General features: G+C 32.1%; 9 protein-coding genes across 10 annotated transcripts in view; 6 read left to right on the forward strand and 3 right to left on the reverse strand.

Annotated features, from left to right (window-relative positions):
* Positions 1 to 682: 682 nt before the first annotated feature.
* On the reverse strand, positions 683 to 3764 carry LOC122596803 (probable anion transporter 5). Of its 2 annotated transcripts, none has more exons than XM_043769445.1 (2): positions 3658 to 3764; positions 683 to 2186 (listed from the first exon to the last, which is right to left on the reverse strand). In XM_043769445.1, the coding sequence occupies exon 2, from the start codon at positions 2057 to 2059 to the stop codon at positions 743 to 745; it is 1317 nt and encodes a 438-aa protein (XP_043625380.1). In that variant the 5' UTR covers positions 2060 to 2186; positions 3658 to 3764; the 3' UTR covers positions 683 to 742. The 2 variants fall into 2 exon arrangements, with proteins under 2 accessions (XP_043625380.1, XP_043625381.1); XM_043769446.1 differs by lacking the exon at positions 3658 to 3764 and adding an exon at positions 3106 to 3202.
* Positions 3765 to 13516: 9752 nt separating this feature from the next.
* Positions 13517 to 18628, forward strand: LOC122598261 (protein trichome birefringence-like 38). Its single transcript, XM_043770861.1, has 5 exons — positions 13517 to 13784; positions 17153 to 17327; positions 17413 to 17588; positions 17675 to 17833; positions 18158 to 18628. Exons 1-5 carry the CDS (start codon positions 13528 to 13530, stop codon positions 18444 to 18446), a joined length of 1056 nt encoding a protein of 351 aa, XP_043626796.1. The 5' UTR covers positions 13517 to 13527; the 3' UTR covers positions 18447 to 18628.
* A 1272-nt stretch (positions 18629 to 19900) lies between these two features.
* LOC122597275 (protein JINGUBANG-like) lies at positions 19901 to 21019 on the forward strand. The gene has a single exon (XM_043769889.1). The coding sequence runs from the start codon at positions 19901 to 19903 to the stop codon at positions 21017 to 21019; it is 1119 nt and encodes a 372-aa protein (XP_043625824.1).
* Positions 21020 to 23547: 2528 nt separating this feature from the next.
* Positions 23548 to 26680, forward strand: LOC122597950. Its single transcript, XM_043770546.1, has 2 exons — positions 23548 to 23835; positions 25551 to 26680. The coding sequence occupies exons 1-2, from the start codon at positions 23730 to 23732 to the stop codon at positions 26441 to 26443; spliced, it is 999 nt and encodes a 332-aa protein (XP_043626481.1). The 5' UTR covers positions 23548 to 23729; the 3' UTR covers positions 26444 to 26680.
* Positions 26681 to 35905: 9225 nt separating this feature from the next.
* LOC122596154 (protein IQ-DOMAIN 11) lies at positions 35906 to 39164 on the forward strand. The gene is made up of 5 exons (XM_043768684.1): positions 35906 to 36235; positions 36469 to 36705; positions 37252 to 37458; positions 38020 to 38151; positions 38321 to 39164. Exons 1-5 carry the CDS (start codon positions 36164 to 36166, stop codon positions 38900 to 38902), a joined length of 1230 nt encoding a protein of 409 aa, XP_043624619.1. The 5' UTR covers positions 35906 to 36163; the 3' UTR covers positions 38903 to 39164.
* A 1314-nt stretch (positions 39165 to 40478) lies between these two features.
* LOC122598456 (basic leucine zipper 23-like) lies at positions 40479 to 41361 on the reverse strand. Its single transcript, XM_043771053.1, has one exon. It carries the CDS (start codon positions 41335 to 41337, stop codon positions 40891 to 40893), a length of 447 nt encoding a protein of 148 aa, XP_043626988.1. The 5' UTR covers positions 41338 to 41361; the 3' UTR covers positions 40479 to 40890.
* A 3982-nt stretch (positions 41362 to 45343) lies between these two features.
* Positions 45344 to 47853, forward strand: LOC122596810. The gene is made up of 3 exons (XM_043769458.1): positions 45344 to 45738; positions 46096 to 47038; positions 47555 to 47853. Exon 2 carries the CDS (start codon positions 46221 to 46223, stop codon positions 47019 to 47021), a length of 801 nt encoding a protein of 266 aa, XP_043625393.1. The 5' UTR covers positions 45344 to 45738; positions 46096 to 46220; the 3' UTR covers positions 47022 to 47038; positions 47555 to 47853.
* A 16975-nt stretch (positions 47854 to 64828) lies between these two features.
* On the reverse strand, positions 64829 to 67548 carry LOC122595539 (uncharacterized protein ycf23-like). The gene is made up of 9 exons (XM_043767915.1): positions 67307 to 67548; positions 67143 to 67208; positions 66719 to 66793; positions 66553 to 66615; positions 66290 to 66349; positions 66041 to 66130; positions 65845 to 65952; positions 65184 to 65306; positions 64829 to 65097 (listed from the first exon to the last, which is right to left on the reverse strand). Exons 1-9 carry the CDS (start codon positions 67484 to 67486, stop codon positions 64966 to 64968), a joined length of 897 nt encoding a protein of 298 aa, XP_043623850.1. The 5' UTR covers positions 67487 to 67548; the 3' UTR covers positions 64829 to 64965.
* Positions 67549 to 68664: 1116 nt separating this feature from the next.
* LOC122597866 (3-oxoacyl-[acyl-carrier-protein] synthase I, chloroplastic-like) overlaps positions 68665 to 72089 on the forward strand; it is a 4348-nt gene continuing 923 nt past the window's right edge. Inside the window, exons 1-4 of the mRNA XM_043770449.1 lie at positions 68665 to 69101; positions 70930 to 71361; positions 71468 to 71641; positions 71756 to 71869. Of these exons, the coding sequence (XP_043626384.1) occupies positions 68667 to 69101; positions 70930 to 71361; positions 71468 to 71641; positions 71756 to 71869 (1155 nt within the window). The 5' untranslated portion in view covers positions 68665 to 68666. The remainder of the gene's footprint in view (positions 69102 to 70929; positions 71362 to 71467; positions 71642 to 71755; positions 71870 to 72089) is intronic.

Raw genomic sequence — 72089 nt, forward strand, 5'->3', positions numbered from 1 at the left:
CTGAAATTTATAAGGTAAATTCCAAGTAGATCTTGTTCCCTTGATTGTCAAATAAATATGATATACAAAAACAAAACAGGGGTGAAAAGAATTTGAGTTGAAAAGTCTAATTTTTTACCTCCTACCTTGTTTTTGTAGAAGAATGTGAGGGAACAAATTGTGCTGTAAACCAGACCATGTGTTCCCAGTTCGGGTTAGTCCAAGGTTAGTAACATGCCGAATTGAATGATAAAAGCCAGGAATCGACTTTTTCAGTTCCACATAAACTTCACTTTTCAGTTATATTGATTGAAATATTAGTTATGTTCGAGCACTTGAGCAATTACTTCAATTGTGACTACTATGAGCATCAGTTTACAGTTATAAAGATACTCCATGAAACTTAAAACCGCTATCAGGCCATTAATTTACAACATGATCACAAGACAACACAAAAATATTTGAAACTTCTGTTTCAACCCATATCAAAATTTCTTATTTTAACCTGTTACCCAACCCACCCAACCTGCCATTTTGCGACTTCTTGTTACTGTATCAGACCAAAAACGTCAAGTATATACCAAATGTATAGAAAGAACTTCAACATATCTGCAAAAATGGGCATTCTTAGGCACTACTGTAAAGTTGAACATACCTCTATTGAAAAATTGTTGTGTGCTAGAAAAAAACATTGATATGTGTATAGCATATAAAGATTATAATTTATAGGATAATTTTACTAGTAAGTAATAACTGACCTACCTCAGTCAAATATCCTCTCTCCAGTTGAAAATAACAAAAAGACAACTGAACTTAAAATGCAAAGCAACCCCGGAATGAAAAACACTGCTCTCCAGCTATCCGGGCTTGAAAGATCTGAATCTGTAGCCTTGGCAGCTTCCAAAAGCTGACCAGTTAATCCAACCCCAATAATTCCGGCTAAAGTGCCAGCAGTGTTAGAAACTCCCATCACAATACCAGCATACCGAGGAGCAATATCCATGTGATTTACAGCAAAGCCAGCTCTTCCTAATGCCAAAAACCCAAGAGCCAAAGAAGAACATAGCACCACACCATCAGGTGTTCGAAAATGAGGAATTGCAATCAATGCAAAGGAAGAAACCACGAATCCAACTGTATTCAATACCTTTCTTGCTTTTGTCACGGACATAATTTTTTTAGTAATGACGTGGTCGGCAATCACCCCGCCAATGTTTGAAAATATAAACATGTTCAAATAAGGCATCATTTTAGAAGAGCCCATATCTTGAAGGCTAGACTGAAGACCTAGTTCAAAGTAGGTCGGTAGCCAATTCATAAGCACATATAGAGCATAATGGAAAGTAAAATTATTAGCAACAATAGCCCATACAGGTAAGCTGAGAAATATCCTTCTCCATGGGATTTGACTAGTTTTATCGTTTTTAGTCTTTAGAGTTTGACCATCTTTGACTGGGAGTAATGACTCACCAAAACCAGATGCAGCAGCTTTTGGATGCTGGGAGCGAGGGGGATCACTGGCACAATTGAACCAAAGAAGAGACCACATCCCACCTAAAGCTGCTTCAGCAAGAAATACAGATTGTGGACCTTTAAACTTTACGAGACTAGGAAGCAGAAGCATACCCATGGCTGCCCCTAGGTACATTCCAGACGTTGTTAATGAAACAGATCTTGAACGTTCATGTGGTGGGACCCACTGAGCAAGAACGGTGTGGATAGATGGAAAAATAAACCCTTGTGCTACTCCAACAAGTAATCGAGCTATCACTAGGGTAATCACTCTGTTTGGATCAAGTGGTACTAAAGCACAAGTTAGAGACCAAAGTATAAACGAAAAAAGGAGTACGCGCCTTCCACCAATTTTCTGAGCTGCCCAGCCACCTGGGACCTGCGATAAGGCGTATCCATAATAGAATGTAGAAAGGATAGTGCCTTTGCTTGACTGGCTTACTCCTTCTGCATCAGCAGCAACTGTATATGCTATTGAGAAGCCTACACGTTCTATGTAACATACCGAGGTACAGATGAAGGTTAGAATGACGATCAAATAGCGTGTTGGAATCGTTTTTACGCCCATTTTTCTATTTGGGCGCTGAAGACATGCACTTGTTTACTCCGCTTGGTTAATATAGCATCATATATCACTGTGGTCGATACTAACTTGATAACCAAGATCATGTCAAGATATATGACACCATATGCACCTGAAAGGATATACGGATTAAAGAGAAGAAATGGTTTAAACTGGACAATAAAACTTGCTAAAAACAATGATATGAGAAAATGAGTCATACTAACAGCCAGATAAACTGGTATGGTATAGTAAATTTGTGTAAGTATCAATTGTTAGATATAATACTTCTAAAGATATATCCCCTTTATTGGCCAAAAGATTGATTCATGTTTCATGCTGCTATCACTAATTAGGCTGTTTAAGATTGTTTTTTTACAGCTTATCACATGTAGATGGAGAAATAAACTCATGCTTATCTACATATTTTGGACTCAAATAACCCCTTTTTTTCATACGCAGATTACATAAACAGCTTTCAAGCTTATTCTGTTTCAATACAGCTAGATAAGCACTTTTGAGTGTTTGTAGTGAACGTTTGAAACAAACAGCTTATGCTTATTAGCTTATTAAAAGTTGTTTCACAGCAATTTATCAACTTATTAAAGTTGTTCCCCATCAGCAATCTCTACCTTTATAATCAGAGAGAGCAAATGTTTATCAGCTTATTGCATTTTAATATGACATAAATAAATCCAAACACAAATCCCCAGCGTTGTATTTTGACGAATCTATTCTAATAACATCCTTTGTAAAATACCCTAAATCTCCTCAATGGGACTCGACACCAGGACCTGTTGGTCGTTAAGCCACCTACAATACCCGAATCCCAACTTTCTTGGTAGTTGTCCTTTTCTTCACATTAGGTACTAAAGTTTTAACCTTTTCAGTATTTCAAAGCCAACTAAGTAAAACATAGCAACAAATTTACAAAACCAAGTGATCAAATAACAAACAAACATAATATGTACCTATTTCTAGAAGAAAACCAAATAACCTCTTTGAGATTTAGCCTAAATTGTCAATATATAAAAATTTCATTAAAGCATTACCTAAAACTATAATGGATATCCCTAACCATAAAGTAAACGGGTAAACAGATGAGGTATTCCCTATTCAAGCTACCCGGGGAATGCAAAGTCTTTTTTTACTCAGATGTACGCAGCCTGATGGGTTATCCAGTGGGACATATTGTAAAGAGTTATTGATATTTGATTATTTGTACCGTCACTTTTAATGAATCTACCATAACTACATTGATGGTTTGTACAATCAGCTTTATAACCTGTACAATGCGGTACATTTAATAAATGGGGTGGTACGAATATCACCACTCATCGTAAAAAGGTACAAAATGTTGACCACAAGGCCACATTGGAGGTAATTTCCTCACCAAAAAAAGTTGCACATAAAAATAACATTCCTAAAAATAATATTGTACAACATCTATCAGAGCAGTAAGAAAATTCCAACAATAATAACTACTAAGATAATAACAGTAAATTAAAACAGATAGAAATGTAGCAGCATGGTTATAATCAAAATCAAAACTAGAAAGAAAAAAAAAAAGATCAATACAAAAGCATCAATTAAGATCCAATTACCTGAAATAGAAAGTTTGAATCTTTAATGTTTTCCTGTTAAGATCTCAATTGTTTTAAGAAAATAAATTATGTGGGTGTTTTGAGAATTTAAATTTGATAGCAGAATGAGAAATTCAGGGGTGTTTGAAGAAATGTATTTGACAAAATATATACATACAGAAAGTGTATGTATGAATTGATGGATTTAGTCAAAGATTTAAAAAAAGTCAACTACTCTATCCTGAGCCTGGACCTGAGCAGCTGGATCTCAGATTTTGTTTACTTTTGGGTTAAGTGGTTTTTATATATGGGCCGAAATGAGATGAGCTCAGCTCTATTAGTTGGAAAGTCATGGAAAGTCAACCATATGTTAAGATGGGAAGAGTTATCTATTTGAACTAAATTTAGTTAGTAAAGATTTATTAAGATTTGAGCTCCAGTTCATTACGGTGATAGTTTATATTTTTATTTTTACATCCTTATCAAACAAATCACTTTCTCTTTCTTTTAACTTTCAGCCTTTAAAATAATTAAATTATCTTTTTAAGTTTTAACTTTTTCTTAATACAAAAATCTACCCATTATATCCTAAAATATTTTAAACCCCTATATATCCAAATTACCTCTCTTTTTTATTCATTAACATAAATATTTCCATTTAATATAATTAAGTTATATACTGCCATTTTATATTAAATACTTTTACATTAATAAATACATCGTTTAAAACCGTTTTCACCACTCTTCCGCACCCGATATTGTCGTCACTTTCGTACTGTGTGGGTACATTTTTAATATTAAAAAAATGAAAATTAACCATATGTTGAACTAGGAAGAAGCAAAGTGTTCTTTGGATTTAAATTTATTCCAAAAATATAAACATCACAATGCACAAGCATAGAATGGAAAAGAAAAAATAAAAACAAACGAAAAGAATCATCAGTAAAGGTTCCTTTTGTTTTTCACATGTCTACATAGAGTCCATGCCACCATGTGAACATGTACAATAATGATTTTGTCTTTATACATAACAAAATCACCCCAAGAAAATAAAATAGTTATTGAAGCTTAGTTTAACGTATTTAAATGTCATATCATATTGAAATATTTATAAAATATCATATATTTGGTAGCTAAATTTTGCTTCTCTGTAGCTAAGTTATTATACTATAATAACACTCAAGTTAATTACTTAGGGTGTTAAAAATGAAAAAGATTTAAAGTTTAGTGGTGATGACGGTTTAGAGATTTTTGGGGGGAAATAGCCTACTCTTATAGGTAAATAAAATTAAATGGATTTCCAATTGAACTGTTGAAAAACTAAGCATATTGTATAATTGGTTAACTCGAACTAAGCATTGTAATTAGTTAACTCGATCGCTAAGTCAACCGTTTTAATATTTAAGATATAATGGGTTACGTTTTATTTTTTCATATTTGAAATTGCTGTTGTTTGTTCTTATGTAAAATATATTTGACAAAAAGAGTTTAATCATAGCTAGCTTCCACTAAAAGTTTAGCTTATCTTCTTTTCAGCATCTATTTTTCTTTTTTCAATAGTTCTGAATTTTAAGGCATTTCGAAGCTCATTATTTTTCTAACACCTTACCACCAAATATAACATTTAAAAGACGTGGGTCATCAAAATTCTATAAACTTGGAGAAAAGCTTTGCCAAACAAAGGTTGCTTCAACTACTTTATTGTTTAATCTCACCTAAATCAAAAGAAAAAAGAAAAGTCGATAAAAGTACGGGAAAATCGCGACAATAGCCAAATTTCATTGCGATTGTACCAAAATAGCCAAGTTTTTTTAAATTATCACAAAATAGCCATATAAATCGCAATAACTGGACAAAATCGCATAAAGAACCTTACCATTGCTACAAGATCTTCAAAATCGCTACGAGATTTTGCAAAATAATCTCTACAAGATCTTCAAAATCGCTACGAGATTTTGCAAAATCACTATGAGATTCTGAAAATCTTTACGAGATTTTGCAAAATCGCAATATGTTGACTTTGACTTTTTTTTTTTTTTTTTTTTTGCAAAATCGTAATGTGTTTTATTGCGATTAATTTTTGTTTTTTAAACATACTAATTTTTTTTTTAAACATACTAAATTATTACATAGTCCATGAATACAAAGTTTAAAATACATGAGAAACATAATGGAGACGTGTTAATAATCCCCTAAGCTAACAGTCCCGAAAAGAGAAGAGTATGAAGTCGATTTTGATTTCCCTTTTGATTTTGATCTTGATGGAGATCCATACTTTCTCGATGAAGGAAAAGATGTTTGTAATGGCATGGATGCACCTCAATTCACCCTTGTATGATCACGTTCTTTACAATGACTGCATGTTGTTGCCTTCCTCTCTTCACCCCTAGACGGTATACGATCGAGGTTTTACAACAAAAAACACATTGCGATTTTGCAAAATCTCGTAAAGATTTTTAGAATCTCGTAGTGATTTTGAAGATCTCGTAGCGATTTTATAGATCTCGTAGCGATTTTGCAACATCTCGTAGCGATTTTGCATCATCTCGTAGCGATTTTGAAGATCTCGTAGCGATTTTAAGATTATTTATGCAATTTTGTCTAGTTTTTGCGATTTATATGGCTATTTTATTATAATTTGAAAAAACTTGACTATTTTGGTACAATCGCAATGAAAATTAGCTATTGTCGCGATTTTCTCAGTACTACTATTTCAATACCAAAGTAAATTAATGTACGGTACTAGTTTTTATATTATAATTTTGACAATAATTACTACGAGTATCATTTTTTATTAACAGTACGAGTAATTACTATGATGAAATAATATGCGCGGTTTAAATTTCCATTATAATTATTTTTTATTATCATTGTTACATATATACATATAGGGATGGGTTACTTTAGGACCACCTCTTATTTTATGACTAATTAAGACATGTGTTTTTTGTAACTCACACACCACCATTATCTACTACGATATACAAGACTTTTTTGTAAAAACACTAAGACTTTCCGGCAACGGGCCCACTGAAATATCATGTGTAAGTTAACTTACATATGTGTAAGTTACTTACACATGTGTAACTTACACATGATTTTCCGGCGACGCGGTGGCCGGAAAATCATGGTGGTGGTCGGAAATGATCATGGTGGTGTGTAAGTTACAAAAAACACATGTCCTAAAATAAGTGGTCCTAAAATAACTTACACGTATACATATATACATACAATTTTTTTTTTGTAAACTTTGAAAACTTTTCGTGCTTTTCTATCAATTTGAAATTGATTGCCTAACTTAAATAACTGATGTAATGGAGGCTCTTGTCATCTCGACTCCTTCTTACAAAAAAAAATAGACATCCTATTAAAAGTTACAACGGAAAGATGTTAAAAATATCATCCATTAAAACAACACATACAATACACCACCACCTTAAATGAAATAAATACATCATCAGTTCCCCCAACTTTAAAATAATTATACTAACCCTTATATTAACATTTACATCAATAACTTATACTACTCGTCGTCACCACCATCAGTCGCTGTCACCACCGCATTACTGCCGCATCGCACCGGCAACATGCTATTTTGTTCAAATATAAATCGTGTGTATGATACTTATCTTATCTTAATCTATACTAGAAAAAAAATTACTTAATTCCAATTAACCAATAACAGTCTTCAATTTCTCAAAATTAATTAAATTAACACATGTTTAAATTAATTTATACTTTTTGATTTTTCATCACCAATTTACGTTTTAACACAATTTAAAAATAATTAAGATTTACATGAATGATATCTATCTAATAACAAAATATAACTAAAAGTAAGTTATAACATTTGATTAATACGAATTAATATTTATATTAATATTTTATTTTATATTATTAATTGTAATCAAACTAATTGTAATATTGTTGTTATTAGTGATTGTAACCAGACTATAATTAGGATAATCATTTTAGTACTTGGAATACAACTATATTTAGAATATAATTTTTTCTTATATAAATCAAACCTCACAAATAAAATCACAACACCCGAAATCATTAAAAACCTCACGAACCAGTTTCTACTTTAACTGTTCTTAATAACCTTGGTTCACGAAAATAAAATTACTTTTTTGGAACACATCAATGAAAACTCGGTCAATTGTTTAGTCAATGTTAAGATTTTGTTTCTTTGGAAGAGTTGTATAAAAGAAATTTTGCTACATCATTCAGCCTTGATATGATTTAGCATTTAGTACTTAGTTTTGAATATCTCAATTTTTTTTAAATATATTTTTACATTTAACATATTATAAGTATCTTTTGGTTCGGTATACTAATTCTTATATTGATGACGTTAATTGAAAAAGTCGTGTACGTATTTGACACGAGTCTAAAATCTACTATATTAGTCAAACTAGATTTAAATCATTTGTGTACACCAAAATAAATAAAAATAGCAATGTTAATTTAGTTAAAAAAATTTAAGCTTTATGATATGTAGACACGCATAGTTAGAATTTATAAGTTTAAAACTTTTTACCTTTAAATAGATACAACAAAATTGTTTGATTCTATAAAATAGTTAGGAAAATGATAAATGAAGCTTTTTGAGTTTCACTTAACATGCATAAATAGATCGTACCTACTATATCAAAAGTTCACCCCTGAATTTTACGGTAAGTTTATAAATACTTAATGTAATTTAACAAAAACCCCTAGGTCGTGTTTGGTTCACAGAATTTGATGAAATCTGATGAAATTGGAATTGAATTCCATTTCTTAGTGTGTTTGGTTGATTAAAGATGGAGGAATCACATTCCGTTGGAATGCTAACATTCCTTAATTTGATGGAATCTTCATCCCTTGGGGATGAGAGAAGGAATTTCATTCCGTCTCTCACTTGAATCTTCAAAAAATCAAAAACATTCCGTCAAATTCCATTCCTTCAGATTCCAATTACTTTAAAAGATTTCATTCATTCAAAAAATATTCTGTGAACCAAACGCGTTCTTATACTTCATTTAGCAAAACCCAAATAGGTATCTTATTTTAAGTTACATAAACTGAATATAAGAAATTGTAGATATTATGAATATCTATATATATAATATAAAAGTTGAGTTTTTAAATCAATTTTAAAACTTCAACTTCTCTCTTCATAATATTTATGATTAATGTTAAAGTTGATTATGAGAATACTTAATGATAGTTATGTGTTAAATGAATTTGAAAAGACTATTATGTATGTATACAAAAAAGTTAATTAATTCTTGGAATGCAAAATGATAATTATGTGTGTAAGAAATATTAATGACTTGCAAAAGTTGTTTTGAAAAATCAAGAATATTAATCTTTCTTCCTAAATTTTAAAAGTCAATTATGTGTGAATGGAAGTTAATTACATATATACATTAAAGTTAATTACTTGCAACGCAAAGGGAAAATATGTGTGTACGAAAGTTAATAACTTGCAAAAGTTGTCATAAAAAAACAAGAGTATTAATCTGTATTCCTAAAGTTATATCATATTAGCATGCATGTGTATCATATCTATGTGTAAATATAGTATTAATCTTTATTTCTAAACAGGGATGGCAAAAAAACCCCGACCCGACGGGAAAACCTGAACCCGTTTGGGGTAGGGAGTGGGGCATGTTTACTCCAACCCGACCCGACATCAATACTTATATCTATATACTTTTAAGTAATTAGTTTTAAATCTATAAATTCACTTTTGTAAATACAAGTTCCACATTAATATCAACTACTTTTTATCTATATTGCATAACTTGAACATTCATTTCTCAAAATATCAAGAGCATGTAGTATTATTTTTCAAATCAAACAAATTTTGATAACTATCTTTGAAAAATAACTACTATTATCGGGTCGAGTTTCAGGTTTTGTGGCATTATTTTACCCCTGACGGGGTCGACAATAAGGTACCCAATAGGTATCGGGTCGAGTTCGGTTAACATACATCTGTATCTATATCTATATATATATATTGTTATAGATTTATTTCTTTTTGAATTCGATATGTCCTTTTATTTTATATTTTATTTATTAACAAATATATCATAATATGCGTGCATGTTATATTTTTAATTAGTTGAAAGGTATTAATAGAGATGGTGTTTGAAGGAATGTGAGTTGGTTGTTGATTATATAAAATAACTTATTAATGAGAATTGATAATCATGACAGTATTTGAAATGCTTTCATGTGTATATCCTAATGTTTGTGTATTTAATGGAGTCTATTAATTAGCACGCACCAAAACTTTCCCCACTATGACCTTGCGATTTCTACAACATCTCAGTCTTAAAAAACTAACCTCATCAATGGGAAAGGTAGCAGAAGTTGCAAGAAAGCAAAGTGAACCTTTATTTTTATATCAGCTCCTGTTTAGTAGACAAACTATACATCTACTCGGTATAAATTAACTCTTCTATCAACCAACCAATTCAATCATAAAAACAACTTCTCTTCATTCCCGCCGTCCAACGGATGGGTTTTAAGCCGTCATATTCCATATATAAATCCATTACTTTTGGGGCATTTTCTAGAGAATCCCGACATTTCATTATTAGAATTAATTATGAGTGAATTTAAGTGTAGAATTATATAGCCAAATTTAATGTTAAATTCTGAAGTAGTGAAAGTAAATTAGTCAAAAGTATATTTAATTTATTTAATGCTAAGCATTTTATGCATTTACAATCCATTAATAATCAAGGGTCGTTAATTAAGTTATTGTTTACGATAACTAGCATATTGCCCGAGAACATGTATAACAACTTACATTGAAAAGTATATAACATGCACATTGTAATGAAAAAATACCAAGAACAACAATATTCGGCATTTTAGCTTTACTACAAAAATAATATGCTAACATTTATTATTTACTATCACAACACGAGTACTTTATCTACTAAAATAATATTGAAAAGTCTTGCTAAATTAATTTCATCCCTTATGGCTTTTATTATGGAAATCAAATATCAATTCATGTATATTATTTCTAACTATATCACTAGTAAATTATTATATGTTATGATGTACAAATTACCTAAATGCAGAGCATATGATAATCGGTTGTATACTAAATTAGAGGGAATCCGCACAATACAGTGACGACGTTATGGTGATATCGTCGATTGATGTATATATATATATATATTTGATATAAATAGAGTAGTGTAGATATTATTAAAACATAAAGCATATATAATATAAATTGTTCAGTGATGATAATATGAGTATTTTTATGGTGATGATAATATGAGTATTTTCACATCTTAATTTTTTATAATATTGTAATTTTATAAGTAGTATAGATATTCCAAATATATACATGATAAGCTTAGTATTATAATATATAATGATAAAAAGTTCTTAATTAATTAGTAATATTTGATTAACTTATATATATATATATCTATATAATTATTAAAACAGTAATAATTCGAACGATTCTAAAGCCTTTAAAAATTCAAACTATCTTATGATATTGCCACATAAGCTTTAATTATATGTGGCATTTTTATAAAATTTTTTCCAATAATTTAGTTATGTTCTTTTTTAAGGGTAAATGCCTAGGAACCCCTTAGTCCCATAGAGGAATTTTTCCTCTCAAGCTAGCGACCCTGCAACGCAATTATGTTCTTTTTTATAACTCAAGATATTAATTAACGTGAGATATTCTTTTTCTTTGGCAAATATTTTGTTTACATGCTTATCTAATTATGTCAATATTAATATTATTATTAATCATATAAAATAGATATAGATTCATTTACCCAAAAAAACACATGAATGTTTATTCTTTTCATTTACAATTAATGCATTATAATTCAGTTCCTAAGTTTTTTAGAATTGCTTTTTGATGCAAATATTTATTATTATTCATACTTTTTTGTTAGCTTTAACGAGATGGGAAATACAGTATACATAGATGTGTGAATGATTTGTTTGTTCTATACGTATAAGATTTATCCTTAATTTTATCGTCAATGATTTCGATGTCACTTTGTCAAATTATTATCATCAATCTATTTAAATGTGCACTTCTTTTTATCTGCATAAACTTGATAAACCATCGGATCAACCTTTAGCAATATTTCGTCATTCTTTTCAACTTTTAGTTTGATTTTTCTCATAACGTATTTAATCTTATGTTCTATCACTCACATATGGACGCAATGTTAAATAAACTAAATGACGAATCTTCACGGTAATAATAAGTATTTTTTTCATTACTTCATTTTGTTCAAAATTAGGATCGGATAACTTTCAGTTTGGGTTTCATCAATTTCAGATGGATACAATGTTAAATAAATGAATGACATTATTATTCATATTTTTTTTTAGCTTTGATGAGATGGGAAATACAGTACATAGATGTGTGAATGATTTGTTTGTTCTATACGTATAAAATTTATCCTTAATTTTACCATCAATGATGTCGATGTCACTTTGTCAAATTTTTATCATCAATCTATTTAAATGTGCACTTCTTTTTATCTGTATAAACTTGATAAATCATCGGATCAACCTTTAGCAATATTTCGTCATTCTTTTCGACTTTTAGTTTGATTTTTCTCATACTTTGTAGCTAATGTATTTAATCTTATGTTCTACCACTCACATATGGACGCAATGTTAAATAAACTAAATGACGAATCTTCACGGTAATAATATTTATTTTTTGATTACTTCATGTTGTTCAAAATTAGGATTGGTTAACTTTCTGTTTGGGTTTTATCATTTCAGATGGATACAATGTTAAACAAATGAATGACTGATCTTTATGATAATAACTGTTATTTTTTTACTTCATCATATATTTTGTTTTTCAAAATTTATATCTGCTTAACTCTTTGTTACTTTAGATCTTGGGTTTTATCAATTACAAATGGCTGTAATGCTAATAAAATGAATGTCAAATTTTCATGGTAATAATTTGTATTATGTTTGTTTTCTTACTTCACTGTATATTATGTTTTGCAAAATTAAGATCGGATTACATGCAATTTGTTTATTTTGATCTTGGGTTACAATCCGTTTCTTATGTTTACTACATTTTTTATTAGTTCAAGTTGTTAATTTTTACAAGATTGGCAAATCTTCTTATATTTTTACAAAATTTGTTTCGGTTACTTAATTTGTTACAAGGATTTAATTATATTTACATGTGTTTGTATTAAGTAACTATGACAAAATTTGATTACTAGAACTTGAAATATGTTTAATTAAGTTTATATATGTTAATCATTATAATTTTAATCATTATTAATGGCACTATAGGTTTTAATGATTGAAACAACCGCGATTTATTAATAATTATTGACGTCTATAATGTAAACTTTACCAACATTTAATTTAATTATATTTTTAAATAACCGCACATTGTGCGGGTAAAAGACCTAGTGTATATATATATATGAACTACTCGTATTATACTAACATATAATTGATATAAGGGATTTGCTAACTAGTGCCCCTAGTGCACTAGTTAAGGGCATTAGTTAGCAAATCCCTTGATATAAATGATAATCATTTAATTTAGCAAAACTAATACAACAGCCAATTAATGAACCTTCATAAAGTCTTATAATCAAAGATGTTGGTTATAAAGCAATATATATTGTGTTCATAATTTATGTTAAATAAATAAAAAGGCTAGCGTTAATATGCAAACGTGGTAGTGGTCCAGATCACCTTGCTCCCTCCATAAACAAAAAAAGCAATCTCTTTCTGTCTGTTGATCTGTCTATGTATCCAAACTATATATAAAGACACAAAAACATATATATTTGCATACACACAAACATAAACTATATATATATTTGTGTCTTTTGTGTGTGTAGGGACTTGTGATATATGGGTCGTGTTGTTGGGATAGGAAGACGAGGATGTTGGTTTGCAGTTTCTGTTTTGTGTGCATTACTTTTTACAACATTTGGTTGTGAGAAGTGCAATATGTATGAAGGGAAATGGGTTTACGACAAGTCGTATCCAATGTATGATTCTTCGAAATGTCCTCACATTCGAAAGGAATACGATTGCATCAAATATGGTCGCTCTGATTTAAACTACCTCAAGTTTAGATGGCAGCCAACACATTGCAACTTGCCCAGGTACATTGTTCATTGGATTCTGATTTCAATTTAATGTATGGAATGTGAGTAAGATTTGATAATTACTTTTTGATTAAGAATATATAATAGCCTTTTTAAATCTATTTTACTTTCACTATCAACTTTTAGATGTTATGCACTTATGCCCATTGCTAATTATGAGATCCTAATTGAAGTTTGTTTTAATTTGCCATTATATATATTATGCGTTCCAGTGTTAATTTCCTTAAATTGTTAGGAAAATATTTTTATACGAGTATTAGATTAACACCCAATAAACCAAAGTTTGAATCTCAATTTTCATCACTTATCGAACTAGATACCCTCGACAAAAAGCCTTCATAAACATAAAGTGAATCTTTAATAATAATCGCCTTGGAGACCAGGGTTCAAAGTCCTGCGGCATTCCAAAATCCTGCAATGATGCTTGGATCCCGGGAGACCAGGGTTCAAGTTTGAGCAAGTGAGGTTTTACCTCAAATTTAACGTCGTTTTTTCTGTAGTAGTTAAATTGGTGGGTTTTCCCTCCCCTGTGGTCCCTGACTTCATGGATCGGTCGCTAGTAACTGTCTGCCTATGTGGATGTAACGACTATCCGTCTCGTGACACAAACGTTCAAGAAAAAATCTTTAATAATTATCGCCTCACTCACAACCGGAAAATCTTTGATTATTATGTCAATGAGATCCAAGTCCATATAATGTTCTTGGACGTATAGTATACCTTTTTAACGGACAAAGTTTTCTTTACTACACATTATGACATTATTATTATTTTATCATTATTATGATGATTCAAAATAAGACATAATAACGCAAGGCATTGAAATCCAAATTCTCATATATAGTAAAGTTCGGAACTTTTAAGCAAGATTTTATCTTCTACTTGTTTATCTTTACAATTGACATGAGGTGAGTTATTCTAGAAGTACCAAACCAATCAGAAAGATGAGTTGTTCAATAATAATATTATAGATCTCAAAGAGAAGCCGAGAGAGCTTGTAATTAGTTAATTAAGTAATTAATATCGTGCGTTTTTATGGAAGTTGTTTAATACATATATTATTATAAGTAAGATCTTAAATGTAGCAAATCTTTTTTACGAAAAACACTCTACTTTGATACAAACAAATAAGAAAAGAAAATGTAATTTTACTTTTCCGTATACGGCTTGTTTGAAACGTCACTATATTCACGTGAAAATGTGAAATGCATATATATATGTCAAAATAATATTATTCTTCTTGTCACGTTCCTAGACTACTATGCATGTGGTGTTTGGTTAAAATAAATTTGTTGTTAAAATGAATTTATGTGCTAATCAGTATGTATAAACTAAAAGTAGACGAACACATCAAACAGAGCCGCCTATAACATGGCTCAAGTGTTGCTAGAAATCCAGGTTCGCTTTTCTTTGAGGCCCACAGCTTTTCATAGAAGTTTTATATATATGTATATATTTCAAGGAGCGTAACACCACCAGGTCAAAAGGGGTAACACAACCCAGGAAGACTATTAACAGCGACGTCGCCGCTAATAGTGTTGGCCCCCATGTCTGTAATGGTAAATCTGACAAAAAAATTAGCGGACCCCCTGTCAGTGTCAGAGTATTAACGGCGATGTCGCCGCTAATGCCCTTGTGGGGTTGACTTTTGCCTGGTGGTGTTATCCTGTGCCATATATTTTCGTTCGAAATCCTTGGATTGGTATGTATGTAAATACGTGGACTCTTGTTAACCATAAAAAAAAATAAAAGCCTATAGACCTGAAAATGTCAGGCTGACATCTTTTCTGTTTCCCTAATTCTCTATTTCCAAAAATCACAATTCATATTCATTTCATATATAAAACGTCGTATGTGGTATTCTTGGAGGCTTGTCCGACGTTTTTTGCTTAATAGGTATTCTTCATTTCTAAATATTTAACTTAGTTAAGTTTTACAGATTAACATTTGTAGAGCTTATTATTATTGTCATACAGTTTATACATATTTTAATTAATATTATGAATGTTAATCTTTTTTTTATTTAGGTATGCCTAAAAAATATAAGAAGAGCTACACGATTTACTTAATAATATAAACTAGGTTTTTGTTTTGTCATACTTTGTCTTTTATAGTCGAAAACGTTTATCGTCGTAACACTATGCTATTATACCGCTATATTAGAGGTCCACTTTTTATTTTCGAGCCAGACCCTGAAAATTTTTTATATCCTTAAAGACGGTACTGACATCAAATTTAATATCAACGAAAAGGGAGTGATAAATCTATAATAATATTTAGTCATCTTCAACAATATATGTTTTATACAATAAAACATTGTGCAGTATAATATATACATTTGTTGTACATGGTTAAAATATGTTGTAGATTTATTACTATTCTTAGTAATATTGGTGCTTGGCTGCTTGCCATTGTTAAGGTAAACAAAATAATGTTTTTTCCTGAAAATCTATTTTTCATATTTGTGTTTAATTATTTCTTTCAAAGAGTGAAAATGCTGAAACGTCTAAAAGTTAAAACGATTATTTTTTTTAATATACGAGCATGGTACCTATATACGAGCATTGTACTCGCACGTTCCAGCGGATACCATTAACAAGACGTTTGTTGGAAATTGACGGGGTGTTAGTGATGATGGACGGCGGCGGTGGATATTGACAGAAATAATTAAAGAGAGGGGGTGTGTGTTTTGTATGTGTGTTGTTTTGGCAGAGAGAAAGAGAGAACGAGGGATGTACACTATGTGTTTTGTTTTAGGGGAAAGAGTAAGTTGGTAATTTTGCATGTCTTAACATTCTAAACTTTCAATACCACCCCTATAATTTTAATAAGGGCGTACAAATAATAAAGTATAAAGATAATCTAAAGTTGGATTAACTTTATCGGTAAAGTTAGTGAGATATCAACATTTTTATAAAAAAGTCAATATTATTTTAATTTAAAGTTTGAGAATTATTTAACTTCACCTATAAAATTATCTTAACATTAGAAAAACCTTAATCTTATAATAAAAAGTCTGCCGACCGGCCAACCATAACCATTTATGTGGGGCTGGTGGTAGGATTTTGGCCAGAGAAAAAAATTAAGGTTCAAATAATGGGAAGTTCATAAAGTAGAAAATGATTTGCTTTTCAAGAAAAAAATAATTAGAAAATATAATATAAGAAAACCTTTAATTTTATCAATGATGATTCAATATGTAATATTTTTAATGACGTCTTCTTGATTAAGTTTGGTTTGAAATTGTGGTGTGTAGATACTCACCCAATACGGAACCAATTTGAACATTCAATCTTGTTTTATGTTAAAGATTTAGATGGTTAATTTAACTAAACTCACCTCTAATTTCCAACTTTAATCTGCAGATTCGATGCCGATAAATTCTTAACAAAAATGAGTGGGAAGAAAATAATGTACATTGGAGATTCGATTAGCGGAAATCAATGGCAGTCTATGGTATGCCTTCTTCATGCTGCCTTGCCACCACACGCCATTATCACTGAAAAAACCGTCGATTCAACTACAACAGTCACATTCGAGGTTACTAGTCGTAACTTAACATTTTTTTCATATAAAAATGACCGATTTACATAGTTAATGAGTAACTTTTAATGTCTATGTGTAGGACTATGGAGTTTCGATATCGGTTTTCTTGTCCCATTACTTGGTTGATATTGCAGAAGAAGAAGTTGGTCGGGTTTTGAAACTAGATAGCATAACGGATGGAGATGTATGGAAGGAGAACGACGTTTTGGTCTTCAATACTTGGCTTTGGTGGTATCGAGAAGGAGAAAAACAACCGTATGTATGATTATTTCTCATGTGATTGATTACTACTATAGTCTATAGTTATTAATAGTTTCACTTACTCTGCTGGTATGATGCAGATGGGATTATATCAAAATTGGTTCAAAAATACTAAAGGACATGGATAGGATGGCTGCTTTTCGCAAGGCTTTAGAGACTTGGGGGAATTGGATAGATTCAAATATAGACACAGAGAAAACCAAAGTGTTTTTCCAAGGAATTTCTCCTTCCCATTACAAGTAACATTTCTTAACTTGACCATCTAAAAATACTTGTTGACAATTAATACTAGTTTACGTCTTTGAGTTTTATGAATTTAAAAGTACAATTTGAGCCAGGAGGTTTTCCTCTTGTGGTATTGAAATATGATCAGTTGGTAACACTGGTGACACGATAATACTCAAATGGTCTGTCAATGATCCGAATTAGCTGTTAAAAAAAAACAATTTGAGCAACTTTTGGCCCATGTGACATGAACCATTTAGTAGCTATTACTTGCATTGAGTTTCTTTTGGTGAGCTTTTACATATAGATGCTAACTATCTAAATAAAAAATTGGGCAGCGGAGAAGAATGGAACAAGCCAGGGGTAACAAATTGTGCAAAAGAAACGGACCCGATACAAGGATCAACATATCTAGGAGGCGTGCCAATGGCAGAGATGGTGGTGGAGCAAGTATTGAGTGGCATTAGAAAGCCAGTGTCATTGCTAAACATAACAAGATTATCACAATTGAGAAAAGATGCACATCCAAGCAGTTTCAATGCTTTCAAGGGAATGGATTGCACACATTGGTGTGTTGCTGGCCTTCCAGACACATGGAACCAGCTTCTGTCTGCTGCCCTTGTTTGAACCCAAATTTTAGAATGCTTTAGTATATCCAGTATTGTCCAAATATTCTTTTTAGAGAAATTACATATAGTTCATTGATTGAAAAACTTGGATATTGATCATTGAAGTACTTTTATGATCATGTCAAAAGTTTTACATAATGTTTTTGAGTCCGAAGAAAGAAAGAAAAAACCTATTATATATTAGTATTAGTATTATTAGATTATAGATTGAATTACTTTAAACTTTAGAGATTCAAAAACTTTGGGTTTTTGAGGTTTAGAGGCTTAACTTGGACTAGCATATTCGGTTAAGAAAATATAGTTTGGCCCAATAACAAATGTCGTTATAAGCAGCAACGTGACAAATACTGAAATACCAAATAGGCAAATAATGTTTGTCATGTTAGATTGTTAAACTAGTCTCATGATGTCAAAACTCAAAAGTCGTTTAGTAGATTTCTGACTAGTCCTGAAAGTAAAAGAATAAGTTGATTCAAATAAAGATTTCTAACGATAAGCATTTTGGTTACTGGCCTAGTTGGGCTTTTCCTGGAACTGGGCTTGGATTTCGAGTCCATTTGGGGTTAACATTATCTATGACTTGATTGATTCTGTAATCGGTATTACTGTTTTTTTTTTTTTTAAATAAAATAAAAAATTCAACGTCAAGGCGTCAGCTAACTTAAAATTCAACGTTCAAAAGAAAATCTAACTTAAAAATCCATAACATTAGTACTCGTAATTTTTAAGCTTACCTCCGGTTTTAATTTGATCAAATATTCACAAACTAAACATGGTATTCTTACGTACGTAGTGTGTGTTTGGGACTTAATCAAAAATACTTAATCCATTAAGTTATCAAAAGTGTTTTTTTTTTACTTAATAAACAAAAAACAGCTGTATTGACTTAATCCGATCCATACAGACATTATTTATCCATTTAGCCACTTTATCAATTCAGTCATTTAATGTTTAAAAAGAAAAACAGACCTTTACTATATTTTTTTTAACCACCTTTATTTTATAAATTCATCCCAAGAAAACACCCTTCATCCCACAAAATGGCCCTTGATTATAATCCATATATAGTTACACAAACTGTTGTTTGAAGTATAGATACACATGATGATACAAAATAATACTCGTAATTATACAATGTATAAATTAAAAACAGCTATATATAAACATATATTGGCTTACCAGTAACCAACCCCAGAAATATAAATATTTTAGTTAGTGTTACAATAATTACGTGTCTATATCTCATACATGACATGTATTAATCAACAGTTTAACCCACACACATATATACAGATACATACACATCGATCCTGCTCTGTATATCATAACTATATATCACCTTTCTTTCAACCCATTTTCTTCCAAGTTTCAATCTTTTTTATCCAATTTTTTCAACAAATCAAAACCCATTTAATTTCATCCAATTTCACATCAATATATATCACACCCATCATGCAGAGTCTCTCAATTTCAAACCAATTTCAAACACCTTCAAGAACTAGTACAAGTAGTACTAGTGATGACGCAAGCACAGAATCCGACGAGATTCCGACGAAACCCAGCCGCGTAATCCCCACCGCGGTCTCCCACCGTAACCTATCCGTCATCACGGATCACACGGAATCCGTTTCATGCATTGCATTATGTGGAGAATTCATCATAACCGCTTCTCATGGCAAAGAAATCATGGTTTGGCAACAACCTGATTTTCGGTTGTTTACGACGTTCGGAAACGGTCGTGGGTCCGTCAAGGCGTTAGTGACACTCGGGACTAAAATCTTGACAGCCCATCAAGATTCAAAAATCAGAGTTTGGAAAGTTTCAAGAAATCTTGAAAATATATTCAAACTTGTGGAAACAATTCCAACGAAAAAGGACTATTTTGGAAAGTTTATGAAAAATGGGAATTATATTCAAACAAGAAGGAATCATAAACGGTTATGGATCGAACATACCGATACTATTTCGTGTTTAACGGTTTATAAGAATTTAATCTATTCGGGTTCTTGGGATAGGACTATAAAGATTTGGAGGGTGAACGATTTCAAGTGTTTAGAATCGATAAAAGCACACGACGACGCGATAAACGCGATAATCGTTAGTAAAGGAAGAGTCTTTTCGGCGTCTGCTGATGGAAAGATTAAAGCTTGGGGACAAAAAGTTGACGGGTCACATTTCTTGAATGGAATTGTTGAGGGTCATAAGGACGTGTCGATGAACGCAGTGGTGGTTTCCGGTGATGGTACGGTGGTTTATGGTGGTGGGTCAGATGGGTATGTGATGGGTTGGTTAGTAGATAGTTGGAAATTGGTTATTGAAGTTGAAGCACATAAAATGTCTATTTTGTGCATGTGTATGAAAGGGGAGATTTTGTGTACTGGGTCAACAGATAAGAGTATTGGAATATGGAAAAGGGAAGTCAATGGGTTGACTAAAGTTGGGTCAATGAATGGTCATGAAGGACCAATAAAATGTTTACAAGTGTCACCAAGTAATATTGGTGGTGGATTTTTGGTGTATAGTGGTAGTCTTGATAAAAGTATTAGAGTTTGGTGGGTTCCAAATGGTTAAAAAGGAGATGAGTTTACTCTAAAATCATAGACACAAAAACTGTTACTTCTGCAATTTTATTCTAGTTTTGATACATTGGTTTTGTATAGTTAAAGTTATAGGTATTTCATTTTTTTGGTGAAAGTATGATTTTGAATACTATGATTTTGAATAGTGTTGATGATTTCATTTGTGTAAGTGAATACAAGCACATTGTTTGTTATGTTATGTTTGTAATGACAGTATATGTTTCTTCATTAATCTCTGGTGACCAATTTCTCCCCTTTTCAAAATTAGTGCAATTTTAAACTATTATTTTTTGATCTGTCTAAATCGATCATATTTAAATAAGCTATTATTTAGCTAATAGTTAAATGTTACAATATTCTTTAGTTAGTGATACAAAAGTCAAATAATTATCAGTTATAGTTAAAATCATAGACACAAAAACTGTTACTTCTGCAATTTTATTCTAGTTTTGAAACATTGGTTTGTTAGTTAAAGTTATAGGTATTTCATTTTTTTGGTGAAAGTATGATTTTGAATACTATGATTTTGAATAGTGTTGATTTCTTTTGTGTAAGTGAATACAAGCACATTGTTTGTTAATTGTTATGCTATGTTTGTAATGACAATATACGTTTCTTCATTAATCTCTGGTGACCAATTTCTCCCCTTCTTTTCAAAATTAGTGCAATTTTGAACTGTTCTTTTTTGGTCTGTCTAAATCATATATAAATAAGTTATTATTTAGCTAATATTTAAATGTTGCAATATTCTTTAGTTAGTGATACAAAAGTCAAATAATTATCAGTTATAGATATATATTGTTATGTACCAATCAATCAATATCTTATACTAAAGAGGGATATAGTCTCGAGTATAAGGTAGCCACCCATCATGCTTGAAACCGCAAGATAACTTTATTAATTGGTAAGAACGAAATGGCATGTCTAGAAAGCCAATAATTCTATGTTTGTTGTTCAACTACCTCATATATTGTATATATTTTATTTATTCACATTTTCGCCAAGTTTGGTGAATGAATTTGATCGTCCATATCCACTTGACTTGAGTGATCGATAAAACAGAATGAATATATGCTAAACTAAACAAGGTTTAAAAACAGATGCAAAACGAGTTGTGATACGAAGTCATGACCATCACCATTTATTACCGGAGATGAAGTGATTGTTTCTGCCACATTACGCGGGTATATGTTAATAAAGTAATAAATATAAATGCATGAACAAGAATGAACAAATTATCAAACAATCACTAACAAATACGTCTATGTTTATGTTCGTTTAACTAAACAAACAATTTTGTTGTGTTTATATTTTTCTGGTTAAAAACTGGTATTCAGGATTAGCTAAGCTTCCATAAACTAGAGAGAAATAGATCACGCACTAAATTTTGCAGTTTGCAATATTAATTAACATTTAACAATGTCACTTTGATCCATATCAGTCCATGTACATCATCCCCATCATGAGCCCATTACAAAACAGGCCATTAGAAAATTATTCGCATTAATAGCCCATCATCATTAATCAGCTCTAGAAAAACTAAGATCGGAGAAAAACGTAACGACCATATCATAAATTCATAATGTTAGTTAAATTATATCATTAACTTTGTTCTTTTTTTATATTTAAAAAGAAAAAACTTTAATGTTAGTACAAAAAATTAAAGGTAACATAGGTGGATCAATAAATTAACTCATAAAGTAAACATTTAGTTTGAGACAGAATTAATTAATACACAAGTGTTAAAAGTGAAAACTGTAATTTAATCTTGTAAAAGCTTTGAGAAAAAAAAATTGAGCTCCTTCTTAAGATGATGCGGTGGGTCCAAGTAAACTTGTCCAAACACGCTACCTGTGACTAGGAAATACATCGTTAGCCTCGTCAAAGGAGGAGAATGGTTCCTCCTTTGACTAAGCTCGGGCGTGAGAATAAGTATATGTTTCATATATGAGAGAATTCAATAGTGAAATATGGTTAGTTTGAAGTGTCATAAATGAGAACCTAAGATCGCCTATATATAGTATTAGTTTTGAATAATAGAGTATTTTTCTTTGAGGGTGTTTCATTACCCGAGTATTGGGCTTCCATTTGCCTTCCGCTTATTTATATCTATTAGACAATAACGAGTTTCTCCTCAACTACTGGTCCATCTGTCGTGGTTCATCTGATATGTTGGTTTATTTATCTTGTTGGTTCATCTGATATGTGGTCTATTCATCTTATTGTTCATTTGGCCTTTTGGTCCTAATTAACTAGTTAATCCATGTGGTTTATTGGTATATATACCTTCAATCCTTTATACCATCAATGTGTGAATTTGTATTTTGAGAGACTTTTATGTTTAAATATTGGTATAAGTAAAATATTTTAAGAATAGAGATATATGTTTTCCCATAACAGATTTTTTTAAAAATTAAAGCTCGATATATGAAAAGGCATCCTGTTAATACTCGCTTTAAAAAAAAATAAAATTGTATACATTGGACCAAAAATGAAAAATGAGTAGTCCAAGGGGTTACATAGAAACTAAGAAAACACATAGTCAGTGTGTTACCATATTCCCCCCATCTTCTAAAAGCCTTTTTTACTCCCTGTTCTTCAAACTTCTTTTAATCTTCTTCTGTATAATACGAGTATATATTTTTTCGTTAGTAATAATAATAAATCAAACAATTTTATTATAAGTAAAACATTTTAAGAAAATGGGTAAATGGAATTATAGAAGAACTTGGAGACCCAAAAATTATTATCGAGATCAAAGAATCCCATCTCCACCTACTTATTATGATACTGAATTTAAACTTAGAGGTAATTAAATCATTATTTATAATTATTAATAATTCGATGTTATGTTATTTTTTTAATTTCTCATGTAATTTTTTGTGGGTTTTTGATTTATGTTAGTGGGTGTTTGATTATGTAGGTTTATCTGTATTAGATTGGATAAAGTTCATATTTTTTTTAGTTTTTTTGATGGTTGAATTGCCAAGATTGATTTTGTGTTTTGATTTGTGATTAATTATTGGGGTTTAGGGTTTGGTTTATTGTAAAGTAAATGCATGAATTGAAAGAAAGTTGCTTGCTTTAATGGAATTGGAGGTAGGAAATGCCATTAGGGCTATGGTTAATGCGTAGAAAAACATATTATATTAAAAAATAATCGCCTTTAAAAACAATGAGTTAAGTTTCATGTACAATATTTTCTTTTCGCGTTAATCATAGCCTAAGTTAGCAAAATCCATAATGTAATGAGGTTACATGTTTGAAGATATAATATAAGTTTTTTATTAGAATGTGAAATGTGTAGCGTAAGTGGTTGATTTTATGAAGTAGGTTTTTTACGGTTTTAAATTGAGATGGTCCTAAGGTTTGCATATAGGAGGATTTGGTAATAGAATAGAAGATTAAGCGTTGTCGATGATTTGTAAGATGCTGAATAATTATTCAACAATTGAAAGGTGTTGATGCGTCTATACTATCGTACAATCATTTACACTCTCCCTTTTAAATATTAAGAAGCTCCAAAGCTCCAATAGCCTATTGGCAATAGGAATGTATATGTATAATCAACTGCTTATGCCGTTAAGTTTGGCTGTTGATTTATAATAGGAACATCTCATTTTATATCTTTAGGATATATCCATGAATATAGTTAGGTATTCTTTTTGAAATTGCTAAAACGAAGATTAAATAATAAGGAACACGAAAATCTAAATGTCTTTAATTGCTCTATAGGAAATGTTAGAATATTGAAAATTTAACATACATGAACAGTCAAGCAGATTAAGATGTTGAAAAGATGCTTTTCAGCAAGCAAAATGAAGCATCTTCAGCATTGGCAACTTTTGTAATATGTAGTATATACACCCTGAGTAGAGTTAGCCAGTTAGGGAGTATCCAGTAACTAATGTGCTAATCCGTATCACTTGAATAAATGTTTTCCTACATATCTTTTGCATACTTTAAATAAATATTTCAAAATATTATGTGTTTCATGAGTTGGGATTCATTTTACTTGGAAATTGTATCAACTATCACTTCAATTTTGGTGCTGTAATGAGTTAAAATATTGCGATTAAAAGGTTTGATTCTACATGGATGTAATTAGTGGTCGCATGCTTTATAACTAAATGGGTTGATTTTTGTTCTATCTGATCCCTTAATAGTTCAAATGGGTGAATTTAGTATGTTGGGTAAAACAGTAATATGTCAAATGGGTGATATGGACCAAGATTTGCTCAAAGTTTATTCAACTGCTTAGAACTTCCCAAAATGGAATATAGATTTTGTAATCCCAAATAGCACATTAGTAATTTGAAAACTTTTAAATGAATGGACTAAACCTGTGTTTCTAAATCAATTCGGCCGGCTTGTCACGTTTTGCTCAATTAGCCCACTCACCCATTTTTGTCACCTTTATTGTTGATGTACCTATATCTATATATAATTCAATCAATTATGTGCACATGCTTTACGTATATTTACAGATTTCAAGTAAAACTTAATCTTAATTATCTCAACAGGAGAGTGGAAAAATGCGGAGCTACCATGGGAAGAAAGATTCTGCATTTCAGTAGGAATTTCATGGGAAAGGGTTGTCAACGCTAAAAAGTACATGCACTGCTACGATAATGTAGTGAAGTGGAATGATTCAGCTGGTGAATCGGCATTTAGTGAAGCAAAGAAACGGTTTTGGGCAAAGATAAATGACATCCCCGCTGATGTCCCTTGGCCTGATCCAGACATGTATAATAAAGAAATCGACTGGGATCCCAAAATTGATCCTGATTTAGTGAAGGAATTGGATTTAGCATATTTTAATCCTGACGAGGCAGAGAAACTAGAAAGTTATAATGCTAAAAAGAGAAATGATGGTTTTGGTCCTGGATGCATTTTGGGATTAAATAATAACAATACCTGGCGAAATAATGAAAATGTTGGTTCAAATAAGAAGATGCAGGGTTGGGATTGTTCCAATAATTCTGAAAGCAAGAATATTTCTGACCCTTGGGAGCGAGGAATTGCTCAAGACGATAAAGAAATAAATGACACATGGGGAGGTGATGGAAGTAGTTCATGGAAGAAGGATGTTACTTGGGGAGATGCTGGAAGAAATTCTGGAAATAATGATATTTCATGGGGTGGTGGTGCAAATAACTCATGGCATTGGAACCAATTTAATAATCAAGCTCCTAGTAGACAAAGGGGAGATTATAGGGGTAGTTCTTTTGGCCGGGGTCAATGGCGTGGTCAACATGATGTTGGTAACAGTCAAGGTGGTCAAAGACATAATGGAAGTGGTTGGGGGTCGAACATTAGTTGTAGGAAACGAGAAGGTGAACACTACACAAGAAATTATAAAAATGCTAGAATTCAATATGATGATTATAGGGAAGTTAATCGGCATCGATGGTAACGAACTGTTGACAGAGTTTTAGTAGTTCATGAGTCGGCAAGATATGGGCCATTGCTCATATAGTTTTATTTTTGGTATAACCCTTGTTATGCGACTGAACTTGCCAGATAGGTACGCTTTTTCAGGTTTTTGAATTACTTATGTATACGATATGTTTTGTCAAACACTAGCACCTTTTGGTGACATCAATGTAAGATTCACAATTTTTTATCTGAAATGATAATGATATAAACAGTACATATTTGGTCTAGATCTGTTCTCGGTTATCTGATATCTTGTATCTCGAGTGCCAGTGTACCAGCTTACTTTTTGTTGTTTTTGCCTTGATATGCATGTTTCATGTTGCTGTCTTATATGTAAAAGTAGCTGTAGCTAGTTATCTATGCCTAATGGCCTATACTCTATGGTTTCAATGTTTGGATTTCTGGTTCAAATTCTCTGAGACTAATAAATGTTTATGCAGTCTTGAGAACACACAGATTTACGCATCTGAATTCTTATGCAACAAATAGGTCGTCTTTTTGGCAATCAAAATATGCGAATGTTTTTTGTAAGCCAACACTAGAGTGGGTATCCATCGGATGGGTAATAGATTAGGGTGATGTTACAACAGTTCAAGTTGTTTTTTTTAGGGTCTGTTTAGCTGTCTTGTTGGCACCTTCCAGTTGCTGCATTAAATATAATTACAGAAACTGTACAAAAAAAATGGTATAGAACCCGGAACCTACATTGGATCCCCATCATTTACACAAACCATATTCTTGAGATGCTGATGTAGGTTATCAGTTTGGCCGTTAGGAAATGGTTAGCAAATGATTACACTTTGTCGCCAATTTTTAACTTGCTTGACCAGCTTCATCCTCTAGTCATATAAATAGGTTGAGGTTTTCACTTCTAGTCTTTGGGCACTAGTGGAAGCTTAACTCATGTGTAGGGGTGAGCCCTCGGGCCAAAACTGCACCAAACCCAAATAATGATCTTCAGAAATTGGGAACTCTGATCCCGACTGTATACCATTTGGGTTCTGGTTTTGGCCCTCTGTGAGAACTGGTTCGGTACCATAGTGGACTGAGAACCAAAATACATAATCTGGCTACTTATTAGGGGTTAAGAACCACAAAATATGACTAATTTGTTTGTTCCCATAAGTATATTTCTTTTTCATCACCTGCTAATAGAAGATCTAGAGTCTAGACATCCTTATAGGAATTTCTTTATGTGATATTTTAGCATACAGGAGACCTTCAGTTTGATGACCTGATAATGCATTATTTTATACATTGGAAAATAAAAACTAGTAGCTGCAAAACAAAATATCTATACTATGAAATAAATTTTTGTTCAGGGAGTCAAAAACAATGCTCCTATAAGGAAACAAGTAGATTTAATCTCACGAGGTTTGCAGTACATCGGTTCATGTCACGGTGATTATCAATATTGGATATACATAGTTTTGATCAATAAATGTTGATGAAAGTTGAAACAACTATAAGTTACTATTGGCATATATGATATATGAAATGCATTTCAACTGTATTTTTGTAAATGAGATGGCAGAACAGAATTCTGGTTCTAGATTGGTTTCAAGCTGTTTGGAGCTTAACTTAGCTGGTCTCAAAACTGAATTTCAGGCATGTAATGGACTGAGAACCACAAAGTATAAAATCAGTCCTGGTCTGGCTCTGTTTTGCTATTTTGGGCCCGGTTTATAAGGGCAAGGGGAGGGGTCACCACCACCACACCATTGCCACAATAGTGCATGGGCTGGGTTTTTTTTTTGTAAGACCAGATATATGAGGGTGGTGCTCTCCGGTGGAGGCGAGTGCCACAAAAGGGTTTGGAAATGTAAATTGGTGCAGGACTGCAGGGTGCAGGTTTGGGTTTTCGTCGTGGCCAAACCCACTACAACACGACATGCCCTGTTAGTGAAATACACCAATTTTTACAATAAACAAGTCCATGTATCAGCAACGTTTTATAAGTAAGAGGTTACTATTTTGATCATTTAAAACCAAAAATGTGACTTGGAATTTGAGCCAATCTGAATTTCAGGTATCGCCTCCTCTTCTGGCCGTCGGCATAAAATCCGTGGTCCAGACTCCAGAGTCCTGTTTTGAGGTCTATTTCTAGTTCTCTCAGCCTTCAAGTCCAAGCATTTAATGTCAAGCAATCTTCTCTATATTCAAAGATTATCTTCCATCTCCAGGTTGATTTATAACAAGAGCTATACCAAACTTTCATTCATCTCCGGGATTGGTCAACCAACATTTTCTTCACTTTACCATTATTTACCCACCACGGGTATAAGATGTTCATTTATCGTTACCGGTTCTACCCTTCATCTCTGGTTTCGACGTCAACGTTCACTAGGTTGGTGTTTAGATTTTTTTTTGTTGTGTGTGTTTTTTCCCTTCTGTTGAGGTCAAAACACTCATTGTATGAGTTGACATTGATGTTTGATTCGCTCTCGCGGAACCTTTTTCGGGTGTCACTCAGTTAGATCCTTGTATCATAAGCATGTGTGGCTAAGTGGCTCACACAGTTAGGTAGATCTTTGTATCATAACTCATAAGATTCTCTCGATAGATTCAATTGTATGTTTGGTCTCACAATTCAAATGTGTCATGAGTTAAAATCTTTTTGATCTCACTATCAATACATTAGATTGTTCTTCTCATAAAAACAAAAATTTAAACCTTAAATGTGAACACTTCTTTTGTTAGTTGCATCAAATATTTGCAATATTATGTCAAATTTTAAATTTAGTTGAGCATCTCAAGTGGTAGTTTTATCACTTTATGAAGATAATTTTTTTTTTTTATTATTATTACAGTGAGTTCCGAGTTTATGCTTATGTTGGATGAAATAGTTAAAGATTAGGAAAATGATTAACATTAAAATTCTTTAAAATTCCTTAAAACATACATATAAACCTTTTACATTTGGGAGATGAGCTTATATAAAAATCTATGATATTGGATGGTACCAGAAATGGCTAAATATAGGAGGTTTTCTCCATTCAAGACTATTTGGGGTGGATAAGCAATAAGTTTCGAATTTAGATGTAAACAACATAATTGACATTTACTTGTAATTATTTTTTGAATCTTTTTTCGTGTCGACTCTAAAATGTTTTTTTAGAAAAGTTTGTATAAAGACATTAGGAAATGTGGACCTTTAGGCCTTTTTGATGGTCCTATGGTTGTTAGACCACATGTAAAGATTAAAATTGTTTCAGAAATATTTATCATATCAGATGCCCAAATTTTAAACAAGTCTACCAATGAATAATTAGGCCATTAACAATTTAACATACATTGAAGAGTTATTTTATAGCGGGAAGTAATATTTACATCAGATATATTATTTCAAATATCAAACTAGTGTTTAACAAGCTTGTATATTACACTTAAAAAAGTATGTTATGTGACATAAATGTACATTACATTATTAAATTATATGATTAGAGAGTAAGTATTTGCGTGTTGCGACGGTAAGATGGTAAGGTACGTGTCATAGGTTGTGCTAAGTCGATATGTCATAAAGTGTGATAGCCAAATGTCTTAGCCGTACGGGCTCCAATCTCGGATTTAAAATTTCGTCGAAAGTATATCGAATGACATCTCTAATAAAGAGCGTGAAATTTTAAGTACACCCATATAATTTTTATAATTTATCGATTTACGGTTTTTGAAATAAAAGATTTTGAATGAATTGGAGAAATTTATAGAGGAGAGAGAAAAATGAGTGATTGAGATTTGAAGAGAGTGAAAAAAAATGAGTGGTTGAAATTTATTTTAAGGGTATTATGAATAAATGATAGTGGTATTTGTAGTTTTCACTTGTGTAAAGTTGAAAAAATGGAGGGAATAAATGCTTTATAATGTAGTAGAAATATATCTATTTTAGCCTTTTAGGGACCAATTATCTACATATTTATCCAAATTTTAATTGTGAAAATTTTATAAAAAGTAGAAGATATATTCATGAAAATCTAAAATTAGATACCCAACGATTTCAATAGGTAGGTCATGGATTCAACTATTCAAGTTTCGTATGTTACCAATTAGTGATCTCAAACTGGTTTTAAAATATAAAACTATCGAGAAAGTATCCAACCATCAATGTGAGATCTAATAAATGGTCTTTAAAAAATACTCTAGCTCTCATAAGTTGAATTGATTGGTGTCCTTCCTAACTTTTCATTATATCTACATTTCCTCTACGTTACCATAAAGGTTCAATTTTTTATAGCATTCAATTAGGTTAAGTACTATGAAAAAGAACATAAATTTGGTGGTAGTTGATTTATTTATATATTTGTATATGTATACAATCATCTTTAAGTAATTATATTTATTGTTACTTGTATAGCACATCAAATATCTCCATGTCATGGCGTACAGACAACCGAGGCCCAATATCTAGACTCTAGAGCCAACCCTATCGGCCCTACCTCATCACATCACATATGTTCAACCTCATATGTAGTTGTTTTTTTTTTCTATATATATTTCTTCTTTTATAATTTGGATAATTTATTATTTAACCATTAGAAAACGCAAATCAAAAAGTTTTCTTATCTCCTCTATATAGGAATCTACTTCTAACCCACGTCTAACACTATTCATCAGTTTCTCTATCTTCTAAATACACTAAGAACACCCCTCCTTATAACCCTCATTTCTTTCTCACTTCTTCCCCTCACATCATCTTTTCGGGCCCACTTTCCTTCACAAAATGTGTGTCTAAAAATGAAACAAACGGAAAGGACGCAACATAGGACGCACTAATGCTAATAGTGTCAAAATCTTGGTGGCGTCGGACGTGGCTTAAACGTCTTATAAGGACAGGCCTTATTGTCCGCCTAATTTTTTATTTGACAATAGGCTAACATCAAGGATATGTTTTTTCTTATGTTATTGTGAAAATGGTTAGAAGAAAACAAACAAGTCGTTTTTTTTTCCTTTCTAAATACAAACGATAAGATTCTTATGATTAGTGTGATCGATGGCCATATTCACGATATAAAGATTTCTTTTTTTTTTTTTTTTTTGTGTGTGTGTGTGAAAGATATGGAAACTTAATTTAGACCTACAGCTTTAACTCATGGATCTGATTAATAGACTTATAACACCTTAATGAAACAATGTATAATATAGATCCATCTAACTCGTAAAATAATTACATTACGTACCCTTTCACATCAATTACTTCTATATAAAAACCACACCACCATCACTGCTACCACCGCTGTCACCATTTGTCGCCGCCACCATCGTTTTGTGCGGGTACATATCTAATCTTTCATAATATTATATTACGTGAAATAGTTACCATTTAAAATTCACACCATCAATAACAAAAACTGAATATTGTACAAACATTATGCTTATTTTTATTCAGAATGGGCCAGTTTCACATATATTTTCAAAAGCAGTCGACATCTTAAAGGAACTTATTGCCAAGAAAGATGTGTTGCACTCAGCTTTACTCTTCTTAAAGGTAAAATGCCTACCGTCTCATTTAAGTTCAATTTAGTAAACCGTAAACATGACACATCACAAGCATTATCGTCCGAGTTATGGCCCCTTTATATATATTCACGTTTATTATTATTCTCTTTTCTTCATCATTCTAATTGACTTATCAAAAAAATGACCAAGTGTCGCGTTAACACTTGTCATCCGTTTTACAAGGCGAGTAATCTAGGACGACCGCTCTTTTTATGGGTGTCCCGAAGTCATTGCTAGTAAACCTTCGTGGCTTAAGGGGTGTATATTTTTGCTCCGCAGCCACATAAGTGCCGCATTATCACTTTCTTACCGATATATCCGTAACACACTTTTGTCAACAACATATCTTCTTTACTGTTACTATTTTAATTTACTATTTTCAATATTAATTGTATAGTAGTGTCCTCCTTGATGTCTGACGAAGCCGTGCCAACGGTGTCCGACTTATGACACACAGTTGGCACTTACGTCATGAATCAACACCTTATATTAGATATCCATTGCACCTTCACATTTTGAATGGTTTTACCGTTGATGTTATTTAGCCATTTATAATTTTCAAATATGTATGATTTTCATTCTAACTCAAAGACCATATGTAACTTGTAATGTATCACTTTCAAGGAATGGAGCCAAGAAATCAAGAATAAACAAGTTTATACGTTTATGCAGCCCCTACTTCAATTATGGCAACCCTTCCTTAATTGATAAAAGTGCCACAGTTGCTTTAATTTCAATCTGACTTAGATGTTCAAGCCTCTTAAGTATAATCAAAACTATATTTGATACATCAACATATGCTTTTAGACATTTTTGACACTTAAAGACATTTCACGCCTATACCATTAGAAACTCCCAAAAAACCAACTCATAATTTGGTTTCTATCTATTTTCTTGCTCCCAAAATTCTCCCTAAAAATCCAGTGATCAACTTGTGGGCCCTCAATAGCTGTCATCTTGAAAAGCTTACCACCCAATGCTATGTATGTTGTTTTTCTCACATTCCCTTTTCAATAAATGAACACATGTTGTCACAATCAACACTTGGTTATTTCCCCTAACCACTATCCGTACCGATATACGAGTATCACATTCAGAAACAAAACAAAAAAAAATTAAACCAGCTGATTAGATTTACTAAGCCACTAGCCTACCTGATCATGAGTAAATCCATGAGTCCATGATCTCTCCATTATTAAAAGTCAATAGATACCTCACTTTAACCACCGATATATCATATTCTAACTATTAAAATTTGTAATCTTAGAGCACCTCGATCAAATACCTCAAATGTAGCGACTTCTCGAAATCCATGACATGACAAAAACTTTTTCTAAACCACCACTTTCTATAAGTTTATTTCTTTCATTCATGCATGTAACTTACTTGACATTCATAATTTATATATTTTGTTACTCCTTTGTTTCATCCGCATGAACTTTCACTCTATGAACATATATCAAGTTGGTGTAGCAATGGGAAAGTCCGTATAATTAAGTCCACCTAAGCATGGACATTTCCTATGGACATCCATTGAAGATGCTTATAGATTTCAAAAAAGTTGTCACTTCATAAACCTTAGTACTCCGTATTATATGTTGTTTTTGTTTGAGATCGCAAGTTAATTGTCTTTACCTTTAAAACAAACAACAATACGATTTAATAAATAATGACTTCAATCTATATGTATTCTATCTATGATGTACCAAAACTCCAAACAAGTAGGCGTACCCGTTTCAGAAACTACATGGGAACGGAAACTCGTACGAAACGTTTCCTTGAAGTTTTCATATTTACCAAAACGTTTCTGTGAAGCTTCCATGCTGTATGTAATTAATGTTAGGGTTTTAATGAGTTTTTTTTATTCTAAAAACGTCTGTCATCTTGCGACTATGCATACCCCAAACGGAAACCAACTACGTTATACAATTGAGATCACCATCAGACTTAATCCATTCAAAAATGATTAGTAAAAGTTTAATTCGTGATCACCGGTCACCATCATATATTATAAAGTTATACATATATAATTGTACATAATCTTTCTCTCTCTATATAAAATCAATATATTTATATTTTTAAATTTTTTTATTGTCGTATCTTTGCCGTACCCGTATCCTCAATTTTTTAGTTTTGCCGTTCTCCATTCCCGTATCGTTCCCATTCCCCTTTGACGTATCCGTTTCGGTGCTACATAATTTCTATGTATACCCCTTATAAAGAGGATAACATTAAGACATTAAACATATTTTTCCCCCAAAAATACCCTCACTTTATCCCTAAAGTTTCAAATTTACCCTTCTACACAAACAAAATACCCATACATCCTAGAAACACATATTTACAAACAAAAACACACGTCCTAAAAGACCCATAACCTAGCTGCCGCCGTAATTGGTCATATCCACGAACCGCCACATTTAACAGGGTTTCGCTGCAACACGCGGACATGAGGCTAGAGAATATTATATCTTATGAAAAGGAAGCATATAATTTTGGGTTATGAAATTTTAGAGAATTTTATATCTTATGAAAGTACGGGTAACTAAAATTTTGGGTTATGTGATGCTAAATTTCTTTATTGAATACCATATATAAAAAGAAATGGTGATAATAAAAGTAAAAGGTGTCAAATAAACATCTGAACATGTAATGGACCCATCAAACATCAAAAATAAGAAAGAAGCCATTATTCACAAGTGTGTTCTGCCCTCCACCATTTTCTTTTGCTGTTTCAGCTTTTTGTCTCCCAAACCCATGTGTAGGTATTTAACGACAAATTAACCATCTTTTGTTTATGAACCCGCGGGCCTGATCGGGTCTAGACTATCTTGACACGAAGTGTTGTTGTCTTTGGGTCCGAGTTCTAGTCAGTACTAACCGAGTTTCGGCCTCTTATTCACATTTAAACATGACCACACGTTTACGCGGCTCCCAAATTTTTGGATTTTATGAGAAGTTTGGTAGACGTAGTGCATTGGCATTGTTTCACATATATATGAAAAAATACAGGTTCGAATTTCACTAGGTAAATATATAGAAAACGGCCACGGGTCATTTTAGGCATGTAGCAACCTATGTTGCAATATGATTCAGTATACGTGACACATGATACATGGATGAGGTGATACAAAGATTATGAAATTTTATATAGTTAAAAAGAACTAAAAATAATCAAGAAACACTTGTGTCATTGTGTGTCCCATGCATGTGCAAGCCGCATGCGTTTTTTCCTGATTCATATATTAATCATGTACACTTTTATCATGTTTTAGCTTTACTTAGTATGTTTCTGAAAAGTTTTACTTGGTGTGTCGAGAAATTCATGTTTTCAATTTCACATATTGTGAATTACACCAAAATAAGTACTAGTACTAATTCTAATTCTCAATATCCCATGTGTATATATGTCCAATATTTTGAAAATTACCAAAGGTAATGTGCACCACATCGCGCTACAAAAAGTTGTACTGAAAAACACTCGTATGAAAAGCAATAGAAGTTCAAGAAGTGGTATAAGTAGACGTGACAATTTTGACACGTATATAGGTCGATTTGGTCTTTCTATACGTCTGATGGGTACAATGGTAGAAAAATTTGAATTAAAAAGAAAACAGGTCAACAGGACACAACTCAAATGGGTCAAATGTATTAAAATTATCCAGAGTTTTATATAAATGCATAAGAAAACATATAGATTTTGTAACAATGTACCTTTTGGTTAATCATATTTAGCACATGATTTGTTTATAAGATTTATATAAATGAGTTTAGCACTTCAACCCAACTAAATTTGTTACCTATTTCGATGTGAACTAAAACGTTACTCACTATAATCCCAACCTCATTTTGACATGTTACCCGACCCATGTAACCATTTTGCCACCTATAGGTAGCAATGTCCTTGCAAGTCAAAGAATATATAACTAGACTATGCAACATAGGTTTCTGTCAAACATTCTTCATCTCCTATACTAGTGAACTCCATTGTATATTAAAATAATGCTGCATCTGAATTTAAAGTACATATCCCAAATCCCAAGAACTCAAATAAATTCCTGAAGTATTCTAGAGATTCTGGGAACTTGTGACCAAATCTGTCCAATTACATTTTGTTTTTAACTTCATAAACTTGCACACTTACTAGAAGCACTAATGCTTTGATAGTAGGTAAGTTCAAGTTCTCTAAATCTGATGATCCCAAATGGCAAAAAGAAGATGGCTTAGTATAATCAAGAGGTTTTTCATCTCAGAAACTAGTCAAAGTAAAATAAAGGTATATGTATGGCTTATAATAATTAATTAAGAGTTGGTTTTTCTCTGTTCAGGTTACCCGGGAAGGGCGAGTCTTTTAAGTCAAACATAATCGGCCTGACTAGGATTTACGTTTTGACCGTTTTTAAACGTTTTTCTGGAGATGTTACTTAAGTGGTGTACATATTTGATCATGAATATTAACATACATGTTTGTTTCCTTTGTGCATTATACTAAGATTGTTGAATTTTCAGGAAAAGAAGAGAAGATGGATATTTGGGAGGCATAGACTAAAGAGGTTAACCTCCCAATCAGCACCTATAGAGAGATCACAATCAGCTGCAGCTATTGAGAAACAGGTGAAGCCTGAAAGTGTTCATTTGGTTCAAGAAGTTGATGAACCAAAACGAGTATCAAATGATGTTATTGATGACAAAGAAATGGAAAATGATGCAGCCATCAAGATTCAGACAGTTTTTCGGGGATTTCTTGTAAGTTTTTTTTTCTGCCTAAGTTTAGCTTATTGAAAGAAAATGGTGCATTTCCATCCACATTAAGCAATCTTTTCATTAAAAATATTTAAAACTTAAAACCACAATTTAACACCTAAGGATAGTAGATGCAATGGAGTGAAGCAAAAATATAACTTTTGACTTTTTAGGTCAAGGTCTTTAACTCTCAAGATCTAGAACAATACTGTATAATTCTTTGAAGTTTGTAAAACTATCAAAAGCGAAAGATAGGAAACTGGATCAGATGCTAGTATGCAACATTGAAATAAAATGTGTCAAAAAAGTTAGGAAGAATCTAAACGGCCTTAGAGCTAAAATGTTGACCCAGAAAGTCAAAGCATATTTTGCAATTGAAATGTGAATCAGCCAGAGTGGCAAAATGGGAGGGTTGGATAATGGGTGACCAATGTGAACCGTTTCCCTTTGAAAAACTTATCTGACCCGTAAGTGCTAAATCATCACCCAACGCGACCCATTGTAAGTAAACGGAGTCAAATTTGACATCTCTAATTTTGCGTGATATAGGCAAGAAAAGCTCTTAGGGCATTGAAGGGGCTTGTAAAGCTACAAGCTATTATTCGTGGGCATCTAGTTCGACACCAGGCAGTCACAACTTTAAAACGTTTGCAATCCGTTGTAAATATTCAAACACAAGCATGTGCGAAAAGAGTCCAGGTGGCAGACTGCACTTGTCATCACAATTTCCAGGAAACTAGAGGGAAAGATATTAAGGTTTGTGGGTGCAACGTGAACAAGAAAATTCTTATGATTTAGCTCAATGTTTTAAAAACCGGTATTTTAGTTATACCGGCGTGGAAAAATTTTCCGGTATTATTGGTAATACCGGAAATACCGACCGGTACGACTATTTTTAATTTATTATTTTTTTTTTGTAAAAATCTTACAAAACTTGTTACAATTTAACAAAAATAGTCAAAATGCAATTATAATTTACTCAAAAATAATACCAAATATGTATTTCATAACAAAATATAGGTTTTAAAGTTCACAAATAACAAAAAATAACATTAAAGTATCATAAAAATAATTTTTTAAAAAAATCAAAATTTATTTTTTGAAAATACCGGAAATACCGGTATGGTAATACCGGAAAATACCGGGAATACCGGAAATACCGGCCGGTATTGAATAGTGAAAATACCGGCAAAATACCAGACTTAAAATACCGGTAATACCGGCCGGTATTTACAGGTATTGAAAACATTGATTTAGCTTGCTTCTAGGCTATCCTAAATAGATGGTGCTTGCTAACAAATATGTATAACTGTACAGATGGATATGAATAGTCAGAAGAGATGGGATGACAGCATTTTGACAAAGGAAGAGGAGGATGCTATGTTGTTCAGCAAGAGAGAAGCAGCTATGAAGCGAGAAAGGATCAAGGAGTACGCATACAACCACAGAGTACGTTTGTATAAATATAGTTGGAATTTTGAAGTCAAATTGCTAAATTTCACCTTTAAAGATCAGTATGATTTTCTTTGAAAGTATGTTACAAATTTAACAGAAGATTTCGGTGTTAGAACTTAAATGAAAGGGTGGATGGGTGATCTTCATTTTTTTTTTATCACAGATGTCTGCGGAATCTGAACAAAGCAAAGTAAACGGAAAATGGAGGTATTGGTTAGAACATTGGGTGGATACACAATTGGCTAAACGAGAAGATCTTCAAAATATAGTGAAGAAAGAGGAATTTGAAAGTCAAAAACTCAAACTAAGAAATCTTAAAGCAATAGATACTCCATCTAATTTTCCAAAAACGACACATCACAGAAAACAACGTTCAATAGGAGAAGAACATTCCCTTCCAATGGCAGGTTCCCCAGTGTTTCCCACGTATATGGCTGCAACACAATCTGCACGAGCAAAGTCCCGATCATTGAGCTCACCAAGACTAAGACCCTTGAGTTCGGATACTTGGTCTGCAACCAATTCTCCATATAAGCATAAGCTATTGTCTCCTATATCTTCTATCAACAGTGACGCATGCAGTAGTCAGGTTTGGAATGTTAATGGTCGTAGTGGATTCTCGCAAAGATCCCCGAGCTTGAAAGGAGTTCCTGGTCATGCAAATTCAACCAGAACTACCAAAAATCTCAGCTTTAATTCAGAATCTTTAACGCCAAATTGGGATCAGATTGGCCATTTCAGATGAACATATGCAACCAAAGTTTTATTATTTACATATTATATTTTACCATGTTATGCTTGAACCATATATGAGTTGCTATACGCCTATACTACATTTATTTTCTGCACTCGTTACTGAACACATAGCCTATCTTTGAGGTGCAGTTAGACCGAGTCAGATTTCATACTCGTAAGGATTTTCTTTATTTGTTGTATGTGTTGTAAAGTTCAATGAAGTTATGGTAAGATTCTAGAAATTATTCTCATGATACCATGACCTTTATCAATCTCAAATTCTTAAGTAGTTTGCTTAGCCTGAAAAGTCAAGCTTTCACATGTTATCTGTTGATTTGGATTGCAGCACATATGAAACAGGTAAATTAAAATAAGCTGGCTAAAAGTAGCACGTCTTAACTCAAACCTGGCTAAAAGGAGAACGATTCAAGCGGCTAGGTTCACAATCGCTCAAAGTCTATTCTTAATGCATACAGCCTCCTAAATCATAAGTATTCGCTTATCATATCGCAGTGATATTGCTTCTCTGATCATAACTGAGGCATCATATAATTAGACAAATAAATAATAGCAGAGACGAATATTTGCAGGCAGACTTGATCCTGCACATCTAGGCTCGTACTAAAATAAGACCCGTTCAAACCCACCTGTTTTGACATTACCCAACCCACCCATCACACCAACATCTTAGAAACATGCAACATATAACAATTCTGGAGCTTCCTGAATGAACCAGAGTGTAGATGATCAAGGAAAATCACACTCAATTTATATCGTATAACAAACAAGTCAAGTGAACATATAACTTAAGATAAGAAGTAAAACCCAAAACAAGACAAAGCCAACTAAAAGAGTAAAGTGAATCTTCACTGCACAACTGTCTTCCCTGTGAAAGAACTAATTCTTTAGTCAATAACCTTGAGCATGTGATATTTAGAAACACACATTAGTGTGTTTTTCAAACAAGCCAAGTGGGGGACGGTCCATGTCACAGAACTAATTGTTACAATTGATACAGGGGTAAGGGGTTCCCATACCGCTAGTACTCAAATAGTGGTAAACTCTCCCTAAGATAATATGTCATACTTTTGGTGAAAAACTTCCTTCAATATCTCGATGGATAAGTGACTTACACCAGACTGTCACTGATACAGTACGGTCAGACATCTTTCACTGCAGAAAAGTAGAAATCACACAACAAAACGATGTGTTTATAACGCTTCTTAATCTGCTAAAGCGAAGAATGTTATAAAGGGTTATTAAGCACTGGTTAATATTCTCTCTGAAACTGATGATACCAGGATACACACATTCCAAGTCTTAATCTAGCATTCTATCTCTGTTCAGTTTGGACAAGATCAAGAGGTACAACTGATAACTATAGTTATAGTACAGTTCTAGTACATTACTCAATTCATAAACTTTTAATTTTATCAGACGTAATCTTGTTCACTAATTGACTAACTGAACATTCACCAAATAATGCAACATAAACTTGCTAGAAGTAAGCATATATAAGTAATCCCAGACCATTCAAGAACTTCCGGTTTGTTCAACAATCAGAGTATTCAGTGAAGTGATACTGATTCTAAAAGGTTGTCGCATCAGTATTATATATTGAAATTTACACTGAATCATGTGTCACACTGATATATAATAGTCAAACAAAAACATATAAGCACACAACCCGTCGTGGTAGACACAACATTAAGACTACCATTCGAATAACCAATGCACCATCTTCTCACAATATAGTGGCTGCCACCCACATGGCCCTTTCAATCATGTGGTTGCATAACATTCATTCTGCACACTGTGATAAGATATGGACACACGATCTTTGACTCGTAGGAAGCTCACGATGGGACTCTTCACCCAGTCGGCCAGTCACGACCAATACAAAAAAGATATTACACAGCTATTTTACACATGTGTTACCAAAGTACTAAAATATTAGAAATTGTATTTTACATATACGAGATGATGTCTTACCAATGATCAGTCACCACCAATGCAACAATCGTAGCTGTCATTGCAACTCTGTATGTAAAACCGAGACACACCAAGTTCTTTACCAATCTGAGATTTCAAATCCATCAACAAACTTCTAAGCCTCACGGCCTCAGCTTCAAGAGCAGCCTGAAACTGCAATTTTCGAACCAATCCTCTATTCACAACCCGTAGTTTTTTAACTTCTTCCTCTAAGTAAGCATTATGTGCCTTTTTTTTCTCTCTGTACTTCTTAACAGCTACTCGGTTTCCTGATGCCCCCCTCACGGGTTTCTTAGAAACATGATCATCTAAGCAAGTATGTATGCAAGTATTTTCATTTTCTAAGGACTCATGTAACATTGAATCCTCTAGCTTTGATCGTGAACGAGATGTCGAATTGCGTGTGAGATTATATGATACTTCTATATCTCCATCATCCATTTTTCTTTGCATACTACTCAATTGATCCCTTAAAACCTTTTTAATTGAAAATAAAGGTCCCAATTATGAACATACGAGAATGGTACAGCACAATGCGGCGGTGATGACATTAGTTGCGATATGGTGACGTCAACGGATGGTAATGGCGTCGGCGCCAAGTGGTGTAGGTAATTGATACAAAGATATTTGCTTTTTATGGATAGTGAATAATTTTAAAAGACTATGGAATGATTGTGTAAGTTAATTAATTTAGGGTATAATGGTAATTCGCATGTCTCAAAGTTGTAAACTTTTCAAAATAGGGCATAATTTTTATATAATAGTATAGATAAGTATATATGTTACTAGAACATGTTCACCAATAATTTATAACTTTTTGAAGGGCATAAATTCCTTAAGTAAGATTGATCATATCTCTAAGTAAGGTCATTTGTCGAAGTTTTGAAGCATTTTCAGTTGTAAATTATTCATAGGGACAAGAAAAAAGTTATTGCCACTATAAAAAACTGAAAGCAATGGATTTATTGAGAATATGCCATGATCATATCAATTAATGTATAAGATATCATATTTGCCTTTTAGTAAGTGTTGTGATTCGTTAAAACTTGAAAGAAAACAACTATATAAGTAAAAAAAAAAAGAGATCAACTTGTATACTTATTTTTGAGATAAAGGACATAGTATATTGTTCGTGTACAAGTCATGTATCATTTATGAAACCACCTCAGAGATAGGAAGTTCTTCCTACGATTGAGTTAAAATGAAAATCAAAAAGGAAAAGTAAACATAAGGTTGTCCGGTATCTAAGCTTAGGCGTGGAACCTCTCACATACAAAATTTTTTAATTTTTTTTATTAATGAATAAATATTTGAGCCCCATAAATTTTATGAATTAAAAAAACAATATAAGTATTCCACACCTAAGCTTATGTATCTAAACAGTCTTATATTCTTATCCTAAAAATAAAAAATATGTTATATTAGATCATAAACCTTAAACCATATTTTAAGCCACCAAAAGTGGCAAGCCACTAAATAATACATATTTAGACTTCATGCACCAAAGAAATTATAGTTTCATTTACGTGCACTAAGGAGCGGGGACCCCAAAAGTCAAGAATCGGAAGATAGTGGCAAACCATATATAGGTAATCACACACAGACACATTGCCATGATTCCAAGAATTAATATTATCGTGAGAGATAAGGAAAGATCAAATCATTTGACAATTGCCATTAATGTGTGAACAAAATAATTCCACAACTAAGGACACATGACATTCAATTTTTTTTTTTATATACATGACAAAGTTTAACTTTCAAAAGTATCATTGATTACTCATTAGTGAGACCAAAACCAATGGAGACCAAGATCCTAGATGAATCCTAGATCGTTTTATCTAGTAAGGAATTATGTTTGACACACTAATTTCGAGAGTCGAGACATTAGCAACAAGGGCATGAAACATGGACATTGAGTAACTAGATTTATACCTGATCGTTGACTAGGTTAAAGATAATGGAGTAATTTTAGGTTTATAAATTTTTACAAACACAACTTCCATCGATCAAATTATTTTTATGTATTCTCTCTATTCTTTCTCCCTCTTGCTTTATTGGACTATCTCACATGCCACTTATTTTGTAAAATTATTTTGTAAAATGTTTGTCACTCTAACATAGTTATGCTTAAAAATCTATGTAGAAGTGTCATTTATCACAAGGCCCCTTAGCATTAAATGAAGATCCCTAAGTTTCATAAGTAAATTATATCATTAGCCGTATAGCTAACCAACCCGGGATCGGAACATAATTAGGAAAATATAAATAAAAATCTTTATATTTAATAACACTTGAATCAATCTCCATTTTACTGTCCGTCTACCATTTGAAATTGTAGCTTTTGGTGAAATGAATCTTCTATTATGTATATATACATTCAATGTAAGTTTAGATGACAAAATGATATATTTAATAATAAAAAGGAGAACTGAATATCTATATTAACAAAAATATTGAAGATGGATGTAATGTGTTGAGAATATATCTACTTACTTAAATAAAAAGTTATGTTACTATTGGAACAACAATCCAAAATTCAAATGAGGGACCATATAAGTAAAAGAATTAAGTATTAATTTGCTCCACATGTTGCACAAAGTAAGAAATGTATATATGCTTACACTGATATCTTATAAAAACCAACTGGATCACTAATTGGAACCTTTGTCTCTGAATACAGAGATAAAGGGTTCGATATTCATGCCCAGCAAAGTTGGAGGTCCTTTTCTACCTTTGGTGGAACCTGAAAACAGTGGTAGGGGTAAAGGCTGTCTACAACTCTACATCTCAACTTGGTTCATACTCCGTCGAAGACGACATTGGGGTTACTTTTTTACTAATATCTTATATTATAGAAGGTAAATTCTCCTTTATAGATGCTTATCAATCACAAATTCACAACCATGGTTTCACCGCAATTTTCAATCGATGGTTTCATCTTTAGCCTACACCTAATCTGCTTAATATTCACTTCATTGCCCGCAGATTCCTCCTTATGCTCAATTAGGATGGTTTCATCTTTAGCCTACACCTAATCTGCTAATTTTCAATCAATGGGGAATCATATGAAACACCTAGTAATCATTCACCCATCCTGCATTTAGATACAAAGAAAATGAAATTTCTTTATTTCTTAGAAAATGAACTGTTTCAAGCTGATAGCACTAAAACATTATAAACCAACCTCACCGGAAACCATTAAACCAAATAATCACTAAAACAGACAATCGTACTTCGTCATTTACCATTGAAACGTTTTATCAAAAAAAAAAAAAAAAAAACTAAACTGAAATGAGAAGGAAACATGGATCATGACGCTGCCAATCATTCAATTCCAATATCCTTGGACAACCAATTGATGATCCCTAAGATGAAAACACTGAATTCCTCAAAACCAACAAAACCACACACAATAGATCAATAAATTTCAGCATAATATAAAATAAAAGAAACTAATTATTTCATGAATTAAAAAACAAAATATACTTTTTCATCTTAATAATTTTTTTTTTTGAAAGGCAGAAAATTTTATTAATAATAACATACCGCTAGTAAGTCGCTAGCAACTTTGCTTTGATTAATACGGGGGAAAATGAATGAGGGAAAAAGACATACAACTTTGCTCTGATTGTGTACCTAAAAACAACATAAAATCAAATCATATAAGTTATATAGATATATAGACACAAAGTAGCATACCTGATTTCTTCTTCTCTTCATCTTAACATGTATAGGTTGTGTGCAAGAATAAAAACTCATTTCACAATTAATATTTGTTACTCAAAATAAACTTGCCTTATATTAGTAAAAATTGCTTTTGAATTTTCTGTTTTGACCGGATCAATCACGTACAACTGTGCAAGAGTGCTTACACATATTATAAATTACCAATTTCCATATTTATAAATATTTGACTTTGACTTTGAATTTCAATGGCTCAGACTAATTTTCATTATATTTTAAATGGTTAAGATTAGTTGTTAGAATGAATTTTTTCTCTTAGCTATGGTAGCCATATATATATAATTTCTAATTGAAGACAAACTCCACACGAAATAATTGTGTTAGGGTTATGGTAGAATTTTTTCAACCAAATTTTAACCAAAGACAATCCGTAATCTAGAACTATTTTATGATTTACATGTTTATGAAAGTATACACACCAATTAGATAAACCTATAAGTTGGGCAAAATACAAATACTGTATAATACTCGTATGAAAAAAAGTTATGAGAACATTTATATTATAACTTCACGTTATTTGTGAATGATATATATACAAATGGGGAAGGGAATAAATTGGGTGAAAAACCTCTCACACACCTTTTTTTAAACCATGAAAATCATGTGGGACAAATATTTATTCAAAATATTAAAATATTGGTATATGACAGGTTTCCATCCAGGTTGGGTGCATAACAACCTCATAATCATTTTTCACGTATATATAGGAACTTGCCGGAAGTCTTTCTACCCTCGACGCTTGGGAAGCATCACACATTTCTTATACCGCGGTTCTTTTAGTCGGGATCGCGTACTATTGTTATATACTCTCAACCCCCAAAAGCACATTTTCTTATTCTTTTTTTCTGCATCTTTATGTTACTATTTGATATTTTGATTTTTTTAACATATTTGGCTAACTCTGATTTGTTTCCGACCATCTTCCTATACCTACAACCTAGCTGCCTATGTAACAAAACTTTTTCAATTCTTACAATATTGAAACATTTTACCCATAGAGTAATAGGATCGACTCTTCTTTTTTACCCCCAAATCAAATCGACCTCTGTAACTAAACCCCACATTCTCAATTCTCACCATATATATATCAAGCTTCTATAATCCCAGGTAAACTCTCCCCCTGTATTTTTTCTTTTTCATCTTTTTACTATTTATTATCATTATTGTGATTTATAATTCATAATAATACTTTCTTTATTCCTTATTATAGACAAATAGCCTTAATGATAATTATTTTCAATCATGTCACTTTCTTATAATATGATCCTCTCTAGATTAATCAAAGAAATTGAATTGGAGTGTTAATAGAAAATGTTTAACATAGATATGTTTTTGATGCTCAAAATGAAACTATTATTATTTACATTATGTGAGTGACGATATTCGATATTAATAAAGCTTTCAACTTTTTTAGAGTTTAATGGAAGGTGTGAAGTTCATGTTTTTGTTGTCGAAATCTTGTAGTTGTGGAAGCCTGGGCGGGCTCGTGTTGAAAATGAGATTATTGGGTTGAAATGAGTTTACTGGACTAATTGGGATTTTAGATTTTGATACCGTAGCGGTGGGATAAGATTGTTAGAGTCGAGCTTATGGATTTTAACTTGAAATGCTCGTGCTTGTTAGTTTTAATGTTGGTATCGACGGCATTTGCAATTAGGAAAGATATTAGCTTTTTAGAGATATGCAGAACGACTGTTCAAGGGAGATATTTAATAACTGATCATACGGGATACGTATGTGATGCACTGTCACTAGATCCTAGATCACATTGTTGCCGTGTAAAAAGAGATCAGTACAGTTGTCAAGGCTGCAATCTTGTTTCACAATGCTGCAAATCTTATGAGTATTGTGTTTCGTGCTGCTTAAATCCTGAACGGACTCATTTAGACCAGGTGTTGAAAGTTAGGATAGCTAAACCGGTAACTGCAGGGACGTATTCGAGTCTTTTTGATTATTGTGCTGGAAGGTGTCGGCATAATTCCGACAGTGTTGTTCATGAAAACGCGTATGTTAGTGAATTTCATCATTGTTTTGCCCCGACATCCAATGTGTCGGCTGTAGTTAGTGATCAACAGATGGAAGTGAGATTGGTTGGGATTAACGTTATTGTTGGTAAACAAGGGGAGTCATGTGATTCTGTTTGCAAGACAGTTGGGCAATCGTGTGTTCCGAGTAAATTTTCTCTTATTAATCAGTGTGAAATTATGCAAAAGTATATGAAATGTAGAGGATCATGTCTTGCTAGCATTGGCGCTGACCAACCTGCTGAAGTGGTTGAGGATGCACCTAGAAATCTGAATCCGGGAGCATGCTTATATACGAAAAGACCGTCATTGTTTTCTTGTGATGGATCCCATCAGCATACAAGGAGGCTTTGCCCGTGTGCTTAGAACTTTTCCCATTTACGGTAATATGCTTATTTCGAGATTTTATATTGCTTCTTTTTTTATTAGTAGGAGGTGGCAGTATCGACCCATTTACTTATGAATGGGTTGATTCCGGTTGTATTTTTATTTTTAAGTGGTTAAACAAGTAGAGTAAAGCAAACAGATTAAAAGGAAACGGGTCTAATGTGTTTAAATACAAAAAGTGTGTATAGTACACAACATATGTTAAATTTTACAATTTGAAAATTCAGATTAGTATTTGATATAAAATTATTTCTGTATTTATATATGTTGTACTGGCTATTAGAAAATATGGAGAAAAAGTGTTTTGGCCAATCCAGCCTGTCTCATTCGGACCGTTACAAAATTACCTTTCTATATTCTGAACTGTCTATGACTCTATTCCCAAAACCCAACCCACCCATTTTGCCACCAATATTAGTACTTCATTTACTAATGTTTACTTATAGAATTATTATAATTTTTTTTTAATATTAAATTTTATCTCTTGTAACTTGTTTCATACTTCAATGCAGATCCACCTGACAGGGTTCGCCTACATTTCCATTACCCATATCAGGCAGCACAGATATTATGCCTACATGTCCATTACCCATACCAGGCAGCACAGATATTATTACAGGTCCTTGTTTTCCCCTGCATTGAATTTTAAAGTTCTGGATAGAACAGATGAAATGTGTTAGACTAGGCATCAAAATATACCAAGATTGGTTAATATCGTATACCTGTCATTAGCCTCTGTTTGGTTCTAACTTGATGACCAAAGGGGAAGTTCAAGTAAACTTTTTTTTTAGTGAGAGAACTTTTTTTTTTTTAATTGAGAAATGAAAATTCATTTACTTACTAAAATGTTTTCTCCAGCATGGATGTATCACATATCTAGTGCCTGTTGTGCACATCTGCTCCGGGTGTCAGATATGTTGCTTTATGCTCCCTATGCCCCTAAGAAAGTTCAGTATTTTCATTTCATTATAATAGAAGTTACGTTTATTCTGGAACCATATATTAAAATGTTAGTGTTTGGTAATGTGGCATTTGACCTTTGTGTCACTACTTGTATGCCAAATTTATCTCCATATATGCTTGGACATAACAAAAACTTATGGGCTGATAGTGCACAATGTTTGGCCATTTACGACAAGTGCAAACTGCAAAGTCGCATAATGACAATGTACATATGTGTGAATCATGTTTTACATGGTTAAAAGTTGTGTACATAATCTTCTCTTTTAAAGAGTAAAAGAGAGATCATATAGCATGCAGGACATAACTCATTGATCCTATGTTTGGCATCAAATGAATGAAGGGACAATGTACACTGAATTAAGTAGTCCCATGTAAATATCCCATGCACGTGTTCACGCTTTTCTTCACACACATGATATAACCCATTACAATCAAAGAACCATATTGATATAGGTTAACCCAAATCTGGAAACACCAAATCAATCTCGATTAAGCTGGCAGAGGAAGTCGAAAAATTGACACTCTGTCATGGTCTAGTAGAAAATGGGGAAACCAGTTAGGAAGAAAACTCAACTTAACTGGTAAGTAGTTTCCTCATGGAAAGAGTTATTTAAACCCCCTTTAGTTGGATTGAAAACCCGCTACCAGCCAAACTCTTTGGCCCCAGATTTCTTCTATATCGGTGTTAATATGATTGCTTGAGATCATGAATGGCATAGTAAGTTCACGTGTTTATTTATTTGTCCAATCTAATATGTTAGCTGTCAATTTTGAATTCTCATGATTTGGAAATCCATGCAAATATAGAATCGCCTATAACGGCAATCTATTGTTATCAACTTTTCTTTGAAGTTAATCTTTACCATGAATGTGTATTTTCTATTTCTGCTCTGTGAGCAAGAGCGATGGCAGTTTTCTGGATCTAAATACCCAAACCAGTGACCAAACTTATAAAACCCACATGAAGAACATAATATTTTTTCAGGTTTTCCTACCGCAATAAAAATTCCTGAGATTCTAATTTTGATCCTCGCAAATATACTGGCAGACAAGATGGTGTCATGACACTTGCCTGTCTAGATATTTTTTATTCAAGTAATCAAATGGTTCATACCTCGATACAAATTCCTGAGATTCTTATACTGATCTTTGCAAATATACCGGTGACAAGATGGTCTTGATCATGACACTTACCTGTCTAGATATTAAAGAATGTAGGAATATAAGTTTTGAAGGCTTTTGCTTCAGAATTATGGTTTCTTCGCTCTTTTGCCAGCTTGCTTTTTTTTTTGTTTCTCCAAAGTACTATATGATTCAGTTTTTGACAATTTCATTTTGATAAACGTCATAGAACTCATACTACTAGTTAAGATGTTGAAAGTTAAAAATACATCAATAACGACTTTATGCCTGTATGTAAATGCATCTACCCGCTCGGCTTGAGTCCATTGTTCTAAAATCTATCCATACCGTCAAACTAGATAACAAAATATAATGCTTAATGAATAACAGTTTGGAATCATGGAGAATTATTGCTTGAATACTGTAGAGTGTAGACCATATTTGAACACAAAAAGATCGTTTGACGTGAAAGAAAGTACATCAATTTGCTGATAAAATCCTTGAAACACTGTTTGAAACTTTGAATCTTGCTGGCTGAATTATTGGTCCATTTTCATATAGTCAACTTGCCATGATGATGATGAGGCTTGAGAAGATTACCATCCGATACTTGTTAGGATTCACTAACTTCTTGAGACGCAAATGCAAATTCAAGGTTCAACCTTTTTTCGGCTGACCGTGGTTTAACACTCTTCAATCTTAACACAATACTCATGGTTTGATTACAATACATGGACATATTCATGGATGAGTATCCTCTTAAGTTATCCTATCTTGTGACCTCTTTTATCAACTAAACAATACTTGTTCAACTTACGAAGCTGATCTGGCATAATGTCACCAGTTTACACATTATAAAAGTCAGAAACACTCAATAACATCGTTTACCCGTCATAAGAGGTCAGAAACACTCAATAACAACAATTAACTTCTCTATTTCGTTTCAAAAGCAATGTCATCCAATAGTCGAAACCTGCAAAATCAAACCTGAAACTATAATTCAAATGTTCACAATTCGAGATTTGCCTAATCTGAAGGCGGGTCATTTAGTAAAAACTCATCAACAGTACAAGGAAACTCAACTCCCTCACATTCACTACCAACATTCAAAAATGCAAATTTAGCCAAAAGCAAATGAGCCAATCTAAAAGGCTCTATCCCACCCTTACTCATAAAATACTTGATCCACCCATCTAACCTCTCAACTTCCTTTTTACACTTAACCCCTTTAAATTTAACAATCTTGTCATAAAACTCCTCATCACAAAAATCATACATATCTGGTCCTTTTCCGTCAGACAACCCAAGCATCTTGACCATTGAATCAATGTCATCCACGACGTCGTTTTGAGCCAAAACGGGATCTGGGTTTTCGTGGGGTTTTGATTGGGAGGTGTTTGTGTCATTAAATGATAAGAATTCTTGAGGGGGTTGTGAGATTGAATTGTTGTTGTGGGTTGATGACGATAAGAAGGTGTTTGAGTAGTGGTTTTGGATGTAAATTGGTGAGCTGATTGTGGATTCTAATGGTGGTGTTTCGGTGGTTTGTGGTGGTGGTGGGGCGGCGCCGTCAAGTTTTAAACGTTTTTCAACTTGTTTGAGAGATGAAAAGAAACGTTTGTGTAGAGGTTTCATTGGATGGAACAAATAATTAATGACTGTTCTGCTTCTACTGATGCCTCCTTACGAAATCACCTATATATATCTCCATCCAAATTTACAAAGTTACATGTTACTCGTATCTCTTTATTAACACACTAGACTACATTAACCCGTAGGACCTTTTCGACATTTACAAACCAACATGATTTGGATTAAGAGTAAACATTTTGGCTTTTGGAAAAAAGGTTTGGATTAAGTGGTTAATATACCCTTGTCTCTTGAGATAGAGATTATGGGTTCTATCCTAATCCTTTATAAGGCTAGAGGTCCTTTTCTATCTTTAGATAGAACATGGAAGCAACCTCTCTACACCGTCATGACAGGGGTAAGGTTGTCTACATCTTAACCTCCCTCATACACCGTCGAGATATTGGGACCCAAAAACTCGTGGAAGACGGCATTGGGCGTTACTTACTATTTTGGCTTCTGGAGACAGAGGTCATAGATTCCATCTGCAAAGACCGGAGGTCTTTGTCTACTGGAAGCAGTTCTTTCTACTAGGTAGATATAAGGTATGCCTACATCTTAACCTCCTTTTTACACCGACGAAATATTATGGCTCAAAACTGAGACACTAATCAGTTTCTTTCTTTATTTTTACTACATTAACCCGTACAGGTAAAAAGTATTTATAATACCCCGTCTCATTTTAAATGTCATTGTTTGAATTTTTTTTTCTTTCAATTTTGATGTAAATATTTCTGTTTTACATTATATAATATCTTAATATAAATTATATGAAAGAATTAAGTTTAAATTCATTGACATAAATTTCATCAACTGCTATTTAATACAAAGAATAATATTTACCGTCAAAGTTAAAGAAAATAAACTTTAAAAAATCAATTTAGTAAATTTTTTTTTTATATAAAAAAAATGGTAAATGCCTAGGAATCCCTTAATCATATAGAGGAATTTTTCCTCTCAAGCTAGCGACTCTACAACGCTGCCTGGTGGTGAGACCCCAGAAACCTTGGCTGGTTGAATATGCTTTTACAGGGATTTGAACCTGGGTGATGTTCCCACAAAGTTGCTTTTTAGAGGGGCAGGTGGTCACTGGGCTGTAAACCCAGATGGTTAAGTTAGTAAATTTAAAAGGGTTTAAAATGGAAGGAAAGAATTAAATTTTTTTTGAAAGGTAATTAAATAATCTATACTATATTATAAAGCAAATCACTTTTAATTTTCAACATTGAAATTAAAATTTTAATTTTGATTTTAAGTTTCGACAATGTACACATTCTGGTGCATGATGTCCTATACATTATATCCACATAACATCAATACCTTTCACTACTCATCGGCGCTACCATTACCACCACCAATCTCCGCCACCACCACCCGTCACCGTCACCACCGCCGCCATTACATCGCTGCCACCTCCATCAACGCCGCAACGTGCAGGTACCGTTTTCGTTATTATAAATAAAAATGGGATTGTGTAAAAGTAAAAATGAATTAATGAGTAAGATTTAATGAATTGAGTTGCATTACACATAATACGTAATATAAAAGATTATATAAAATTCGTGACAAGTAAACAAAGATGTAATTTGTTACATAAATGAGCATGCCAAGTAAGAGATATATTAATATGAAACTAAAATGTGATTTTTGCACAGTTGCTCGACTGATGCTTTGTTTGTAGTAGATTCACTCTTGTAAATTTATTACATGGTTAGAAACATGTGAGGCATAACATGAATGATGAATAGCTGTAATTATGTATATTTTCTTTAATTTAGCACTAATGCTTATCTTTAGCATTAACTAGTCATTTACCCTCACGCGTTGTCGCAAAACACGTTTTATATATGATAAATGTTTTGGATACAAACAATATATAGAAGTATTATTGTAATAGAAGTACATTTATAAAAGGGAATAAGATCTAGCAAGAACAAAATATATAGAAGTATTATTGTAATAGAAGTACATTTATAAAAGGGAATAAGATCTAGCAAGAACAAAATAACGTATAATAGCACGAACAATAAGATGTGAAAAAACATAAGACAAAACAATATCTATATCAATGCAAACAATAATACTTTAACGACGGTGATATAATAAACTGTCTTTCGTTATGTGGACGTAAAACCTAACAATGATGAAAATTACTATATAATAAAAAACGTTTTATACAATGAAATGGTCAAATGGATGACAGATCAACCAAATGTTTAAAGATAAAAGTTTAAAATGCGTAAAAGTAACTTGATAGAAACATGAAAATCTAAAAAACTTGTAGTCAGAGTACTGAGGAAAAAAAAACCTTGATGGGGTAAAAGTTAAAAATTAAAAATTAAGGGGTAAAGGTAAAAATAAGCAAAAGTTAAAATAAACATTTGGGGTAAAATTAGAAATTTGGTAAAAATAGAAAGATGTTGTACATTGTGCACTAATAATTGTACTTTTCACGTTGGTTTTTAGTATAACAATAATACTTTAACGACGGTGATATAATAAACTGTCTTTCGTTATGTGGACGTAAAACCTAACAATGATGAAAATTACTATATAATAAAAAACGTTTTATACAATGAAAGACAGATCAACAAAATGTTTAAAGATAAAAGTTTAAAATGCGTAAAAGTAACTTGATAGAAACATGAAAATCTAAAAAACTTGTAGTCAGAGTACTGAGAAAAAAAAAACCTTGATGGGGTAAAAGTTAAAAATTAAAAATTAAGGGGTAAAGGTAAAAATAAGCAAAAGTTAAAATAAACATTTGGGGTAAAATTAGAAATTTGGTAAAAATAGAAAGATGTTGTACATTGTGCACTAATAATTGTACTTTTCATGTTGGTTTTTAGTATAACAATAATACTTTAACGACGGTGATATAATAAACTGTCTTTCGTTATGTGGACGTAAAACCTAACAATGATGAAAATTAGTATATAATAAAAAACGTTTTATACATTGAAATGGCTAAATGGATGACAGATCAACCAAATGTTTAAAAATAAAAGTTTAAAATGCGTAAAAGTAACTTGATAGAAACATGAAAATCTAAAAAACTTGTAGTCAGAGTACTAGAAAAAAAAAAACCTTGATGGGTTAAAAGTTAAAAATTAAAAATTAAGGGGTAAAGGTAAAAATAAGCAAAAATTAAAATAAACATTTAGGGTAAAATTAGAAATTTGGTAAAAATAGAAAGATGTTGTACATTGTGCACTAATAATTGTACTTTTCACGTTGGTTTTTAGTATAGTTATAATAATATAGTAGGTGTCTATTTCTACCATCTTTTAACTATTACACTTTTCACTTTGCCATAAACAATCATACATTATGGACTGTTTATTGTACATAAAAGGTCGGAAGTCTTTTTCTACCATTTAGGTAGTATCTAGAAGTAGCTTCCCTATCTAGATAGATGTAAGATCTGTTTGCATCTTAACTCCTCCATATACACCGTTGAAGTATTGTGGCCTAAAATTCGTGAAAAACGACACAGAACAATTTGTGTTTTTTTTGTTTTTTTTTTCATGTAGAATTTAAAGCTCTGTTAATAAAAGGACTAAATATCAATGAAGATTATAACACTAATCAACCAATATTCTATCAACCATCAACCATGAATCGGACTTATTAGTCAATGAAGCTTGAATCATGTCAATGAAAAAGTTAAATTTTAAACGAAAACTCAAATACATGACACATACAACTTATAAAAATGGTTAAAAACTAGTTTACCTAGTAAAACTACTTCAAGAGTTTGTGGATTATTAATAAGAGAGATAGTGTCCGCTCGATGAGGGTGATAGGTCAAGTCATAAAGTATGATAGCAAAATGACATAACTGTACGGGCTCTGCCCTCATATTTCCTCTTTTTGCAACTTTAGTCCTTTTATCTAATGCCCTTCATCTCCTAACGGCCGTTAGTCTAACCCTTAACGCCCGTTAGCGAGCACTTGCAAGTCGAACTCCCTCTTAACGACATTTAATGTTTCGCTAACGGGAGTTAAGTGCTGAAAGTCATGAATTCTTCATTTTTACATCTTTTTTATACATCTTTCACCCGTAACTTCCACGAACATCATCTCATCCTTTTTTAAGTCATTTTTGCCATTTTCTTCCATAAACCTGCTATGTACCTGAAACCACTCGTACATACCATAAAGCAATGAAATAAAAGTACGAATGTCTATAAAATATAGCATAAATGGCCTAAAATAATGTGAGGAATATGTATAAAATGAGTCGCATCAATTTTCTATTAAACTAATACAAATAAAAAGTAAATAGAAGCCGTAACCGCTTATTCAGCGAGAGACTTAATCTGAAAAAGAGTTTGAAAAAGCAAATAACAATAATAAAATTAAAATATTTGTTTGGCATCTCCAATCTCATGGTACGACCAGATTACATATCCTACCCATTCGCTAGACTGTTGGAAAACTTGATAAGATATTTTGCTTTGTTCGACTCCTGAATCGCTCCTTGTGTCTTGTAACTTCATAGGCCTTCATGTTGAATTGATTGATTCCATTTACCCTCACTCGCATCTTCCAGGACTTGCATTTATATCGAATCCATTAAGTGTCAATAGTTCTGGAATATTAACTCATTTAAGCATTGAAATGTGGCCATATGATGGGGGAATTTATCACAAAATGAATGTTCATCAATCCTCAACTTGATAAGATATTTTTAACTTTTCATCATTTAATTAATTAAAAAATTTCAACATATGAAATAAATATTTCAAAAGATAAATACAATATATGTGCTCAATGTTCTAAAAGTATATTAGTTTAAGTTTGTTTTTACTTACATTTTTTAAATTTAAATTTATACGAGAGCAAATAACTGCGCGTTGCGGCGGTGAGATGGTGATGGTGATAGGTCATAGCCTATCATAGGTCATAGGAGATGATATGTCATAGAGTGTCATAGCCAAATATCTTAGCCGTACGGATTCCGACCTCAGATTCAAAAATTCGTCGAAAGTATATCGAATGACATCTCTAATGAAAGGGCATGAAATTTTAAAAACATCTATATAATTTTTATAATTTATCGATGTACGGTTTTTGAGATAAAAGATTTTGAAAGAATTAGAGGAATAAAATGATCTATGGAGGAGAGAGAAAGTTGTAGGCATTAATGTATGGTACATTATGTATTATCATGTGTACATTGTTGAAATTGAAAGTTGAAACCCTATTTGCTTTATAATATAGTATAGATATGTAATAATTTATCTTATCTTTAAAATGTTATGAACAATACGCATATCTGACACGGACATGAATTTAGTTTATTATTAGGTATGGAATAACAAAAGAAGCAAGAAACTTATCAGTTTTTTAATATCTTTAAAGGACTTAATTTAAATACTTTGAAATACTAACATATAAGCGTGTATAAATGTGTATTTTTCTTATACGAGAGCTTAAAACTTGTGCGTTGCACAACATAGCTAAATCCAATTGGTTTAATGAAAAAAAGACATGTTTATTGTAGCATACTATAAACAAAGTTTTTAGATTTCTAAGAAAACATCCATTGTTTTCCATTCTTGTTTTCTAACGAAACATAAAAACAGAAAACACGTTCTAATCATAATTTTCTAAGAATGTTTTTCAAAAAACAGAAAACAATATTTTTGACTTTTTAGTAGAAAACTTGAAAACATTTTATTTATTTATTTATTTTTATCTTTATCTATTTCATTTTCGTTTTTCATTTCCTCCCTCCCCAATCCCGTCACATTTCTAACAAGTTTTCTAGTTTTCTTATTATAATGTGTTTTTAAAAGTTTTATTTGTTTTCTAGAAAATAAAACCACCTTTTATTTTTAGAAAATTAAAAATAACAAATTAGAAAAGATTTTCTATAACCAAACGGGTTCTTAGAGACCTTCAATATTATCTCCATTTGACTTTTTGTCTTGTTGTTTTTTCAAATCTTTCCCGCATTTGACAAACATAACGATATAGATGAAAGTCCAATTATGACGTGGACCCATTAACGGGTCACTCAGCCACCACGTCTTTTCTAGTGAATCGCGATCCTAACACGTCCCACACAAAAGGTCTTAGAAAGATGTCGCTTTAATATATTTTGATTCATATTATACTATTTACTTTTTTTATTATTATTTTGAACAATGAGTTAATTAACGCATTTGAGACATCACAATAATGGGCAATATGGGAGCTCAAACAATGCACCCTTACCAATGTAGAAAGTAAGATTTGAACAAAGTTTAAGATATTACCAATACCCATTGTATTGATTGAATTTGAAAGGTACTCTATGTGGGCCGGCGATAATACTGTCCATTTATATAATTGATTGGACTTGGAATCGGACTTGGACGGGATTACAATCCATTATGCTGGATCCATTTGAATTGGATCCTGATCATGATCGCATGCATGCCATATAAATGGGAAGTGATATTCGTACCATTATATTTGATGGATTTACCACATCGTACAAGTTGTATAGCTAACTGTACAAGTCAGTATGCACAGTTGTAGTAGATCTATCAAAATAAGTGGTACAAATATCACTTCCCCATATAAATAGAGAGACGACTGTTCCCTAAAAACAAACTGTCTAAACGGCGAAAGGGCCCTTTTAAAAAAATATACGTTGATACATGACGACGAATTTTGATCATCTAGAGAAAAAAGCGCAACAATTATCGTTGGAAGATGAAAAAGATCCATTGAATATTACGAAAGAAGACGTGCATCATCTGTTCCTCTTTGATAAACCAATATTCGCAGCACAACAACATTCCAAGGAACCGCCAACAGATGAACAATTGGTACGTTCTGACTTGTTTATATTTATTTAGGGAAGTGAACCCTACACAACTTATTTTTGCCATACACAACAAATATATGCATTACATGGTTGTACTGTACAACTGTATAATGTACACAGTGTTGTATATGGCTAAAAATTGTTATGTATGGATCATTTCCCATTTATTTAGGCTATGTATATGATTACAGGCTCCTTTAATGTAACATATATGCATACAAGATGCACACATATTATAATCTCTTTTTATTTAGCAAGTAACCCTCAAGTTGAAATAACTTGATGGATAAAGTTAGAAGAATCATAGCCGTTAGATTAAAATCAAAGGTCAAGATTTAATGATGATCATTGAATCTTAGCCCTTGATTTTAATCCAAGGGGCATGATTTTTCCAATTTGACTCAAGTTAGCTATCACAACTTGAGGGAACCCTCATCCATCAAACTCACTCTCTTGTATTCTTGTAACAAGGAATCATCATGTTAAACTATTTGTTATAAATATCTCTTTGTAATAGGATAGTCCTTTTAAACTGATTAGCCCTAATATAAAACATAATTAACCATATAAACCTAACTAACTGATCCAAATACGCGCGTGTAGACAAGTATCTATTATATATTCAATTTAATGTAAACATTTACTTAGACCTAACGATTTCTGACACGGACCTCTTTGTATGTTTAACTTGTATATCAAACCATACAGAATATTTGGGTTCAGGTTAACCCAAATAATCCATCAAAACCCAAGTAAGCTAGGTGACCCATATGACTCAAACTCATTCTGGTTGTGTTGCTATTTGTGGCTATTATCGAACACTAATATTTTCTTGAAAGCCCCAAGAAAAATGGATGTAACAAGACCACGTACTCCGGTGGTTTTTATTTATTTATGTATGTTTAATTATATTAGCAAGTAATTTGTTGATGTTGTAAATGCAGGAAGAGTTACTTACTTTGTGAAGGAAAAAAAGTTAAAAGGGATATCGAACGTGGATTGATTGGTCGAGACCATTGCTACCTGTGCTGTCCAAGAATTGTGCTATCTTGCTAATAACAATGATGGAATTCTATGGACCAAGTCTCCAATCGATGGGAGGGACAATCTTGACAAACAAGATTATGAACAAACCTTCTCCAGGCCGTATTCCCCTTCTCTGAAGGATCAAGGGCTTTTGCTGTTGTTAACATGGAACCAATGTGACTAGCCCATGAGCTCACATATTCCCCTTCTTGACAACCGTTTTTTTTTGTTAACTTTTCTGGGTCATACATAATAAAACAAAGGAGAAAATAAGGTAGAAGCAAGGTCGTAAAAATGGTCACTGGTGGAGGATAAAGAGAAGAGAAAAAATATAGAGAGTGAAGGGGGGAAAGGGGGAGGCAGATCTGTCATCACCTGTTAAGCCATAATGGTCTCTCATGTGCGATGGTTGGTGGTGGTTCGTGTTTCCGGCCATAATGGTTTCCGATGATGGTGGCACCGGACTGTGTGATTGAAGATTTGTAAAATATGTTTGGATTTCTAAGGGCATTCCTAAGAGCATCTCCAATGGTTTCTCATGAAAGACTTATTTTGAAGAAAAAAGTCTTTATAAAAGCATGATACCACTAGGTACAATGACTTATTTGATCAATAGGTTGAGAAACCTCAACCTTTTGAGCAAAAACTTTTTTCTCTTTTTAGTGGTAAAAAAAGTTATAAAAAAAGCTTTACCATTGGAGTAATAGCTTTTTGATAGCTTAAAAGTAATGGAATATTTATGTGGCAAAAAAAGAAAAAGTCATCAAGACTTATTATCATTGTGGATGCTTTAATGGTATTTGATGAAAGACTTATTTTATAGAAAAAAGTCTTTGTAAATGGTTGATACCATTGAGGTAGAAGGCTTATTTGACCAATAGGTTGAGAAACCTCAACCTTTTGAGTAAAAGCTTTTTTTTCAATTGAGTCTTATGAAAAGCTTTAGAAAAAGTTTTGCCATTGGAGTAAACACTTTTTTAAGAGCTTGAAGTTAATAAAGTATATAGATGGCAAGAAAAAAGCTTTCAAAAGGTTTTCTTTATTGTAAATGCTCTAAGTGTGGATGGCAGTGAAAATGAGGGTGATAACTGATAAGTGCTTGTAATTGGAAGATATGGTCAATGTGAAGCCACGTATTAGATATTTAAGTTATGTCAATGTGCTGGATTCAACAACAATTAGTATTTTCATTATAATAATAATACTCCCTCCGTCCCAATTTAAATGTCATAATTTGACATTTTCGGTCTTTCATGATTAACTTTGACTGTCTAGAATTTTATTTGTGTTACGTAATATTTGATGTAATATATATGAATCGATTAAGTTTTCAATGTATTTTATAATGATATAACTTTCGCCAAGTATTATAGACAACAAACAATAATATAAATGGTCAAAGTTACGTAAGAAAGACTTTGACAATTAAATTTGGACATTTAAACCTTGTGTACCATACTACCATTTAATTAATATTTTGGCTAGATTCCAAATTTCTAAGGAAAATACGGAGTAACTTTGTAGCATTTATTACTTTATTGTAATGTAATATATAAATAAATATTTATACTTTTAAAATAATTAATATATACCACTTTTTTAGTAAAAAATTATAAATATATTATATAAACTATAAAGTTATATATAAAATATTAATATTTAAAATTTACCAGTATACCACCGAAAAAATCAATATGTGATATGTGAGTCATACATGGTGGAGCGAGCTTTGCTTAACAAAAAATGTTAGTATGCCACATAAAGAAAAAAGTTCTAGAAACAATTCTCTTTTATTAATATAAGATATATATATATATATATATATATATGGAAAAAGTGAATATAAGGCTGTCCGACACCTTAGGTGTGGAATCTCGCACATACAAATTTTTTAATATTTTTTAATTAATGAATAAATGTTTGGGGCCCATGAATTTTAAGGATTAAAAAAATAATATGTGAGTGTTCCACACCTAAGCTTAGGTACTTAACAGCCTTATATATATATATATATAATTATTAAAACAGTAGTTAACCGAGCAAATCCAAGCACTCTTCTAAACTAAAGCTATGTTAAAATATTGACACATAGGATTTATCCTATGTGGCATCTTCATACTTTTTCATAATATTTTATCTTATATTTATATAAAACAAATAAATAAAAATAAAATATATATATATAAACAAGTAAAAATAAACTTTTAAGCAAACTTATTAATTAAGTATTCTTTAACCAAATTTGGAATCGTTATATTTTCATTGGAATTATATTTTACGTATTTTAGTTTATTATTTATGACTTTTTGATATTCACCAAAAATTGGTTTCAACTTTAATGTGATTATATCTAATCCATACATTACACATTTAGATTCATTAAGATATATTTTTCACTAACAAGTTTGGCTATTTATTAAAAAAAAAAAAAGTCTGCAATAATGGTCGATATTTAGATAACTTTTTATTGTTCTTTTTACAATTATATAGTTAATTTAATATGATTTCAAACCTTATTTCGAATGATAATTTTCTTTTTCAAAGTTTCATCTCTTTTTATATGATTGGGGTAAAATCTCAAGAGTCAAAAAACAAGTTTGTGTGCCGAGTCAAAAAACGAGTTGACAAGTAGCAAATATTTTTTTCCATTCTAATTTAATTTTGTATTATCGTTTATTTGCAAAAAAAATTTGTGTCTAGACTTTACAATTATTCAATCATGCAGGTATTGATATTTTTGATAATGGTATAGAATGTGAAGGATAATGTATATCCTTTATACTGATATACATGGAACTTAGGAAGATATTTGACATTGTTTTCTTTGACAACTATTATTTAATTAAATTATAAAGAACTTAACACAATAATTTTTCTCTTTTATGTTGTTTATAGAAAAGAGAAATGATATAGTTACAAACAACATTTACAAACTTAGGTGACATTTGTTTTGGACTTAATACACACAGTCATGACTTAATCAAATATACTTAATCCATTAAGTCATTAGACGTGTTTGTTTTTTGACTTAATAAACAAAAAAACAATTGTATTGACTTAATCCATACCGACGTTATATATCCATTCAGTCATTTATCAATTCAGTCACTTAATAGTTAATAATTTATTAATTTAAAGAGTTTTATTTAAATTACCAAAACAAGTTTCGAGACACATTTATTCTTCATGTAAATTAAACATGGTTTAAAATACGAGAATACAATACCTTAATTAACTCTTAAGTTCAATGAGAAGATTTAAAAATAAATTCAATATAAATTTGAGGATTAACAAAAGAAACAAGTTACTATAGATTTATTTTAACTATACAAAATGTATGCAATCTTAAAAATAAAAAATCTTTAAATATTAATTTAAAGTTTCGTTAGAACCAAATATAGATACCGAGAATTCAAACATTGTTTTTTTTATCTTTATTTATATATCTACGAAATACACAATATTGGTCAAAATTTTGTTGAATGATCGTTTTAAACAGCCGCATATCGTGCGGGTAAAAAACCTAGTATATATATATATATATATATGGATGAGAATATATAAGACTGCTAGGCACCTAACTTAGGTGACGTAGCTTCGTGTGAAATCAACCAAGGGACCTGACTTCACTATTGAAGTTACACCTCAAGATACTGTTAGTAATCGCTTCCTTTGTATGTTAAACTTTTTTAATCAACTATTAGACTATGTTGTTTTAAAATTTTCATGACTTCAAATTTTTATTGACTTTGATTTTTCAAATGTTATTTACACTTATTTTCTTTTAAGTTACTTGATCTAGGATTCTATGGGCACCAGTGAGGCGGTAATCAGATATCAATGAAGATTATAACACTAATCAATCAATATTCTATCAACTATCAACCATGAATCCGACTTATTAGTCAATGAAGCTTGAATCATGTCAGTGAAAAAGTTAAATATTAAACAAAAACTCAAATACATGACATATACAACTTATAAAGTGGTTAAAAACTAGTTTACCTAGTAAAACTACTTCAAGAGTTTGTGGATTATTAACATAATCAGATTGGAACCAAGACACCATTATATGACTTTAGCCTTGAAAATTAATTTATTCTTATATGGGGTTAATACCTTGATCTCAAGTATTGGCTTGTCCATGATGTGTAACGTCAAAATACTTTAATACATGTATAATCATATACAAATCATATTTTGAAAAAAATACATAAAAAGGTAACCTATTTACCTAAAATTTCTAAAAAGGGGAACCTATTTTGTTTTCGTTTATTTAAAGGATCCAGTTTTCATAAATAACATCGTTAGTTTTTGACGCCAGAAACCCGTTAAGTGCCATGTCACCCGTTAAAGGATATTTTTCCCCATTCTTCTCCCCCCCCCCCCCACACACACACACACCAAAATTCCACCAAAATTAAACCCTAAAATTAAAATCAAAAAAATCTGAAAAAATATCTAAATATATAGACATTGAGGTCGACGATGCAATGAGGTTTTGCGTGAATTAAAGCTCCATGATCAATCATACACGTAAGATATTGAAGCTAATCAATTATATGTTCAATCTAAATACAATCTTAGATCATCATCATCAAAATCAAATTCAACTGAGGAGAGTTTTCCCCCTTTGCAGCCGCTACAAAAAACACTCACCACCGTACTGCCGTCGCCAATTCCGGCCTGTTCAACCAGATTCCGATCATTTGAAGGCAAGGGAGGGGGCGATTAGGGCTGGGGAAGTTTTTGGTTTGATGGAAAAAGGTCAGATCGCGAGCCAGGGGATGTTTCAATTGAAAAATTGGGTAAAAACCCTAAATCTCTCCTTGCCGAACCAACTCCAATTCCGGCCACTTCTGGGCCAAATTCCGATCAATTAATTGATGGGGAGGGAGGGATTTTGGGTGGGGATGGTTTTGGTTTGCTGAAAAAATCTCAGATTGTCACTTAACGGGTTCCTGGCGTAAAAAACTAACGATATTCCCCTTTTTAGGAAATTTATGAAAATTGGATCCTTTAAATAGACGAAAACAAAATAGGTTCCTCTTTTTAAGAATTTTAGGTAAATATGTTACCTTTTTATGTATTTTTCCATCATATTAATACATATACAAGTCATTCAACACACTGTAATTGATTGTAACTAATGCAAAATAAAATACTCCATAAGTTTTAAATATATCAATCTAAATAGTAATAATGAGAAAAATTTTACTGTACTTATAGCACATGAAAAAAAGAAAAATCACGCAGATAACTAAAAAGATAGACAAACAAAAGATGACGGGTTCCCGGCAGAACAATTCTGACCACAGGGACCAACTTTACAAAAACGAGAAAACCACAGGGACCCTTTTTGTATTTTAATCTTTTTCTGACAAGGTTTTTAAAGCCTCGGCCCTTTTATAAAATCTCTTATTATTATTAGCTTGGTTTGTTTCTATTTCTATTTCTGTCTATTTCTATTTCTGTCATCTAATAACTTGATAGTCTTTGAAATCATATATTACACTCCAAGAAAAACTTGAAAACAATGTATAGTATGTGTGTAGTCATATATAGCTAGTTGCAACTCATACTGTAAATCTTCTATTTTCACCTGAACTTGTTTCAGTTTTTTTCAGACTTGGTTGACATTTTGTTGTCATATATAGTAAACTTAGGACTCTTTGGATACATCATGGGCTGTTAGACGACTGCATGAATGTTCATGAACATAAACGAATTCATTGACTAAATCACTTTGAGGTTTGCCCTAATTAAATAATAAATAAATGCATAATGAAACCAAACACGGAGAACACTAAAAAAAGAAGTATAAAGACGTATGTAAATACATTAAAAGGTGTTAGCTATCTTTACAAACATAAGTTAGTTGGCATGAGTGAATAGTTTCAATGTAAAATGGATAATTCATCATCGACCCATTGTGTTAAATTTGATGATCCAGGTACTAGCACCAATGCCCATGATTGTGGAATTTACAACAATTGTTTTGTATGAAACATATATGAGTTGTGACTTTCAAGGTATGCGGATTCAGTTACGACCATACCATGTTTATCCTATGTTGTTACCGTCTTTTGTTTTCATGTTGTGCCAGGAATTGCCACCGAGAGTCCGAGACTCGTAGTAGCAAATAGAAGATATTAAGTTTATGTTTGATACTCCAATCATACTGAATCAGATTTATTAACCTTATGATTTTACATACTTAAAATTCTAATTACGTTCATATTGCATTAATATCTTCAATATGAGCAAGAAGCTGAAGTTTCATGGTTCATTTATATGTTTGACTCTTGAAAGTCAAAAGTCAAAACAACAGATCCTATTTATTTCAAACTAAACAACTGCCTACAATCTCAAAGCTCTGTTTTCTAGTTCACTTGTTGTGTTCATTGGCAAGCCTAGTGAATCAGCAATGCTCCTGACTTCCGCAATCATCGCAACCACATCGTTCAGTTTGTTAATCGCTGACCCAACACCCTATTTGCAAAATAACTTAGTTAGTAATCGAAAATGGATGATGATTTTCCAAATTTGCTTACAAGACACTCAAACAATATACTTACCACTCCTGCAGCCCCTGCTGTGATGGCCATTGGAACTGTCACTGCACTTAATCCAGATGCACACATCACAGGGATCTTAACAGCCCGTGAAATCGAATATGCTGCTGCCAGCGTTGGACTCGCCTAAGTTTTGTAAAAGCCAATGATAACTCAGATAACTCATGTTTTTGCAAGCAAAGTAGAGATGGAATTTTGCTAATTTTCCAACTAGTTTATGTGTGCAAGCAAAGTGCCCTTGTATGAACCAAACAAGTTTAGAACTTAGATACAAGTATCTGAGCTTATATTAAATGAATAGACAAGCTGTTATAGGGCTAGTTGCTTGAGAAGTCAATATGGGTAATTTAGTACAGTTTCCAGGTCAAGTTGACCTGAAACATTTTCTTGTACACAATACAATAATTTAAACTTCTTATAAACAAAAATTATTTCAAATACTATCACATTGATTATATCACTTTGATACTAACGGTTTCATCCATTACAAAAAATTCTAATGGGAATGTGTTTGACCCGTTTCCTTTTTTCAGCTATTTCATTTTACCCGTTTGACTTTTACAAGAGAAACATAAACCCAAAATAACTCATTAATATCTATGTGGGTCAAGACTGCAACCTCTAGTTTGTGGTGGTGTACTGGTGTGTTTCAAATCATATATACCTTTTCAATTAAACCAAGAACACCAGAATTTGATGGGTTGGAGCATTTTCCTCCTTCAGTCTGAATGATGTCAACACCTTCTTGTTCCAACAGCTCCGCCAGCTTGGCCTGTAAAAGTTATTTTAATGGTCAGAGGTTTCAAGTTTTTGACTAAAGAAAAGATTTTCATCTTTATCAAGTGTACACGGGTTATTACTTGGTCAGGAAGGCTTAGTGTATGGGGCACAGTGACGGATAATGTCACCAGCGGAAGAATTCTCCGTGTCTCCTTGGTTAAGTTCAATATCTGCACACAGAAAAAAGAACACATTAGTCTCTTAGTTACTATCTACATTACTACTAATACTTAAACATAATCAAGATTTTTGTAGCTTTACAGTACAATGGTCTAACTAAAGGCTTTTAACAAATCTATTCTAGTTTATCTTGTTATGCAGTCACTAACCTGTTCTGGTGAAAACACTATGCCCGCGTCATAAAATGAATCATAGTTTCCGATTTCCACCTGCATACACCATGTATTATTATGAACCATAACCACAAATCCACAATAACCAAAATAAACTGCACTGAAACTATGTGTTGTGGGATTTTATTAGCACTTCTATATACTGACATATAACTTAAATTTACAACGGTATGTATATAGTATCATTGAAGATAACAAACTAAAGCATCAAAGAGTTTAATAAAAGTTAAGGGGAGAACCATCGAAGCTCCAGCTTCTACAGCAGCAAGAAAAGCAGATGGATCTACAGACGAGACACAAACCTGCACAAATGTAAACGAAGAAGGCAATATAGATAAACAATATTATAAAATCCTCATCAAAAGCGAAAATTGGAACAAATTTGATGTTTTAAGTTTAACGCACTGGGAGACGAGTCAAGCTGGTGACCAACTTGACCAACTCCGGGTCACAAGCTATATCTACATGAGTCGCTCCACCCTGTCACGAACAAATAAATGACCAAAATGAGACACTTTCTAAACAAGAATGTTCATTTTGCAGTTTAACAAGGAGGTGATCAAATGAGCGTTTTAAAAGTGATCATCTCGGGCTTAAAAACAAACAAAAAAATGTATAATTAACTTAAGGAATAAGTTGTTACTTCAAATCATAATATGTATATATTACACATCTAACTAAAGGGTTATGGGTTCAAGTCCATCAACAACAACAAAAGATTAGATACGTATTCCAACATCCTATCCTATAATGATATATAGTACAAAAAACTAAAGTTGGTAGTTAAAAAAGTAACAAGATTTTGAGATGGATGGAAAAAAAAAAAAACCTTATCAGCAGCAGTAACAACAGAGGCAACATTATCTTTGTTAAAGTTCTGCAACCCTGAAATGATCTGCAAAACCCCATCATAAATTTTTTTAACTGTTACAGTATAAAAGTAAGAGTAAAAAACAGAAAGTAAGTAAATATATGCAGTAAAGTTTAGTAAACCTTGAGTGCTTTTTTATCATTGAAAGACTTCAAAACTGTTTCTTTGGAAACAGAAGCTTTGGGAATGAAAGAAGAAGGTTTTGGAGAGTGGGAATTAGAAGTGGGAATGGGTTTGAGTTTGGTATATGAAAGCAGAGAATTGGGTGTGGTTAATATTGAACAAATTGAAGAAGAAGTCATCTCTTCCAGTCTATTACTGTGTAATGAAAGCCAAAGGATAGGAAGATTTCCTTTTTCTTTTTTATTTTTGCCTTTGCTTGCTTTATCTAAACATTTTAAAAATAAATATTTAAAAATTTATTTCTAAAGATATAAATATTTGGGTTAATTTCGCAAATGGCCTTTATGATTGTGTCAAAACTAGACTTCTAGTCCCTGTTTTGTTTTTTAACCCCTATCTATATTTTAGTTTATACGGAGTAATATTCTTTGAGTAGAAATAAATTAAATGCTTCCACATGTTTTTAAAAACAATTTTTCTTTTAGTTATACTCTCCTTTGAAGTATTTTAAATGTACACATTATATCCCTTTATCTAAAATAATTGTGATAGAGGAAGCATTTTAAGTTATATACTCGTACTTTTTATTAGCTTAACGAGTTATTAATTTATCGAGCGCTAATTTACAATAGTTCTCTTATGTTATGTATTGACAAAATATTTATTTTATTAGGGTATCAATTTATAGAGGTTTGAATGTATATGCTTCTAGTTATAACGCGCTTCTCTATACTAACATGCCACTTCATGAAAATAGCTAGAAAAATATCTCATTAAAAATGACCCAATTAATTTTATTAAACCCCATTTTAGAAATATTTATAAGAAAGTATTCAATTTGCCCATAATCATTTAATTTACACTATAAACTTTATATTTTAAAATAGGGGTTAACAACTATGCAACATGATGTCACCATTGATTTTCTATATATATAAAAAATTACATTCATGCTCTTAATCTATCAACAACTTTAAAAACTAAAACATATGGTTTATGCTGAGTCTATCAGATATAAAATGAACATAAAAGTGAAGGATGGGGTGATAATGAGAGTATGAAAGGAAAGAGATAGGTTTTGAGTGTCTTTATAAAGAAAAAATTGATGCAATATTTAAAATGAGATAATAAAAATGTCGGAATAAATACATGAAACATTCAACATCCATTCTTGTTTCAAATATTTTGCCACCACCCTAGTTGTTAGCTCATAATTATACAATTTATGGAACAATAAGCTTAGCTCACAATTAGCTTATTTTTGACCTTTTGAATTAAATTCGATTCCAACAATCAAACCCGCCACAAGTTAAAACAAGTACAAAACATACACTATGCAAAACATATAAAACATACATTATGCAATCTCAAGCTCATCTTCTTTTTCAACCATCATCCCACTTATGGGTCAATTTGACCTCAACCCGACCCATCAATGTTAAACCATGTAGAGCAAACATAATAATGTCAGCGGTAACATCTGCCCCGAAACGAGAAACTGACCCGAAAAAACGGGTGGTGATAACAGGTATGGGTGTAGTATCTGTATTTGGAAATGATGTAGATAGTTACTATGAGAAACTGTTGGGTGGTGAAAGTGGAATCGGGTTGATTGACCGGTTTGATGTATCAAAGTTTCCTACCCGTATTGGTGGGCAGATACACGGGTTTGAATCCGAAGGATACATTGATAGGAAAAGTGATAGGAGACTTGATGATTGTTCAAGGTATTGCATTTTTGCTGGTAAAAAAGCTCTTGAAAATGCTCATCTTGGTCCCGAAAATCGCTATAAGGTTTGTCGGTTTTTTTTTTTGTTATTTAGTTATCGACTCATATTTATATATTCGTGTTTTCGGTTTTATTGTTATGTTTTAGACGTTGTATACCATCTTGGCTGATATTTAAGTTTATGCCAAATGTATTAAGGAAACCATTTAATTTAGTTAATTATATTTCTTGTTCATAAAGTTAATTAATATTCTTGTTTATTAAGTTATTTGTTTCGTTATTTAACAATTGTATTGCTATATATATATATATATATATATATCTCTTCATTGTATCAATAATATAAAGAACAATTTACATCACAATATGGTATTCAGAGCCAAATCCGCTACAACGAGTAAATTGTTCTTTAAAAATCACTCACAAGAAAATAAAAATAAAAAAATTCTCCCTCTGATAATCATCCGTTCAAAACACCTCAATCTTCTTTTTCGCGATCTTCAATTCGAATTACAAGCTTCCCATTCATAAACAAAACAATAACAATAATAAGGTTGCGCCAGTTTTTCGTTATTCTTTTTCTGTAACTCCACATGACCAAATTAATTTTAGTTGCCGACAATTAATAAAGTCAAATATCCCTCTTTCTTTTTAAGTGTTTTCATTCGATTTCACTGGGTTGTTTATGTCCATATATCTTTTGTTAAATAATTCGACCAAGAACAAAACAGTAACAACAACATCAACTTTTTAACTCTTCGAAACGAAAAGCAAGAGTTTTCACAACAATTAACTCTTCGAAACGAAAAGCAAGAGTTTTCACAACAATTACAACCCATAATGTAGTGGCCGGGTTTCAATATATGTTGCTCCAACGAGCAATTTCATTCGTAAGCCTATACCGTAGTGACCGGATTTAATTAATCAAAAGCTCCAACGAGCAATTTCATCTCAGCCCATACCGTAGCCCATACCGTAGTGGCCGATTTATCTGACTTGTTGCCTTCAAACAATGTCTCTCTCTGCCAATACCGTAATGGTCGGTTTCAGTTCGTACAATTTTTTTTTTCTTTTTGCTCCAACGAGCAACCTATTTTTCTTTTTTCATCAAATTTTTAGTACCTCATTCGGGTTCTTAGCTACCTCAAAAACAAAACCGGCAGCCAAAGATCAATGTTTCAAGTTCAAGTCCAAGATATGGTCAATCATCTTGCGGAGTTGCGGGGGCGTATTAAGGAAGTTCTCTACAAGTTTAAGTCCAAAATTTCAAGTTCAAGTCCAAGATGGGCTTCTCTGAGCGTATTAAGGAAACTATGTATATTAGTTAATTATATTATATTCTTGTCCATCAAGTTATGTCTTAGATTTAGTATTGTTTCCATATTCATGTATTGTACATTGACTATATAAAGCCTTCATTGTATCCATAATACTAAGGACAATTCATATCACAATATGGACCACATTGCTATCATGGTTTACTATAAGCAACAAGGGAGATTGTAATCAACTTTGAACGAATGTCTATAGTAGGAAATAACTAAAGTTCTGTGTATTGTATGTAAACATCTTGAAAATATTGTTTATTGTATGTAAGAAAATGTATTCAACCAATTAAAATCAGACAAGTGACACCTCTATATGGTTGCCACGTATGTTTTCTTACATACAATAAACATTTTTTAAAGTTGTTTACATACAATACACACAACTTTAGTTATTTCCTACTATAGACATTCGTCCAAAGTTTATTACATTCCAGGATACTTATCCCAAGCAAAAAATATGCACGAATATTGTATATAAACACATAGCTTTACCATTTTGGCTGATGTCTAACCATTGTAACAATTTCCTCAAGTAATTGGCAATTTATGCATATAACATGTGTAGATTGATAAGGAGCGTGCGGGCATACTCATTGGAACTGCAATTGGAGGTATTACATTATGTTCTGATGGCATCGAAAGTCTTAAAGAAAAAGGTCACAGGAAAATCACTCCTTTTATCATTCCTTATACCTTAACAAACATGAGTTCTGCCTTGCTTGCTATTGATGTTGGATTCATGGGACCAAACTATTCCATTTCGGCTGCTTGTGCTACTTCCAATTATTGCTTTTATGCTGCTGCAAATCATATCCGCAGAGGGGAAGTTGATATAATGATTGCTGGTGGCACTGAAGCTGCCATTGTTCCTATTGGGTTGGCCGGTTTTATGGCTCTTAATGCACTCTCTAGAAGGAATGACGATCCACAAACGGCTTCTAGGCCATGGGATAAGAATAGAGATGGATTTGTCATGGGTGAAGGTGCTGGTGTTCTGGTATGTTTACTTTCGGAAAAGTCAAAAGATAGTATGAGATTGCCAATATTTCTTGTTAAAATAGTTTCGAGCATAAAAAAAACTTGTATTGTACTATTGTTTGAAGGTTATGGAGAGTTTGGAACATGCAATGAAAAGGGATGCGCCAATATACGCTGAATACTTGGGAGGGGCGGTGAATTGTGATGCTTACCATATGACTCGTCCGTGGTCTGATGGGCTCGCTGTTTCTTGTTGCATTAAAAGATGCCTTAAGGATGCTGGTGTGTCAACAGAGGAGGTAAGATCTTTCATCTAGTGCATGTTTGATTTAATGTATACAGAATATCAAATCTGGATAAAACATCAAGTCAAACTTTACGTAAATATAATTTGAACCACGTCTTATTCCTAGGTTAACTACATCAATGCGCACGCAACTTCAACATTGATTGGAGACCTAGCCGAGTTAAATGCCTTAAAGAAGGTATTCAAAAGCACTTCAGGGATCAAAATGAACTCAACCAAGGTGAATTACCTTTGTTTATATGACAATCAAGGCTATTAAGGATTTAAAACTGGTTAGATTTACTCATACTAGAGGTTTAGCTGCTTAGCTGGCTGCTATTAGTTTTTCTCCAAAAATATAATTAGCATCTAATCGAATATATATATATATATATATATATAACTAAAACAGGATTCTGGACATATATTTGGTGCTACCAGAACCCCTTTTAAAAAGTTTT

The sequence above is a fragment of the Erigeron canadensis genome, chromosome 4 (assembly GCF_010389155.1).
Source record: "Erigeron canadensis isolate Cc75 chromosome 4, C_canadensis_v1, whole genome shotgun sequence".
NCBI classification, from domain to species: Eukaryota; Viridiplantae; Streptophyta; class Magnoliopsida; order Asterales; family Asteraceae; genus Erigeron; species Erigeron canadensis.

Coding starts and splice junctions, on each gene's coding strand:
- LOC122596803 (XM_043769445.1), bottom strand. CDS start 2,059: ATGGGCGTAAAAACGATTCCAACACGCTATTTGATCGTCATTCTAACC.
- LOC122598261 (XM_043770861.1), top strand. CDS start 13,528: ATGGGTCGTGTTGTTGGGATAGGAAGACGAGGATGTTGGTTTGCAGTT. Junction 13,785..17,152: donor ACACATTGCAACTTGCCCAG/GTACATTGTTCA, acceptor TTTAATCTGCAG/ATTCGATGCCGATAAATTCT. Junction 17,834..18,157: donor ATTTCTCCTTCCCATTACAA/GTAACATTTCTT, acceptor AAAATTGGGCAG/CGGAGAAGAATGGAACAAGC.
- LOC122597275 (XM_043769889.1), top strand. CDS start 19,901: ATGCAGAGTCTCTCAATTTCAAACCAATTTCAAACACCTTCAAGAACT.
- LOC122597950 (XM_043770546.1), top strand. CDS start 23,730: ATGGGTAAATGGAATTATAGAAGAACTTGGAGACCCAAAAATTATTAT. Junction 23,836..25,550: donor TACTGAATTTAAACTTAGAG/GTAATTAAATCA, acceptor TTATCTCAACAG/GAGAGTGGAAAAATGCGGAG.
- LOC122596154 (XM_043768684.1), top strand. CDS start 36,164: ATGGCAAAAAGAAGATGGCTTAGTATAATCAAGAGGTTTTTCATCTCA. Junction 36,236..36,468: donor CTAGTCAAAGTAAAATAAAG/GTATATGTATGG, acceptor TTGAATTTTCAG/GAAAAGAAGAGAAGATGGAT. Junction 38,152..38,320: donor AGTACGCATACAACCACAGA/GTACGTTTGTAT, acceptor TTTTTATCACAG/ATGTCTGCGGAATCTGAACA.
- LOC122598456 (XM_043771053.1), bottom strand. CDS start 41,337: ATGCAAAGAAAAATGGATGATGGAGATATAGAAGTATCATATAATCTC.
- LOC122596810 (XM_043769458.1), top strand. CDS start 46,221: ATGGATTTTAACTTGAAATGCTCGTGCTTGTTAGTTTTAATGTTGGTA.
- LOC122595539 (XM_043767915.1), bottom strand. CDS start 67,486: ATGACTTCTTCTTCAATTTGTTCAATATTAACCACACCCAATTCTCTG. Junction 66,616..66,718: donor CCAGCTTGACTCGTCTCCCA/GTGCGTTAAACT, acceptor ACATTTGTGCAG/GTTTGTGTCTCGTCTGTAGA. Junction 65,953..66,040: donor CACTAAGCCTTCCTGACCAA/GTAATAACCCGT, acceptor TAACTTTTACAG/GCCAAGCTGGCGGAGCTGTT.